Source organism: Malania oleifera, chromosome 4 (genome assembly GCF_029873635.1).
Source record: "Malania oleifera isolate guangnan ecotype guangnan chromosome 4, ASM2987363v1, whole genome shotgun sequence".
Lineage (NCBI taxonomy): Eukaryota > Viridiplantae > Streptophyta > Magnoliopsida > Santalales > Ximeniaceae > Malania > Malania oleifera.
Window position 1 is genome coordinate 62,672,418 of NC_080420.1, and position 72,089 is coordinate 62,744,506.

At 34.7% G+C, this 72,089-nt stretch overlaps 1 protein-coding gene across 2 annotated transcripts in view; it reads right to left on the minus strand.

Annotated features, from left to right (window-relative positions):
- Positions 1–591, minus strand: part of LOC131153154 (65-kDa microtubule-associated protein 6-like) — an 8,051-nt gene extending 7,460 nt beyond the window's left edge. Inside the window, exon 1 of one of the 2 annotated variants that reach the window (XM_058105270.1) lies at positions 1–573. This exon is cut by the window's left edge and continues 165 nt beyond it. The gene's annotated coding sequence lies outside the window, so the exon portion shown is untranslated. The other variant, XM_058105269.1, reaches the window with a different exon arrangement.
- Positions 592–72,089: the final 71,498 nt, after the last annotated feature.

Sequence of the window (72,089 nt, forward strand, 5' to 3'; positions counted from 1 at the left end):
AACAAATCAAAGAACGATGCTTCTACCCCCAAAACTCACAGAGAAAATTCATAAAGGGGGAAGAGAGAGAAAGTTGCGGCAAAAGGAGACAGAAAGGAAGGAAGCCGTAGGGTTTTAAGGCAACAGGGAAGGGGAGAAGACACGAGATATTGATGCCCCTGTCCCTCGAAACAACATCTGCTTCGTCAGATCTGAAGCTTCTCAGTGCTCCCCTGCGCAACCAAACATTGAAAGCATCTAAAGACTAAAATTCCACAGACCCACCAACCACCAAAAGCTGTAAAACCCTCAAAGAAATAAAATTAAACCCAAAGACTAAAGATCAAGAAGAGCTCTAGAGAGAGAAAGTGGAGAAAAATGGAACGGAAAGAGAGACATGCGAGGGTGCCCTGTTTCACTCTCAGTAGACGAACACAATTTTCACTTCAGAGCGAGAAAGAAAAGCCTCTAGGGTTTGGGATTCAGCTAAAATGCGCCAATTCGTGGAGACGGTGGTGAATGTCGGCGTGATCAAGCAGACATTTTTAAGGGCTTTGTCTATTTTACTCTGTGTGTCACCCGAGTGAGTCAGAGAGTGACAGTCCGCATGGTAGAGAAGGGAAGAAAACGGCAGTAATGGTATATCCGACGGGCAAAATGTGCCAATTTCTCGGACAAAGAGCGTGTATAGAACGTTCCAATCAAGTGTAGACACGTTGCTCTTTGGCGCGTGTTCTTTTGAACCTTAAGGTCCTCATAATCGACTGCCTCCTTTCCCATTATAGTCTCGTGTGGTTAGCAGCGAAAATGCATTATTAATTTGTTAGTTGCTGCTATACGAAGAGTACAAAAAATAAACACAAGGAAGACTTTAGTTTTTAATGATGGTATGGAGAAAGATTCCTTCTATAAATGATACAGGTTGTGCCTATCCGGAAAGCTTGTAATGATGACAGTTAAGTTAAAGGTGTTCATTAATCGTGTAGCTTGCTACTTATTAAAGGAATTTAAAATAAACTTGTGTGCAAATATTTTTAAATTACAAAATAATATTTAGTTTTAAATTTTAAATGCATTAAATTAGAGGATATATATGATTGTGAAATGTAAATAAAAATAAAATCGTTATTTATTTTAGAGAGTTGATTCGTGAAAATCTATATCAAATATATATTTTTAAACTTATATTTTCTTTTGTATATCTCTCCAATCTACTTATGCCAAATTTGTTAGAATATATGTTAGAATATTCTGAATTTATGCTTATTTTATTCTGATTTGATTCTTTGTATTAATTATCTTTATATTAATATTTGGCATCATTCGCATATAAATAAACCCTTTATTGTACAATTTAGATACACAAAATTTCTTTCCATTGTTTCTTTCTTTCTTTCTTTCTTTTTTTTTTTGAATATCGCTGGGTGATCACGTGCGTTTTACGCTACGTGACTATTCCCACGCCCTATGGAGCCGGCCTCACAACACCACAGGAAAGATAAATTCAGGAGCTCAGGGGCGAGAATCGAACCCGGGAGGCTTTTTACAAACTAACCGTTAAGCGATACTCCTAGGAAACGCCTTACCACCTGAACCACACCCTAGGGGCTTCTTTCTTTCTTTCTTCGTGGTATATATATATATATATATATGTCTTTCTTCAAAGATTACAATTTTGAAAAACGTCCTTACTCTACTGAACACATATTTCATATCATTAAAGAGTGCATGTATGTTGAGCTTTAATATGTACATCTCTACTTGTATTTCAAAAGCATGTTTTATATACAAAAATATTTTATTGTACCAATTGGGTTCATCTCATTAATTGAACTGGAGAGTTTCAATCCCGTAAATGAAACCGGTTGGGTTCAGTCCGAAATTTGAACTGGGAAGTCTCAGCCCTGTGAGTGAGACAAGTTGGGCTCAACTTTGTAATTGAACTGGGGTTTATCTTGCCCCGTAAGGAGAGTTGTAACGGCTTCTGCTCCGTCCGTTTAAATGAACAGGTTTAGTAGAATCTTTGGGGGGTATGCCCAAGGCGAGGACGTAGGCTAGTTTGGCCGAATTTCGATAACAAATATCATGTATCGCTCTCTCCTTACCTCATTTAATTTATGCCCTTTAAATTCAGCATGTGTATACTTACTCATTTATGGTTATAATTATTTGCATGCACATTTTTATTTAAATGATATATATTGCATGTGTATGTTCACACTTATAGCTTAATTATTTTTCATACACATCATTATATTGAATGAGATATGATTTGTGGTGAATCGGCGAAATGTTTAAATTAGCCAAAAAGTTTTTAAAACTCAATTCACCCCCCCTCTTGGGATTACACTAATTCCAACAAAACATATTCACAAGGTACGTGACTTCCCTCCCATAAAGAAAGCTCCGACGTTACCTGCCTCATGCGCTCCTATGCACCGCCACTTCTCTGCCTTCCTCAACTTCACACTGTTTCGATCACTATTCCACCGAGGTGCCACCACCATTGGAAAGCCCATTCAAAGAGGAGTTCAACACCACTGAAATTGGAGCAATACAATGCCACACACGCCCCTACGTGCCGCCTGAAGATTCTAGTGCGCAGCTAACGTGCCCACACGTCGACTTGCTATTGCATAAGCGTTTAGGCCTTCACACACTACCACATGTCTCATTCTACATACGACATGTCTGCCCTAGCTACCATGTCAGCCTTATCCTCCACATCAGCCACCGCATCAGCACCAACCATTTCCCAGCAGACTGTGACCATTGAATTCTATCAGCATTTGACAGTTGACGGTTGACTTTTATTAAGTTGACGGTTAACCATTGTTGACTTTTGGGACTCAAGTGTTTTCTACACAATTTTTCATCCTGGTTTCATTTTTGCGGTTTGTTTTTGCATTTTAAACTTCAATATGTATCAATATGCATCGAATCTTGATTCGATTGTCCATCATATTTATGTGATATTGGATGGATCCAATTATAGTATGTGGACTCAAAATATGGAGGTTTTCTTGAAAGGATGCTGATTGTGGCGTTATATGACTGGAGCAGTTCTTAAACCAGTGCAGAAAGATAGTGAGAAGGAAGAGGCATTTTTGCATCCCGTTTAGAAGAATATAACAGTATTCACGACAAGATTTTGTCTTGGTTCATCAATACTTCTATTAGATGTGATAGCCTATGGAGTATAAATGTGTGCCCTGCTGCAGATATACAATGTAGAATCAGAAGGGGGTGAATGGCTCTTTTCGCATATTAAAAATTTCTCTCTACAAAATAATAGTCTTGGCAAGATGGCAAGCAATTATATCACAATATACAAAATATAAATCATGCACAAGACAAATAGTAAAATAAAGAGTAGGGAGAGAAAAGTTTAACATCGGGTTTTAACGCAATTTGGCACTAAGCCTACGTCCACGCCTTAGCACCAAGTTAAGGATTCCACAATCCACTATAAATGCTCCTTCCCTGATGGAGCAAGCCTCACAATTCGGGTACACAACCCTACAATCGGGAACAAATCCCTACACACTCACAAAGAACCCTCACCAAAACAATTCACAAAGAACCTTCCAACAAATGGCTCACAAGGAACCTTACAAGATGATGGAAATACAAAGGATGCTCCACAAATGAGCTAATATAAATTACAAACCAAACCTTACACTCTCTCTCAAGGATTATATCAAATAAGATTGGAGAATAAGGGAGTTTGAGCACTTTTGAATGAATGAACTAAATGCAAAGTGCCTAGATTTTGTAATCAAAGAGATTTTTCACTAAATGCTTGTATAAACCAAAAAAACTAAACAAGTCTATAGACTTGTATTTATAGCCAAAAACCCCTACTAGTTGTTAACTAGCCGCTGGGAGCAATTCCCATGAGAAACTAGTCGTTTTCTAGTAGTTATGGTGTTGCGCATGAGACCACTCGTCGACAAGTCCCCTGCACTCATTGACTAGTCACCTGGGTAGGAAACTCGTGTTGGTTATTTGTTTTACTCATCAATTAGCGTCAACTAGTCACTCGTTGACGAATCCCCTGTTCTCATCAACGAGTGACCAGAATCAGAAAAAGTCATCAACATGAAAGTTGTGGGATTTTTCTTAGCTTTCCAAGGAAACTAAGATCGTCCTTTTTGGAATTTTTTAGAAAAAGTTATGCCCCAAATACTGAAAGGTGTTCAGGACTCGAGGCTACACTACGTTAAATGACGATTGCTCGGTTTTTCCTTGTCAAAAAGTCTTTTGATGACTTAAAACATTTCTTGGACAAAATATAAGAATGATATTAAGTCTAATGAAGTTCAAAACTTATCTAAGTAAGTTTCCCCTTAATTATAAGATATCTTGAATTATAAAAACATATTTGAAAAATCATTTTGATATCTTATATGTTGAATATATCCTTTATAAAATATTTTTGACTTTCTAAACACTTTAGGACATAAAGCTCGTTTAGACACAAATAGGACCAAGTATGAAGATGCTTATGAAACCAAGATGTTTAAAACTTATCCCTTTTGAAAACAAGTTTGAGTTTAGGATTCATTTAACAAACTTTTTAAGTTTAACTTTGAAAATCATGAAAGGTGAGTTTGTGTTTATGACTTTAGTGCAATTCTATAATCTCATGTATCCTAGTATGCATGTGCATTGCTCAACTTTTACTTAGAAATCATACAAGAAACAAAATCCAAGAGTTACAAAAAAGTTTCTACCATACACACAACCCTTATTATAAATAATTCTATAATCAAACTTCTGGTTGTGCTTGGTCCTTCCAAGTACGTGTTCTTTTGATCTTCCTATTGGCACGTCAACTCAGAGTGATCTTTGCCTTCGATCCAGTACTTCATGTACGAGTACATGTACTAAATATGATCTACAAAGATAGGAAAACACTAAGAACAATATATAGGTTAATATCATCAAAACACTTTAAACAATGATGGTGTAGCCACCAAGGCTAACATTCTCCTCCTTTTTTATGATGTCTAACCTATTACTAATTTACTTAATCTTTACATTTGAGTTTGACTTGACTTGCCATAGCTTATTATTCAAAGATAAACTTACCTGGAACTACTAATGAGTTGTTATCATCAAAACAATGCAATTAAGCTCATGTAATCTTTAAGGCTAACATTCTCTCCCTTTTTTTATGATGGCAAACTATTGGTGTTCTCCTGTAGGATATAATTTAAAGCTCCCCCCTTAATTTATGCATATTCTTAAATAAGACTAAAATTTGCTCCCCTTTACTATATGCATATCTACTATTTGTTCCCTGTTACTTTATGCATATAAGGTGTAAAATTATTTAACTATATTTTTTATATCTATTAGATTATTTAACTATATTTTTTATATCTATTAGAGCTTTAAATATGCACACATCATAAAATAGAAAGTTCATGTAAGATAAAACAAGTACGCAATTAGAACTTTCATATTATCTTATGCATTCTACCCTACATGCATTTCACTTCTTTCCCTCGCATAAGACAACACATCGTCTTCCTAATCAAGTAGGATACCAAATATCTTCTCCCCCTTTGATCTTCATCAAAAAAAAGAGGTGCAATTTATTTTACTAAAATTTGTCCCCCTTAAGATATGCTTCCATGGTGGTGAGGTGAGTGTGTGCTAGACACATATACCAAAAAAAATTGCTAAACCATAACAACGGAAGGCCTAGAATGGCTTTCTTACAAACACATGAACGTTGATTTTCTAAGAATTATACCATATGATAGATCAATCATTCAATGCAAATTTTCCAAAATTTTTTATGATTAGCTTTCACTAAAGTTCAAGTTCATAAATGGGATGTGTTATGCAACGCTTTTAAGAATTTTACTATATATCTAAGCAAGAGCATAAAACATCAAAACAAATCATAACATGCTTTTGAATAACAATTCAAAACCTTAGTATTTCACAAAAGAAGAATAAGGTTTTTTTATTTAACAAGCTTGGAGTACATGCTATTTCACCCCATTAAGCGATAGCCAACATTTTCAAGAAGGAACCATTTGATAAGATATACACACAATTTAAAGCATCACATTGGTTTTATAATTTGAACCCATCAAATATTGGCATAAGTCTTAAAAAATTTCCAGCAAAATAATTTAGACAAATTAAAATGCAAAAACTGGAATTTACTCATTTTGAGCTCGATCCATAAAATAAGTGTTTTTATTTTATCATCATGACAATTGTGATGACTCGAAAAAATTTGTTCAATTTCTCCAATACCACTTGTAATAACATGAACATTTCATATTATAATAATCACTGAAATAGACAGTGGAAGACCTTAAATGTAAATTACCAAAGTACTAAACTATCCCAATGTAACAATATCAATCCCATTATCACAATAAAGATCTAAACTCATTACAATATAAATAAAATAATATAATATAATTCTAAACACAACTTGCTATCTCACCCACGCTTCATTGCGCTACTTTGATCACTGTTATACTCCACATGGTATCAGAAAAATATTGGATAATCATGGGGTGAGACACCTCTTAGTAAGACGTAAATCTATACTCACACCTATATATTTGGAAAAAACATTCTTTGTTGTAATAAGTTTCTCTGTATACATAAATCATCTAATATATATACACTTAAGAGAATTTCCCTAGATGGGCAATCATATAATATCTTGTAATAACCCCACATGATTGGGTTGTTGAGCCCGTAGGCGGAACTTAGTAACGGCTGGCCTACCATGCTAAACCAAACATAACGCGTCTGTAAGTACGATTGGCCTACCCAGCCTGGTCTGGATTGCCAAAATTCTTCTATAAGCACAATCAACTATCCATACACCAACACTCTATCTGAGTAGTGTGGTGGCATTAACTGATCTGGCTAGCTACGATATTGTGCTCTGTATATAATTAGTCCATTAGGATTCTATACCATATAATACTGTCTATTCATATAATAAAACTGATACATGATTTCATTTCATAAAACCTGTCTGAATACTATCATATAAATTTGTCTGAATACTGTCATATCATAATTTTATCTTAATACTATCATATCATGATTCTATCTGAATACTGTCATATCTTGAATATGTCTGAATACTGTCATAACATAAATTTGTCTGAAACATATCTTATCATAAATTTTTATAAAATCATACTTTGTTCTGTATCTTCATAAAATATTTTGACGTGCTTATTTATACAGTAAATATAACCTTACTCATGCCACACAATTAAAGTGATATATAATTCATAATATAATAACTGTCTAGGAAAAATATTTTTGCTAAGAACAAGGGTATGATTAATTTCACCTATTTAATTTAATTCCATTATATTCCAAGAAAACTCGATATACTTAAATCCCTGTAGTTTAATTTAATTCCAAATTATTCCCAAAAATCTAATATAATCAAATCCCTATAGTTTAATTTAACTCGGGCATATTTTTAAAATAAAATCTAAACATAGATATAATTAATTTCACATACTCAATTTAAATCGGGCATATTTTAATTAACATAAATCTAATTAAGTTCACGTACTCAAATTTAATTAGAAATATTTTTAAAATAAACCTGACATAATATATTCTCCTTACCTTAACCCTAAAGTGGTGCCTACGACGTCCAAACGACAAATTCACTCCGGTTAAAACGTTGGTAGCCAAAATTAGAACCCAGGGATATTTTTCATTCTTCAATTGGTGCTGATTTTGCCAAGAAAAGTGAGGAGAGAGAGAGCGAGAGAGAGAGAGAGAGAGAGAGAGAGATGAGAGAGAGAGAGAGCATTTGTGAAGAAGGGGGGGTGTTCTCCGTAAATTGATTGGAATTCCTAAAGCTTAAAGAATCTTCAGGATGTTAACTTATAGATATATATAATATATCATATTATTATATTATATGATATTTTATTAATATATTAATATATTATATTATTTAATTAATAATTATTTTTATTTAATTAATTAATTTTTTTTACACTTCCACTCATATTATTTTTTAGGGCGTTATATTCCCCCCTTCTTATAAAAATTTCGTTCTTGAAATTTGTTATATACAACTCCAAATAAAATTCTTCGTTAACCCAATGAGTTTTGATTTAATCTCATAAACAACTCTATTAAAAGCTGATAACTAACACGAACCGATGGATTGGACATCCTGATCTAATACCTCTTGCTTCAGCACCAACACTCAACAACTTTAATTCTCATTTCTAGTTCCCAAAAAAGATCTAACACCAACATAACCTTTCTCCATTTATCATCCTCTAATTCCAAAATAAAACTCCTTTTGAATAAAGAGGTATTTAAGGCTTTTATTCTTTGAATATAGTTCAAATTTGTTTCCATATACATTTGAATGCTATAATTTTAATGCAAGCATAATAACATCTAATTCCAAGTTATGGGTTGGATAATTGCGCTTGTAAGGATTTAAGTGTCATGATCCATAAGCAACCACCTTTTCCTTTTTCATCAATAAACATCCCAATCCATTCAAGGAAACATCTATAAATACAACGTAACGATCCTCATTGTTTGGAAGAATTACTCTTGAAACTATTGTCAATTGATGTTTTAATTATTGAAACTCTCATTGACATTCTTCACTTCACACAAATTTTCTTTCCTTTCCTTGTCAACTCAATTAGTGGCACAGATATTCTTGAAAAATTCCACACAAACCTATGGTAACACCTTGCTAAATCCAGTAACCTATGGATTGAAGCCACATTTTTAGGGGTTTCCCAACTCAATACAACATCATCATTAGAGGAAAATCAATAGATAACCATTCTTTGATTATGACATGCCCAAAAATTTTGCACTAGTTGTCCAAAACTCACATTTCCCGTTTAGCATATAACTAATACTCCCATAACATTTGTAAAATTAATCACAAATGTTGTTCATGCTCTTCTTGAGTCTTTGAATATATAAAAAATCATCTATAAAAACTATAATAAATTGATCCCAGTGGAATTGGTGTGATCCCAAGAGAGGGGGGGGGGGTAAATTGAAAATTTAAAACTTTCCTAATTCAAATTCAAATCACAATCAACATTTCTCAACCTAGGGTCTTTCTAAATATTAACCAATTTAGTAGAAATCAAACTAAACAAAAATGTAAAGCAAATGAAGCAATCTCAATATTTATGAAACATTCACAGTAATTAAAATAACAATATTCAAGTGCGAAAATTTAAGTGCGGAAATTTAAAGTTCACACAAGATATGTTATCAGGGTTCGAACAATACTGCCTACGTCCCCATCTCAACTCACAAACCCAAGGATTACCACTATTTATCACTTAACAGGTAAAGCAACACCATTTATAGCACTAGGTCAAATTACCAGGGTTGACCTCAACCTTTACAACCTCTCCTTAGAGGGGCAGAGAAGACACACATCAGACCACGCCTGAATTACAATCAATCAATACAAATTTTGCGTACAATGAAAGGTGCTTCTAACGCAAGTAGATTTGTACAATATTATGATCTCAATATATGCACTCACAGATGATTAGAATATATGCTCAAGTGAGATTTAATTAAACAAGATTTGAACTCTCCAAAGATGTATATGAACATGTGTATATGTGAGAGTGATTACCTTTGATTCAAAATATTATAATTAGTATATAATCAAAGGAATCATGAATCTCTAAGTGGAAATCTCAACAATAATGTTTTTCAAATATTAAGCACTACTAAGACTAGGGTTCTAGCTTGCTCAAAAGTATTTTATTAAATAATGCAAGCAAGCTTTCAAATCTAGTAATGAAGATGCCAAGACTCGGAAGCTAACAAGAGTTCTACTCAAATAATATTTATCAATCAAATATATTGAGAAAAACCCTAGCGTTACTCTCCAAGAAGAATATTAAACAATGCAAGACAATGAGATTAAAAAGCTTCAAGAACAATATATGTAAGCTCACACAAGTGAGAATCAAACTCACTTTAACTTGCAAATAGTTTGCAAGAAAGGAGCACAAGAAAAAAAAATATAACTCTTTGTTTTAAAAAGATTTAGCAAGAATAAAATGAGAGAGTATAAAAAATTTGGCTTGGAAATATAAAGAATATGCAATGTGGGCTTAAGAAAATCAGAGAGAGTTTTTTTCTAATTATTGTGCTAATCCACCTTTAATCTCTCCAAATGAATGGGTATTTATAGATATTCAATGAATTATAACCGTTGGGGGATACAAAGGTCATTTTAGAAAAGTTTAATGAGAGTTAATTAAAAATAACCCTGGTTTAACATGGTAAAAATAAACCAACCCGAGAGATTCGGTTGTCCGATCCATAGGGTCGGTCACCCGAACAGACACAAGCTTGTTCCAGGTTTTGAGTGGTTGAGGAGAGTTCGGTTGGCTGAATGTTAGGGCGATTTCCCAAACACTCAAGGTTCGGTCGCCCGGTGGTCATTTTGATTTGCCGAACTTCATACTTCGGCCCAGTGTATATTTGAATTTAGAGTTTGGGCGCCAGGGGAAGGTAAAAAGTGACCGTTCTTATGTTCGGTCAACCATGGACATTCAATTCAAATTAGGTTCGGTCGCCCAAGCCATGGTCAACTGTTGATCATTTGCACATTTGGTCACCCAAACCATTTTTAACACTCTCGGCTCCGGTCTCCTGAAACCCTATTTTTGTCCTTGAACTTAATAAGTTATAGCATTTTGTGCTAAGGTTTTAGGGTCCTAGTGGTCAGCCTATGGTCTCTTAAGAGTTAACCCCAATCCAACATCGGTCGACTGAAGGTGATCCCTAAGATCAATCTATGGTCTTGAGCATATAATTCTACCATGTATGATGTAGTTATTACAGACCATAATAAATTACAAACCAAACTGAATTGAATGCAATTACAAGAAAAAGTTATCTTCATTCCTTTTGCTTCTTTAAAAGCCATCCTAGACTTGAACTTTTGGACTGTATGACTTCCTTGTGTTCCTACCCTTAGTGCATGCAAAGGATAATCCTGTTCAAATAACTCGGTGCATAGGTAAGATACTTTGTATTTGTCATAATCAAAATGAGATAGGACTCAAAAAGTCAACACCTAGTATGATTGAAGGACTTGATTCATCATATCCATGAAAATGCAAGGTGCATTGGTAACCCCAAATGGTAACACAAGAAACTTATAGTGATCATGTTGTGTACTAATGTCCATCTTTGGAATGTTTAATTCCCAAATCTCAATTGGTGATAACTTGATTGTAAGCCAATCTTTATAAATTTTGGGATTTTGCCAATTGATCAAATTGTCCACTAATTCTTGGAAGTCGATACCAATTCTTAATGTAACCCAATTCAACTTTTAATAATCATTGCATAGCCTCAAGGACCCCTTATATATTTCTTAGCAAATAACACAGGTGCAACCCATTGTGATACACTAGATCGGATAAATTCCTTGTCGAGGAGATCTTCTAATTGCACTCTAGGTTGCGTTAGTTCAGCTAATGCCCTTCTATATAAAGCAGTCGATATAGGCTTTTGTACTAGCACCAAATCAATATTAAGTTCAATCTCCTTTTGGAGGTAGCCTCGAAAAATCATCTGGAAAAATATCTATAAATTCATCACCTATGGGTAAAGAAGTTTGAGTTTCATTAAATTGTGTATTTTCTTTCATTACAATTACAAACCCCAGACATGTGCCCAAATTCCATCCTTTCACAAGCACTTAAGATATCAAACATGAGAGCTTGTTACTTGGAAGAAAACTATCACTCCATTTGGATCTCCGAGTACTACTTTCTTTTGGAAACAATCAACTTAGTGTATGATAAATAGATAATCACTCCATTTATAGGATTACATCATAATTCACAAATATCCATGTTAATAAGCCAACTAGGAAGTCATTCCCACCAATATTTAAAATGCATGTCTGCGTATTCTATCCATATATATAGTCTTCCCTAGTACAATTGGTTTATCTGCAAAATAACTCTTAACCAAAACCTTATCATCGACTTCCAGCTCAACTTCTGAAACACAAGGAAATGGTGCACCTCCATGACCCTTATAATAGATGCTTCATTTTGTAACATTAGATTTAAGGATATAAGAAAGAAAACTTATCGAAACTAAGGTATCCGAAGCCTTCGTTATCTTGCATCACCTCACTAAAGATTTTGGAACTCCCGGGTATGGAAACATAATTGTAAGACAAAGAAACTTTTCTGCATACAGTGATACATGATCATTATCTAATAACTTTAATTCTTCATTACAATCCCTCAAAACTAATGTATGCGGGCCGTCATAGACTTATGCTTGGAAAATAAGGAAATTGAATTAAGCGAACCAATTAAACAAAAATATCAATTTCCTAAATAACCTAAAATCTTGCTTCCTAAGCAATAGTATCTTAGAATTCCGAAGATTTCCCCCCAATGAAATCACCATAAATAAATAACCAAAAATATACCGTTAACATTTGTAAGTTAAAATAATCTCTTGGTAACAAACTGCATTATTTCTCCACTATCAGAAAGAATTCAACCTCAAATTGTAAAAATGCAAAAGATGAAAAACGAAGACCACAAATAACTTGAAGGAGACCACAACTATTTCTCTTCTTCTAGTAACTCAACATACTATGGGTTGAGCCCCAAATGTAGTGGTTCAACAATTTTAGTAGCAAAATCCTCAACTACCCTTTTCTCACTAGTTGACCTCTCTTTGAATAAACCGAAAGGAAGACTTCTATTCTAACTAACAATGTTTCAGCCTATAGAACAATACTCATCCACTTGCTAACTTTTTGAATTGAGTACTTTTCTTCAATGTTTCAAAAGCTAAGGCAAATAGTCCCAAATCTATCTAACCACCAAATAAGGGAATCTAACCCCCATTAGTTGCAAATCTGGGTTTTCTCCTCCAAGCAACCAAAACACCCCATCCAAACTTTTCCACTTGCAAATTGAAGGGTTCTCTTTCAATCTAACACTATTTTGTAGAAGTTTCGTTTCCATACTATATATGTGTGCTCATTTATTTGAATTCTAATTCCGTAGATTAAAGAACTTTGATGGTTTCCAACTAAATTTTTCCTTACCTTATCAACTTGATATACTAGATTATCCTATTAAACAGATGCAATAATTGTAACTTCCAATTCTAAGATTACTAACCTGACTAATCATGGGACGAGTCTTAAGACACCTTATGCATCACAGTTTCTTTTACATGTTGATATTCCCTTAGGTGTTGCATACATCTTTATGGGCTAGTAATATGATTTCTTATTACAAGATTTTCTCAGACTCACCCGAATTAATTATTTCCATATCCTTTTGTGTGTGGCCCCATTTAATTTACATTTATCCCATTTTTTTTTCTTGTTTTCTTTAACAAATTAAAAAGATCCTTACTCTTTGCAATTATAAATTCATTGAATTCTTGACTCATGGGCTGTACAAATATTTTATATTCCTCTTTTGCTCGAACAAAATCTATATTTACTTCTGTGACATTTTTATGGCAGCCTGGAATTGAATTGGACCCTCTACTCTCCTTAGAAAGGGATCTAAGGACCCAGACCGACTTATGGAAAGATTGAATATTTTCTTTAAGCACAAAAAATACGAGAGAGAATAACATACACCAAAAGATTATAACTTTTTATAAAACCTTAGAATAATTATTACCCACAAGGACTTCACCATTAAGGAACCCCTGAGATTTCTAAGCATCTAAATCTGAGGATAACCACTAACATTCTTTCAATTGCTCATGCACACTAAATCATAAGGAAACCATAGGGAACTAGGAGTATACCCTAATGTGTAAAGGTATGCACATTCCAAAAATGCACAAAATTCTATTTCAAATATTCCATTTTTGCAAATGGTAGCTCATTCCTTGCAGTGACTATTTACACAAGATAAAAAACGTAGTGCAGCATTCTGGTAGAAAAACGTCAATAGTTTGCCGTGACTTTTCTAGAACTGCCAGTAGTTCCAAAAAAAGTCAAAGAAAACCCTCAATGAATTTTTGTTTTCGGCTGTGAGTTAAAACTCCAAAATTCCAATTGCTTGATGTATTTTACTCTGCTATGCATCCTATACCCGATCGCTCTTACCACACCTAGCCTACCCATCCCTATCCTCATCCTACTTTATACCTATACTCTGATAATAATCATCTGTAGAGTCTACAGAATCTGTATCCTAAGCTCTGATACCAATTGTGATGACCCGAAAAAATTCATTCAATTTCTCTGATACCACTTGTACTAACCTGAACATTTCATATTATAATAATCATTGAAACAAATAGTGGAAGACCTTAAGTGCAAATTATTAGAGTACTAAACTATCCCAATATAACAATGTCAATCCCATTATCACAATAAAGATTTGAACTCATTACAATATAAAGAAAATAATATAATTATAAACACAACCTTCTATCCCACCCACGTTTCATTGTGCTACTTTGATCACTGTTATACTCCACATGGTATCTGAAAAATATTGGATAATCATGGAGTGAGACACTTCTTGGTAAGACGGAATAGATTATTGTTAGTGTATGTCAACATGAGTTTTGGTGTTGCATAAATATAATTTTTAAATAATTAACTTTAATTGGTAATATCATGTAAATCTATACTCACACCTATATATATGGAAAATACATACATTGTTATAATAAGTTTCTCAGTATACGTAAATCATCTAATATATATACACTTAAAAGAATTTCCCTAGACAGGCAATCATATAATATCATGTAATAACCCAACATGATCGGGTTGTGCAGCCCGTAGGTGGGACTTAACAATGACTGACCTACCACGCAAAGCCAAATATAATGCGTCTGTAAGTACAATTGGCCTACCCAGCCTAGTCCAGACTGCTAGCGAGGGTATTTTACTCTTCTTTGGGCACAATCGAAGATCCATACACCAACACTTTATCTAAGTAGTGTGGTGGCATTGACTGAATCTGGCTAGCTACGGTATCATGCTCTGTATATAATTAGTCCATCAAAGTTTTTATACCATATAAAACCGTCTATTCATATAATAAAACTGATACTTGATTTTATTTCATAAAACATGTCTGAATACTGTCATATAAATCTGTCTGAATACTTTCATATCATAATTTTGTCTTAATACTGTCATATCATGATTCTATCTGAATACTGTCATATCTTGAATATGTCTGAATATTGTCATAACATAAATCTATCTGAAACATATCTTATCATAAATTTTTATAAAATCATACTTTGTTCTGTATCTTCATAAAATATTCTGACATGCTTATTTATACAGTAAATATAACCTTACTCATGCCACACAATTAGAGTGATAATTCATAATATAATAACTGCTTGGGAAAAATATTTTTTTTCTAAAAACAAGGGTATGATTAATTTCACCTATTTAATTTAATTCCATTATATTCCAAAAAACTTGATATACTCAAATCCCTGTAGTTTAATTTAATTCCAAATTATTCCAAAAAATATAATATAATCAAATCCCTACAGTTTAATTTAACTCAAACATATTTTTAAAATAAAATCTAAACATAGATATAATTAATTTCACATACTCAATTTAAATCGGGCATATTTTAATTAACATAAATCTAATTAAGTTTAAGTACTCAAATTTAATCGGAAATATTTTTAAAATAAATTTGACATAATCTATTCCCCTTACCTTAACTCTAGAGTGGTGCCTATGATGTCCAAACGACGAATCCACTCTAGTTAAAATGTTGGTAGCCGAAATTGGAACCCAAGGATATTTTTCGTTCTTCAATTGGCGCCGATTTTGCCGAGGAAATTGAGGAGAGAGAGAGAGAGAGAGAGAGAGAGAGAGAGAGAGAGAGAGAGAGAGAGATAGAGAGAGTGATGAGAGAGAGAACATTTGTGAAGAAGGGGGGTGTGTTCTCTGTAAATTGATTGGAATTCCCGAAGCTTAAATAAGTTTCAGGATGTTAACTTATGTATTATATTATATTAATATATTATATTTTTAATTAATAATTATTTTTATTTAATTATTTTAATTAATTAACTAACTAACTAATTAATTAATTAATTAATTTTTTTACACTTCCATTCACATTTCTTTCTAGGGCGTTACAACAATTTACTTTCTTAACACTTATTCCATTTCTCCTAGGTTTCTACCTAAATCCTAATTCCTAATCCTAGGTTCTAAGGAAGCAATTTAAGGAACTCATAAGGTTCCTTTTGGTACCCATTCCTCCTTAAGTCCCAATGGATTTTTCTTCACAACCCATTCCAATTTTCTTCCTTTGCCTCTAGCTCCTCTATAAGGGCAAAAATATCTTATGTGACCCTTTCTTTCACAATATAGACAAATTTTGTTTTCATGTGAGGATCTTGACTTATTTCCATTATTTTTTTTTTGTTGGGGCATAATGATGTGATTTACAAGAGGTTTTAAATTCATTATGTAAGAATCGTTTTTCTTAGTTCCCAAAGACTTTTTGGAGTTATCTTTCCCTCTTGTGGCTATATAATGATTTTCATTTTTCCTTTTCAAGATAGCATTTTCCTTCAAAACATATTCAATTCGATTTTTCAAAATTTTCACCTCAACTTGAAAAGATACATTGTCTTTTTGAGCCTTTTCTATAAGCTTCTATTTTCCTCTTTAAGGAAAACATTTTCCTTTTCTAAGGTAGGACAAAGACAAGGCTCCTTGCCTTTGTATTTTAGCAATTTATCTTTGAGGCTCTTTATTTTTACTTCTAAAGTCTCATTTTCTTCTTTCAATGAGGACTCCCTTAGATTAACCATAGCAAACTCTTTCTAAACATTTTTGTTCTTCTTTTTGCTAAGACTAATTCATCATACAATTTAGCACAAGTTTATGCTATTTCCTCATAAGAAAGAGTATAATCATCATCTTCCGAACTTGTTCCTTCTTCTTCATATTCGTTGGCCATGAAACATTGATGTGTTTCTTTCCCATTTTTGCTTATTTCTTCATTCCGAAGGTGTTGTTTATCTACAAGGAGTTTCCTCAAGTCTCCTATGAGTGATTCCATATCATCCTTACTATCTTCATCATATCCTAGAATTTCTTTTAAGTTTGGACTAGATGATTTAAAAGTAATGCATTTATCCTTCCTAGGCTTTTTAGGATCCAATGTCGTATTTTTCTTAAGTTCATAAGTCATAAGTGACCCAATAACTTCATCAAGTGTGACTTTGGTTAAATCCTTTATCTCCTCAATGGCAGTGGATTTTGCATGCTATGACTCGGGTAAAGATTGGAGAACATTTTGAACATTATCCTCCATAGAATAAGTTCTACCGAGTGCTTCTAATTCATTTGTGATGTGTGTGAATTGAGTGAACATGGATGTGATGGATTCTCCCTTATCCGTTTTGAACATTTCATATTCATTAACTAGAATATATATATATTGGACTTCTTGACTTGGGATGTACCCTCATATGTGACTTCAACTTTGTCCCATATTTCTTTGCCGGTTTCACAACCACTTATTCTATTATATTCATCATCACTCATAGCACAATAAAGAAACTTTTTGGTTTGAAAGTTGAGCTCAACTAATCTTATTTTGATTTCTAATAACTACTTAAGTTGTTTTGGTTCATTTTTGGCATTTTTGAATTCATAGTCTCGCTCTTAGATGACCCACCATATCTTGAGATCGTGTGCTTTGATGAAGGTAGTCATTTGGTTTTTTCAAGTCGGGTAGTTTGAACCGTTGAACAATGGCGGTCTAGTCATGGATTGTCCTTGGGAAGAGGTGCTCGCCAAATACTCCATTCATATTTTATGCTCTGGATTCAACTCTGAAAAATGCAAGTACCTCGCTCTAATACCACTTGTCAGATGTTGTAGCACGTGGAGTATATACATGTGGTAAGATGGTAAGCAATTATATCACAATATACAAAATATAAATCATGCGCAAGTTAAATAGAGTAGGGAGAGAAAAGCTTAATATCGGGTTTTAATGTGGTTCCACACCAAGTCTACGTCCATGCCTTAGCACCAAGTTAAGGACTCCACAATCCACTATAAACACTCCTTCCCCGGTGGAGCAAGCCTTACAACATGGGTACACAACCCTACTCTCGGGAACAAATCCCTACATGCTCACAAAGAGCTTTAAGTTCACAAAGAACCCTCACCAAAACGGTTCACAAAGAACCTTCTAAGATTGAAAGCTTATACTTCAGAGAAAGATGACCAAATGAAGCCTAAAGAGTCAAAGCATGGATTTAAAGATGATCAATTAAAGCTTGTAGCTTATGAGAATATGGATGTTAAAGAAAGCATAAAGTATATTAAAGCATGAAGACAAGATGGAGCCAAAGAAAGACGAAGCAAGACAGGTCAAAGAAAGACAAGCATGAAGACTTAAGTGTTTAGAAAGTCAAACGTCATAAGAAATCTTTATGTAAGTACTTCGTATTTAAATATCATTGTGAAAATATGATGAAAGCTCTTCTAGGGTTAATTATGGACTTTGAGACCTTATTTTAAAACTCAAAAATGTTTTATGAAAAACCAAAGCAAGAGAGCAAAAAGGATTTTTGAAACCTAAAATGAAAAATCTGAAGTTGGTCTGCCCAGACGACAGAGTTGTACCCTCAAAAGTTTGAAGATGCACCCTCAAATGACTGAACGTTTCACTTCAGACATTTAAAATATTTCTTCAAAAGACAGAAGAATTAGTTTAGTCAACTGAAGATTTATTTGTTGAAACACAGAACAGGCAAAACACCCTTAGAAGACTAAACCTTCAGCTCAGTCGTCTGAGCTAGGACTTCAGAAGATTGAACCCTTAGTTCAATCGTCGGACCCTGTTTCGAGACTATATTTTTTAGTACTTTAAGGAATATCAGAAGACTGAACCTGATAGTTTAGTCGTCTGAACACTATTAACGGTAATTTTTTTTAAATGTTTTAAAATTCAAATAATGGTAGCTTGTGCCCCAAATTGTCTAAAAACTTGGAAGATACTCCAAGTAAACTTGGTCATCACGAAACCACTTTTAGAAAGCTATAAATACCTAGTTTTGCAAATAAAATTAAAAACTAAGAGCAAAAGAATTGAAAAATCTTTTTTAACTGAAAGTCATCTTGCTGCTCTCTCTTGCTCAACTCATTGCAAAAACTGAAGTGCAGGTCATCACACCACTAAGTTCTGAGTTTCTAATTCTCATTTAGAAGGAACTTGGTGAGTTCTTCTCTTGAGCTTCAATTGCATTTCATATTGATATTTAAATTTTTAAGTACATATTGATTGAAATTGTATTAATCTGCTTTGTGTGAGAGTGTTCTTGTATGCAACTAATTTTTCTTATTTCTTGACAATTCCAGGTTGTTGGATTGTTGACTGAGCATGGGGTATCGCTTGGAGAGGTCTTGCTCTAGCCTACTTAAGGAGTGACCGAGCATAGGGTATCGCTTGGAGAGGTGTATCTCTAGCCTATTAAAGGAGTGACCGAATATGGGGTATCACTTAAAGAGGCGTTGCTCTAGCCTATTGAAGGAGTGTGTAAGGTTTGTTCCACCCGGAAAGGAATGACATAGTGGAATCCTTAGGTGGTTCGCCTAAGGTGAGGACATAGCCTGCGGATAAGCCGAACCTTGTAAAAAATGTGGTGTCACTCTCTTTCCATATTCTCTTTAAATTCCAGCATACTTATAAAGTGTGTGGGTGTTTTAAATTTCATGATTATAAATACTACGTAGTTTTGAAATTATGTAAACTAAAGTTTAATTTATTTTTGGGATTACGAAAATAGAAAGGGAGTACGTTGGTTGATCAATAATTTGTGGAAACCATTAGGGAGTATGTTGATTGATTCAACACCCAAGACTTATTAACTGAAAGTTTATTAAATTCTAAGCTTTTGGAAAGAGTGTTGATTGTGCATAAAATTGAGAAATCAAATCCATTAACCACAAGGCTTACATAAATTCACAGGGCTTCTAACAAAGCAAAAATTCTCAAAAGCTAAAATTCCGCAAGTGCTACAAATTGCTGTTGGTTGAGTATTTCTGATTAGATTAATTTGAGTTATTAAATTGATTGATCATTTGTTTGAGTTTTGTTTTACTTGAGTTGTGCTGTTATTGGTTTGTGGATTGATTAAAGCAATTAGGAACTTGTTGTGTGTTTGATAACTTAACAAGAGGTCAAAGAATTCATAAAAAGAATTAAAAAAAATTTTAATAATCCAATTCACCCCCCCTCTTGGGACAACTTCTTAACTTTCAAACTCATCCTGATTCTCATTTGTGGTGTGAAGCACACTGGAAACATTAATTAATTATTTCTTTCCTGTTTAGATTCATGGACAATCTCAGCAACTGGTTTTATTTGTCTATCGCTAGCTACAAATTATACGATAGTAAATGACTAGCCGATCTGGTTTGTACACAGTCATTCCCAAATGTATAATATTGCAAAGATTTAAATTTAGAGAATCAATATTTTCAACCAATATTCACTATAAATGATAGCTCTTCCATCTTTTTCGTCTACTACGTTAAGAACATTTGAAAGTTGAGGTGTAGTCCTAAGAGGGGGTGAATTAGGTTTTAAAATATTCTTTCAATTCTTTGCAAGAATTCTTAACCCCTTGTTAATTTAACAATTACACAACAAAGTTTTATTTACTTATTCAATCCACCAACCAATACTCAACATAAGTAAACCAAAGTTCAAACAATCCACTAATAACTTTAAAGTAAACAACCAAAGATACAAACTCAAGATATAATATGCAACTCTATGGCAATTCTTAGCTTTTACAAGAATTTAAAGTATTTGTTTGTTTATAGCCCCGTGTATATGAATTTTATTCAATCCTTTTATTAATGGATTTGATTCAAGCCGTGTAGATAATGAAATTGCTTTCTCAATATGATGCACAATTTAAACTTCAACACTCTTTCCAAAAGTTTAGACTTTAAATAAACTTTTAGTTAAAGGCTTTTTGGGTATTAACCAATCAACGTACTCCCTTATGGTTTTTGCAAATTATTGATCAACCAATGTACTCCCTTTCGATTTTCGAAATCCTAAAAAAATTAAACTTCAGTTTATTTAATTTCCAAACTACGTAGTATTTATGGTCAAGAAATTAAATCATCCACGCAGTTTATAGATATGCTCAAAAATAAAGAGAATAGGGAAAAAGAAGGAGAACAAGGTTTTTACGAGATTCGGCCTATCCCCAGCCTATGTCCTCGCCTTAGGCAAACCACCTAAGTATTCCACTATACTTGTTCCTTTCTGGGCAGAGCAAAACCTTACACACTCCTTCAGTAGGCTAGAGTAATCACCTCTCCAAGCAATACCCCACGCTTGGGCACTCTTTCAATATGCTAGAGTAATCACCTCTCCAAGCGATACCCCACGCTTGGTCAATGATCCAACAACCTCTAATCGTCAAAAACATTGCAAAAATAGAAGATAATCGCTGCGTACAAGAACACTCTCTCAAAGAGTAGATTAGTACAAATTCAACACTATGTACTTTAGAATTTAAATATCAAGATGAAATAAGATGAAGCTCAAGTACTGAATTCACCAATTCCTTCTTTAGATGGATATCAACTGTAGGAACTAGATTTGAGATGATTAGTACATCAGTTTCTCAGCAAAAGAGTATTACAATGAGTAAGCAAGAGAGAGCTTTTCAAGAGCAAGTTGCTTTCAGCAGATTTTTCAATTCTTTCTTTCTTGGTGTAAATTTGATTTGAAAAACCATATATTTATAGGTTTATAAAAGTGTTTTCAAGATGCCCAATTTTACTTGGAGAATCTTCCATGTTTTTAGAAAATTTGGGGCACAAGCAACCTTAATTTGAAATTTAAAGCATTTAAAAATTCTGACTGTTAACGGTGTTCAGATGACTGAACTTTCGAGTTCAATCTTCTAAAGTTTCTTAAAGCTTTGAAAATTTGAACTGGACACAGGGCCAAATGTCTAAAGTGTAGATTCGGACTTCTAAAGTTCCTGTTCAGACGACTGAACTGACCATTCAGACATCTGAAGGTGTTCTACCTATTCTATGTTTCAAAAATAAAATCTTCAATCTTTTGAATTAAATCTTTGGACTTTTGAAGAAATTCTTTAGACGTCTGAGGATTCTCCTTAGTCATTTGGACAAACCACTTTCAGAAATTTTAGTTTTGTTTTCAAAATTCCTTTTTGCTGTCTTTCTTTGATTAAATTTAAAACATTTTTCGGGTTTTGAAATAAGGCCTCTAAGTCAATATTTAACCCTAGAAGAGTTTCAAAATTATTTCATATGATAGTCAAAAAGGAAGTACTTACATCATGATCCTAAAGCTAAACTCTTTTCTTCAAGCCTTCCATGGTATTTCACTTTAAGATCCTTTTGACTTGAACTCTGAGTCAGCTTTAGGTGTCCTCATATTTTGCTCATATTGAAGTTACTTTGAGCTCTCTTTTTGAATTTTTTCTGCATGTGAATAGGACTTTGTGATTTTTTGACATTTCCATTCTTTTCCTTTTGAACTTTGTCTTATAATCAATCTTGAAACATCACTACTTAACAAAATATGTTAAGTTCCTCTTATTTGCTATCATCAAAACAAGATTTTAAACTTTGTAAGGCCAACAATCTTCCCTTTTTTGAGTGAGCCTTAAACAGACTTCCCCTTACAATAAGCATTATCTTAACAAACTTAGCAATATCAAGATCAATTTCAAAATCTCTTTTACTTATCATGCTCATCACATCATTCAAGTTTAATATCAATGCCAATTAAACATTTGTAATATTAAGATCAATATCAATATCAATTTCAATATCATACAATATCATGCTCATATCACATCATTCAAGATATCATGCTCAATTTTTACCCAAAATTTCTCCACGTTTTGACACCAATAAAAAAGAGTAAGATATCAAGAGAAATGTGAATACTAAGGCATTGAGCAAAGATTTGCATTCATCATGCATAAAAAGATAGACAACAAACTCCAAAGTAGCATGAGAAAAATACAATAGATTGTACATCATTATTTTCAATGATTTCCAATAATGGTAGATCATTATCAAGTCTCACTCTCCCTAAATTAAATGTATCTTATACTAAGTACCAATTATTTATTTTATGATACTAATTGAAAATTAAAAAAAAAAAAAAAAACATAACACAAATAATAAGTCATAACACTCCCCCTGAATTTAATACATTCAAATTTTCATTCTTGAAATGAACTATATATTCATGAAAATACCAAGTGTGCTTTTTATTATCCCATGCTTCAAAATATTGATTTTCTTCATGCTAACACTCATGGATACCAATATTAACAAATACCAATATTATTTCAATATCATCTTTGTCATAATATGCTTATGTTTATCTGTAGTCAATCATGCAAGAGATATACAAAGCTATTCATCATTTAGCATGCAAACTGATATGATCAAGAATTAATCTCATACTCATATATCATACCATATCAAGATCATAACATGCTAAAAAATGTATTGTCAAGCTCTAGTTTATTCATGGATACCAATATGTTGTCATTCGCAAATATACTCATGGATACCAATATGCATTTCATAGATACCAATACAAATTTCATATCATAAGCTTTTAATCATGCTCAATAATTTCATGCTCAAATTTTCAATATATAGTGAGCCATATATCATCAATGTAAGTGAAGTCAATATCATATATGTCAGCATTTTAGCATAACATAGCTCAACATTTAGTCCATATTGACATGTCATTAGTATCTCACCACATATGCATATCAAAGTATTAGCATGTATATATTTCACCACATATATATCTCAGAATATCAGCATTTAGCATATCAACATATATAAGCATGGAGCATAATATAATCATTTGTGCTACAATTTTGCTCAATTTGTTCTCATGTTTCAAATATTTATCATTTAGTTTAACTACTTTTTGCTCAAATATTTTTCATATTGCTTTAGATTTTCTTTCTTTTTATTTCATATAAATTCCAAAATTTGCTTTTCAAATCTTAAGCCTTGTATGATTTATTTATTGACGGAGGCCAATAATTTTCATTAGTTTAAAAAAAAAATATTTTCATAACTAGTTTATGGAAAATTGAATTAAGTGACTTTCTTAATTTCTAAGGGGTATGACTAATCCAAATATCTTTGGATCCTTAGTTTATGAACTTGGTTTTTCATCTAGGTATCCATACTTTCTTGGGTCTGAACGGTTAACAAGAGATGTTTCTTTAATTCTCCAAACTTGTTTAGTTTTCACACCTTTCCTCTTCAATGGACATTCGAACTTAATATGCCCATTTTTCTTACATAGATAGCATATAGTGTGAGTATAGGCATTAGAGGAGGTGCTGGCATAGTCTTTGGATGTTTTTGTGAAGTACCCCATATAGAGGTTCTTTCTCCTTGTATTCTCCACTCCATTAAACCCCATGCCTTCTTTATTTAAAGATATTCTTTGAGATCCAATCATTTTGTCAAAATTTTATTTTACTTTAGTAAAATTGTAAATGATTTTGGCTTTATCCTCATTTTTCTTCTTAAGATCATTTATTTCAAAAATTTCTACATTTTTACCCTTTTCTTGGTTTTGAGATATCTTAGTAATTTTATTTTCTAATTCAGAAATATATATCTTTCATCATCTTTTCATTCTTGCTTTCTAATTTTTTGATTTTCAAATCTCTCTCTCTTTCAGCAAGTTTAAGGGATTCCAACTCCTTTATTCTACCTTTATTCTTATTTTTCAATGAAGTATATTGTTTATTTACTTTGACTAGGATCTTATGAACTTTGAATAATTCATTTTGTAACTCTTCATAAGATGGCATGCTCTCATCATTGGATTTATTAGATGAATCACTACAATATTCATTAACCGATTTGGATGAAGAGCTTTGTTTTTCATCATCATTATCCCATGCCATATAGCAAGTATAAGTAATCTCTTGGTCATTTGAGTCATTTTCTGAACTACTAGTACTTAGATTGGCCCATGTAGTGGCCTTTATTGTCTTTTTCTTTTTCTTTTTGGAATCCTTCATAAGCAGTGGACAAACTGGTTTTATCTGTCCATCTTTCTTACAATTATAACATGTGGGGATTTTCTTCGTTGATTTCTTTTCATTGGTTTCTTCTTTATTTGATTTTGTTTTTGAGTTTTAGAATTTTCGTTTAAATTTATTCTTTCTTCGAAGGATTTTTGCAAGTCTTTTAGATATGAAGACTAGTTCATCCTCATCCATTTCATCTTCATCTTCATCACTAGAGTTTTTTTTTTTTTGAAGTTTTAAAAGCAATTAATTCTTGGGTTTTAGATTTTCCACTTCTTTCACTCATAAACATTTCATATGTTAGAAGGGAACCTATGAGTTCATCTAAGGAGGTGTTTTTCAAATTTCTTCCTTCGGTTATTACAGTAGCCTTAGGTTCCCAAATGGGTGGAAGTCTTCTAAGGATTTTGCTGATCATCTCATAGGTTGAGTATGTTTTTCCTAAAACATTGAGGGCGTTTATAATATGTGTGAACCTTGTATACATGTTTGTAATTGATTCATCTTGGTTCATCTTGAAGGCTTCATACTCACTTGTGAGCATGTCTATTGTACTATCTCTAAGATCAATGGTTCCTTCATAAGTAACTTCTAATTTATCCTAAATCTCTTTGGCTGATTTACATGCCATGACCCTATTAAACTCATTTATATCAAGAACAAAATATAATGCATTCATGGCACTAGAATTTACTCACAACATCTTGTGGTCATTGTCGGTTATGTCTTTTTCTTCTTCGGGAATTTCCTTGCCATCTACGGTTTTAATAGGAATTAAGTCACCATGTGTGACAACCTTTCAAGCCTTCCAATCCATTGTTTGAAGATAAATTCTCATCCTTTGTTTCCAAAATATATAATTTAAATCACAAAAGATGGGAGGCCTAGTTGAGGATTGACCATCTCCAAAGGGAACTACTCCTATATATGCCATCTAGATCTTTATATAACTACTTGTTAGGATTTGTTATAACCTCGTTCTGATACCAATTGAAGGTTGAGGTGTAGTCCCAAGAGGGGGGGGGGGGTGGGTGGTTTTTGAATTGGGTTTTAAAATTTTCTTTTAATTCTTTGCAAGAATTCTTAACCCCTTGTTGATTTAACAATTACACAGCAAAGTTTTATTTACTTATTCAATCGACAAACCAATACTTAACATAATTAATCCAAAGTTCATACAATCTACTAACAACTTTAAAGTAAACAACCAAAGATACCAACTCAAGATATAATATGTAACTCTATGGCAATTCTCAGCTTTTACAAGAATTCAAAGTATTTGTTTGTTTGCAGCCCTGTGTATATGAATTTTATTCAATCCTTGTACTAATGAATTTGATTCAAGCCCTGTAGATAATGAAATTGCTTTTTCAATATGATGCACAATTTAAACTTCAACACTCTTTCCAAAAGCTTAGACTTTAAATAAACTTTTAGTTAAAGAGTTTTTGGGTGTTAATGTAATAACCCAAAGAATTAGAAGGGTTCTCGTCGACGAACACAGGGGATTCGTTGACGAGGATACAAGAGGAGCTCGTCGGTGAGGATAGGCTTCATTGACGAGAAGATACCGAGAAGGGGTTTATGGAGGTTTGAAATTCGTGGATGAGGAGAGAAGGTTCGTCAACAAATTTCTTAAAGGATTCATCGATGAATTCGGGCTATAAATAGTGAAAACTTGGGTTAATTTATAGAATTTGGCATAAATCTTTCTTTCTCTCTCTAAAACGCACCCCTTTCCTTCTCTCTTCGATTTCGACCCGTTTCTCGCTGGATTGACGATCTGAAGCCACCACGATGCGTCTGGGGAAGTTCTCTGCAAGTCTACTGGAGCAGATCGTCGGTGGAAGTGGTTTGAAATTCATTCCAAATTCAGGGTAATGTATGTTATTTAGAATTTGCTTTCCCTACAGTTATAGGAAATGTTGTATGCAAGAAAGTGCTGATGCTTTTTTTTGGGGGATGTTGTTTTCAAGGTGTTGAGTGGAGAACCCTGCGGGTGTAGGGCTAGAGTTTAGTGGGTTTTTCAGAAACTAGGTAAGAGAAATATGCTATGCTAGGAGTTTTACAATAATAGCAGAGATTTTATGTATATACCAATTTATTATCCAGCTTTTATAGAATAAGAGTTTTCAACACTTGTGTGACCTAAGTAGATTTTTATTTGATATAGAACTTATATAGCTTTTTACAGCATATCATACTATACAGTATTGATAGATAAACATTGATGTATATCACAGTATATCTCAGAACAGTTTATTATAGATGTTTATCCATATCAGTATACATATACAAAAGTTTATTCAGATTAGTATATTACAATTTATTCATAATCAGTACATTATATTTTTTTTATACAGATCAGTTTATACAATATTTACAATGTGTCATATTTTTCCTAAATGCCATAAAACTTAGAGTATACAGATAGATGATACAGACAGATTATCTAGACAGATTATACAGTATAGCATCAAGATGCTACAAAATTATTCATATATTACAGTATTTACAGTATATAATTATAGTGTTATGGTTATTTTGGAAACATGATGAAAATAGTAAAATAGTATTTATGCATATATACATAGTATCAAATCCTTGTGAAAAGATTATAAACTGATACAGATACAAAATACTGAGCATGGTACCATTGCTAATACAGATAAAGTGCAACCACGTAGCTCAGACAGGGTGTGGGTACCGTCAATCTATGCTCGGAGAGGATACAGCTCCCCGGTTCGCTGGGTTGAGGGGGCCAGTTTAACAAGGTAGCAGCCAGTCCCGCGCCTAGGAGTGGATGCAGTTTGGCCGGGCCGAGGTAGTGTAGAGTGTAGTGACTTACATGGAGAGCCGACCAAGTTAAGTCTCGCCTACTACCCAAACAACCCTGTCATAAGGGGTCAAATCATGACATACAAAGTTCCAGGGATAAATCACGGTTATGTATACGTATACAATTTTACAGTTTTTGATAAATATAGTATGATATTAGCAGTATGAAAAGTAGAAAATTCAGATGATACAGTTATGTTTTAAACTGCGAAAAATTTAAGATATGCTTTACAGATTTATTCTTTATTACAGTTCAGATGTTATTTAAAGTATATGTAACTTAGTCGCACACACTAGTAATAGCATATTTCTACTTATTGAGCATTGTCTCACCCTATTATTCTAATATTTTTCAGGTAAGCCAGTTAGGTGAGCAGATTAGGCTCGCGGATAGAGATTTCTCGGTTACCCTAGTTTCAAGTTAAGTTGGTGTAGGGTTTGGTATTTTTAGGGTAGATATTACTGGAAAGAGATGTATTATATAGTTATAGTTTAGAAATACAGATTCTTGGTATTGTATGGTATATATGGAAGTATAGATTATGTTTCCGCTACGTAGGTATGATTATTATATATAGGAATACCTCAGTATCCCTTAAGGCTTGATTTTTTCGAGAAAGGGTATCAGAGTTGCTTATATGTGTTCATATAAAAAAAAATGAATGAAATGATATAAATTTTGAGGTCATTACATTTTGGTATCAGAGCCTAGGTTGCTAGGTTCTATAGATTCTAGAGTGTAGTGGGAAATAATACCAGAATATAGGAAAAAAGATTTGAGGTTTGTTCTGTGGTCCAGATACAACATTTTTGTGGTGGTTTCTGTATTTTTTCTGGGCTGACTATTTTAGGAAAGCCATAGTAAACTATCAACGAGTCGTGTATTTGGGTTGCAGGATTGGATTTTGGGATTAGGATCAGGAGGGATGATTTATAGAGCATTTGAAGTTTTAGTTAAATGGAATAAGTTGGGTCTATATGGGAAATAGGATTCTGAAATGGTGTTCTATATATTTGTAGGATGAACCCAGGAGGCAGTAGCGCTCACGTGAGTGGTGATGATGGAGCAGGTCCTTTTGGCGCAGGAGGTGGAGATTCGGATGCTGTGCTACGTAGTGTGGCTCAGCAAGTTATGGCTGAGATAGCGTGGAGTTCTAGAGAGCATGGCGGTCCATCTCCAGTTCAGGGATGTACCATAGAGAAATTTATGAAGATGAATCCGCCAACATTTTTTGGAATGATTGACCCTGCAGTTGCTGAGAATTGGCTGTAGGAGGTAGAGAAGATTTGGATAGTACTTCACTGCATAGATGAGCATAGAGTTCTGTACGCCACGTATAGGCTGGTAGGGGAGGTTGAGAGATGGTGGACAACTACCGGGTTATTGGAGGAGCAGAGGGCTATACTAGTGTCGATGACCTAGGCTCGATTCAGGGAGGGGTTCTTCGATAGGTACTATCCTGCCTCAGTTAGAGAGGCTCAAGTACAGGAGTTTCTGAGTCTGTCCCAAGGATCATTGACTGTCCAGTAGTATGTTGCGAGATTTATCGCGCTATTGCATTTCTGCCCATATATTGTCCCCGATGAAGTGAAGAAGGCTATAATGTTTGAGAGAAATCTGAGATGAGATATTTTCAGGCAAGTGTCAGTGTTGAGGATCCAAGATTTTGCAGAATTGGTTGATAGGGCTATTATAGCAGAGGAGAGTCTATCGAGAGAGACTAGGATTTAGAGTTAGAAGAAGAGGACTGCACCTTTAAGTTTTCAAGCGCGTCCTAGCTGAGACCCTTGGAGAGGAGGTAGATCTGGCAGAGGCCGGAGATAGATGGTAGAGTACGGTGACTTTCAGGGTAGACAGCTTCCTGCCATTTATCCTAGATGCGGATGGAGACATCCTAGTGAGTGCCGACTGGGGGAGAACGTATGTTATCACTATGGGAGGCTTGATTATATGGCTTGATCGTGTTAGATGCCATCAAATTATGCACCGGCTCCCAGATCATTTTGACATGGATATCAGGTGCCTCGTAGAAGTTAGCTGAGGAATATTGCACCAGCAAGGGTCTATGCGTTGACGCCGGGAGACGCTGAGATAGCTGGAGACGTGATCACAGGTACCCTTACTGCTTTACCATATAAAATTGTTATTTTATTTGATACAGGTGCCACCTATTCCTTTACATCGATGGGATATGTGAAAATAACTAGAGTAGAGACATAGCCATTAGGTGTAGAGTTGTCTATGGGTACGCCGATGGGATATGTGGTAAGATGTAGGAGGGTACTTCGAAATTTTTTAGTAAGTATTCAGGAAAGAGTACTACCAGATGATCTTGTGGTCCTAGATATGCAGGGGTTTGATATGATACTAGGCATGGATTGGTTAGCTACTCATCATGCCAATATAGATTGCCACAAGAAAGAAGTGATTTTTAGACCCTCGGGTGAGCCAGAATTTAGATTTGTGGGTTCACGCGTACATGCCTCACCATAACTGGTGTCGGCTATTTAGGTGAGGAGACTGCTACAAGGTGGTTACCAGGGGTATGTCACATACATAAAAGATTTTCCAAAAGAAGAATTGAAACAAGTTGACATACCAATAGTAATGGAGTTCTCAGACATCTTTCCAAAAGAATTGCCTAGTTTGCTGCCTGACTGTGAGATTGAATTTACTATAGATCTGTTGCTAGGGTTTGCACCAACATCTAAAGAACCATACCGTATAGCCTCAATAGAGTTAAAAGAATTGAAAGAATAGTTATAGGAATTGTTGGATAAAGGTTATATCAGGCTCAGTGTATCGCCCTGGGGAGCGCCAATTTTATTCGTGAAAAAGAAGGACGGGACCATGAGATTTTGCATGAATTATAGGAAGATAAATAAACTGATAGTCAAGAATAAATATCCTCTCCCTAGGATCGACGATTTATTTGATCAACTCTAGGGGACCCAGGTTTATTCTAAAATTGACTTGTGGTCGGGTTATCATCAGGTGAAGGTTAGAGCAGAGGATATATCGAAGACTGCATTCCATACCAGATATGGGCATTATGACTTCTTAGTGATGCCGTTTGGGTTGACTAATGCTTCAGCAGTATTTATGGATTTAATGAATCGGGTGTTCCATCAAAACTTAGATTAGTTTGTGGTTGTGTTCATTGATGATATATTGGTCTATTCAGGAGTGTTAGCACGAGCATCATTTGAGGTTGGTGTTGCAGATATTGAGTGAAATAAAATTATATGCAAAATTCAATAAGTGTGAGTTTTGGTTAAGGCAAGTTACCTTTCTCGGCTATGTGATCTCTAAAGTAGGAGTATCAGTTGATTCGAGTAAGATAGAGGCTGTGGTGAGTTGGGAAAGGCCGGGAAGTATTCAAGAAGTCAGAAGTTTTCTGGGATTGGCAAACTATTACCAACGCTTTGTGGATGGCTTCTCTAGGTTGTTTGGTCCGTTAACACGACTTATAAGGAAAAATGTGAAGTTTGATTGGACCGACGACTGTTAGTAGAGTTTTGAGGAGTTAAAGTGGCAGTTAGTTTTAGCTCCAGTACTGGCTATTCCTTCAGGGGAGGATAGGTTTGTAATATATAGTGATGCGTCCCTGAAGGGACTTGGGTGCGTGTTGATGCAGCACGGTAAAGTTATTGTGTATGCTTCTAAATAGCTTAAAGAATATGAGAAGAATTATCCTGTGCATGATTTGGAGTTAGCAGCTGTTGTATACGATCCTAAGATCTGGAGGCATTATTTATATGGTGGGAAGTGCGAGATTTTTACGAATCACAAGAGTTTGAAATATTTCTTTACCCAGAAAGAACTAAATATAAGGCAAAGAATGTGGCTAGAACTCATTAAATATTACGACTGTACCATTCGTTACCACCTAGGGAAAGCGAATGTGGTGGCAGATGCTCTGAGTAGGAAATCAGGTGTACCAGCACTGGCAGCCATGGGGATTCCACATTCAATTTTGGTGGATTTGGAGTGGTTCAGTATAGAGTTAATAGAGAAGAGTCTTTAGGCAGTCATTGCCAGTCTAGTGGTTCAACCTACATTATACGAGAAGATAAAGGCCGCTCAGGGTGATGATGCAGAATTGGCAGAGGTAATGGCTAGAGTACGAGATGGTCAAAAAGAGGAGTTCAGCATATTAGATGATGGAGCCCTATGGTACCGTACTAGGCTCTGTGTTCTTGCAGATACCGAGATCAGGAGAACTGTATTGGAGGTGGCTCACAGATCCTTATACACCGTACATCCAGGTAGCACTAAAATGTATCGGGATCTGTGGGAGTATTTTTGGTGGAGTGGAATGAAGAGAGAAATAGCTGAATTTATACAGCAGTGCTTGACATGCCAACAGGTTAAAGCATAGCACCTGAGACCAGTAAGGCAGTTGCAGCCATTGTTTCTTCCAGAGTGAAAATGGGATCATGTTTCGATGGATTTCGTTACGGGATTACCACTGGCACAATGGGCGTTGAATGCGATTTGGGTGGTTATTGACCATTTGAAGAAGACCACTCATTTCATTCTGATTAAAGTCGGTTATTCCATGGATAGATTGGCAGAAATATATGTTCACGAGATAGTTCGCAATCATGGTGTGCCGGTATCCATAGTTTCAGACTGAGATCCTCAATTTACTTTACTATTGACTCTATAAGTCCAATCCGATTTTGATAATGATAAATCACTTGGAATTTGTTCTGTGCATTGAGTTTGTGAACAGGAACTATATTAAGCATGTACAGAAGGATAACGAGTCATGGAAGTCATAAAGTAAAGCTAACAAATCCTGGAAAGATCCATGGAACTCAAAGTGTGCGAGAATCAAGATGCGAGCGGCAAAGTTTAAGAACATCATGGGAATGGGTATTTAGAACACATGTACTTACATTTTCATATGATTTAATTTGAGGCTCAACATAACTTAGGATGATTTTAGGATTCATGCATTTCATGTACATCATTAGGGAACTTCCATGGATTTAGAAATGTTTTTAAATCATGGAAAAATTGTTTTATAAAAGACCCAAGAAAAGGAGCAAAGAAGAATTTTAAACTAGAAAGAAAAATTGAGAAAATGGGGACTTCGGTAGCCTGAACTCAACCTCAATCGCTTGAAAAATTTCTTCAGGAGCCTAAAGATTAAGTTCGGTAGCCTGAAGAATTAATGGGAAACACAAAACTTGGCAGAGGCTCTTCGGTCACCTGACCCTGGAACCTCATGCGCCTGAACCCACTTTAGCAGCCTGAACTTACCTCCTTAGGAGCTTGACCCTATATTCCAACTTGATTTTTCAAATGCTTAAGGAACTTTGGTCGCTTGGGCTTTTGACCTCAAGCGCCTGAACTTGCGGGAAACTTAAAAATTATATTTTTAATAAATGAACTCACGAGCTATTTCTTTGATCCAACGGCTAAGATCAATCCTAAGGGTAAGACACTATATATACTGAATATATAAACCCTAAAAAGAAGCTAAGACACACGACAAGAGAAGAACCAATTGTATTGCAAGATTGTAGAGAAACTTGAGCTGATTGTTTGCACTTCATTCTACTTTCATTGTCTTTGGGCAAATCCATTCCGAAAATCAAAGGGCATTCATTCACTCAACTATACTTCAATCCAGTATTGATGTTTGATCTTTCAAGTTATTATTCTTATGAACTTCCAATCTCATCCCATTATATGCTCTTGACTATCATTAGAAAAGTTTTGATCTTGAGTGAGCATATTCGTGTAAAAATTGATTTTTGAAAAGATCATTACTTGAGAAATTTTATTTAAATTGGTTGGTTGATTTTTGATTCAAGAGCATATAAATATACTTATATATCATTCATTGATCTTATTATTGAAAAACCTATTTTGATTAAAAGGTTGATATTGAAAGTGCCTATACATATATATAGTTATTCTAAACAAGATCACTACATGATTTAAGTTGTGTGATTGATTGAAAGGTTTGATTCAAGTGTGTGTTTTTTAAAGGAACTATATTTTAGATATAGTAACGTTTGATTAAATATCCTTGGTACTTATAACTATGTATTCTATTGAGGGATATTTTCTGAAAAATAATATACTTAGTTTGTGATTAAATACTTGATATAAAACTTTGTGATTTTGATTGATTTAATATTTCAAGACAAAGTTTTTGTTAACAAGTTCATTTCAAATATATTTTTGCATTTTTGTAAAGTGAACCAAGAACCCTAGTCTACTTCAAAAAATTTTAAATATATCTTTAATTGGGAGTTTTGGTTAAATAGGGATTTGTGTGTTGAAGCATATCATACATTAAACGATTGTATCATTTTTATACATTCACGAGCTTCAAATTATATCATTTGTTAATGTATTAGGAAATTGAATTATACTCACAAGCTTTTGTTAGAAGCATTGTTTTGAGGGTTATTTTTTAGATCTCATTGCATACACGGTTCGGTTTGTGAACCGGTGTGTGAGGAGAGAGCTGTATCTTTTGTAAGCAGCGGAGTAGGAGGGAGTTGTGCCTCTTGTAAGCAGCGGATTGTAAGGGAAGCTTTGTCCCAATTTAAGGAGCAGGGATTTAGTGAATCCTTGAGTGGTTGCTCAAGGCGAGGATGTAAGCCAAGTCGGCTGAACCTCGTAAAACTGTGTTTGTCTTCTCTCTTCCCTTTACTCTTTATTTTCAGCACTGCATTTAATTTGTGTATATTGCATGTATAGGTTGGATAACCTTACACATAAGTAATTGAGTAACGAGAAGTCATTGGTAAATATATAAGAAGGTTTTAAGAGGTAAATAATTGTCAAAGAATTTTATAAATACACAATTCAGCCCCCCTCTTGGGATTACACCTGATTTAACATTTGGTATTAGAGCAGGTTTACATAAACTTTATAGTTAATTTTTAAAACGATCACATGACACACATTGGTGTAACTCCATTCGGTGAGGGACAATCATCCACTAGACCACCCATCTTCTGTGGTGTAAATTACACCTATTGGAAGCGTAGGATGAGCATTTATCTACTGAACGTAGATTGGAAGGTTTGGAAAATAGTGACTAAGGGAAATCACATTCCCACGAAAGTAATTGATAAGTTTAATGTACCTAAAATTGAAGATGAATATACTGAAGAGGATTGGAAGTCAGTACAAATCAATGCCACTGCTATGAACTTAATTTTCTGTGCATTAGATGTCAATGAATTTAATAGGGTAATGACATGTAACTCAACTAAAGAAATTTGGGAAAAATTAGAAGTTACATATGAAGGCACTAAGGAAGTCAAGGATAGTAGGATAGACATGCTCACTAGTGAATATGAAGCATTTGAAATGACGGTTGATGAATCCATACAATCCATGTACACTAGATTCACACACATCATTAACTCATTAAATGCGCTTGGAGAAACTTACCCTACTTATGAGTTGATCAGGAAAATACTCAGGGGACTACCTCCAGTGTAGGAAGTGAAAGCTACGACAATAGCAGAATGGAGAAATCTCAAGGAGATGTTGGTGGATGAACTCATTGGATCACTCATCACCTATGAGCTGGCAATAAATGAGAGGAAAAATGAGCAAAGCAAAGCTAAGAAGGTCATTGCACTTAAGGCATCATCAAGCTATTCAAGTGAAGGAAGCGATTCCGAAACGGATGATGACATGGCCTTGCTAGCAAAGAAGTTCGGGAAGTTCTTGAAGAAGAACAAAAAGTTCAATAGAAAATTTTGGAACTCTAAATCAGAAAGAGGAGAGCAAAGCATGAAGAAAAAGAAGGACGATCCACCAACATGCTACAACTGCCGAGAAGTTGGACACATCAAGCTTGAGTGCCCCAAGCTCATAAAAGCTTCAAATAAAAAGAAGAAGACACTGAAAGTCGGTTGGGATACACATAGCACTAGCAGTTCAGAATCTGAATCCAGTGACGACGAGGTTGCTAATCTGTGTCTAATGGCACATGATGACCTTGAGGTACAATCATTTTTTTCATCATCTTCATACTATTCTAGTGAATCTAAAAATGAAAATGATATGATTTCATATGATGAACTGAAACAAGAATACCTGTACACTATTAAAATTCTTGAGAAGAAAACAAAGAAAATTTTTGAGTTGAGAAGCAAAGTCAAAGAACTTTCAAATCTAGTTGAGCACCAAAATGAATCCCATACATCTTTTATAAAAGATAAATATTTGAAAATTGAGGAGTTAGAAAAGGACTTGAAAGATAAATCTGAAATTATCTGTAAATTTACTGAAGGGAAGGATAAAACAATTTTGAAATGCTCTTGGGATCTCAAAGAAATTCCCTAGAAAAAGAAGGGCTCGGTTTTAATGGTAAAGAAAATATAAAGAAAAGACACTTTACATGGGGTATTTTACAAAAGAATCAAAGGCATATGTTCCAACTAAGAATTATTATAGAAATACTACATGTTTTAAATGTAGAAGGTTGGGTCACATACAATTCTACTGTCCTTTCAAAAATAAAGATGTAAAAATAAAGAAAGTATGGAAGGATCACAAGTGTCGGTAAAGTCGGTAATGATTCCTCACTCATTATTGATGATATTTTATTAGTTGAAGGTCTAAAGCACAATTTATTGAGCATAAGTCAACTATGTGATAAAGGTTACAAAGTATCATTTGAACATGACAAGTGCATAGTTGAACACAAAACTGATAATAATATACTGTTCATTGCTAAGCGTCATGAAAATGTATATACCACAAGCTTTGATAACTTAACTTCACAAAGTGTAACATGCTTATCTGCTATGAATGAAATAAGTTGGATTTGGCATAGGAGACTAGGACACGCAAACATGGATTTAATCTCAAAACTAGTTAAGAAAGAATTAGTTAAGGGACTGCCTAAGACTAAATTTATGAAAGATAAAATCTATAATGCATGCTAACTAGGAAAACAAGTAAGAACAAGCTTTAAGAAGAAGAAAGAGATCTCCACTACTAGGCCACTTCAAATGCTACACTTAGACTTATTTGGACCAAACCCAATTCAGAGTTTAGGAGGAAAATCATACGTTGTTGTCATAGTTGATGATTTTTCAAGATACACATGGGTACTATTCTTATGTCACAAATATGAAGTATGTGAAAAATTTATAAACCTGTGCAAGAAAGTTGAAAATGAAAAGGGATATACAATTACTAAAATTCAAAGTGATAGGGGTAGAGAATTTAAAAATCAAGGCATGGAAGACTATTGTAATTCATTAGAAATTGCCCATAATTTTTAAGCTCTTAAAACACTGTAACAGAATGGTGTAGTTGAAAGGAAGAATAGGTCTATACAAGAAATGGCCAGAACTATGCTTAATGAACATAAATTACATAAATACTTCTGGCCTGAGGCAGTGAATACCGCCTGCTATGTGCTAAATAGAGTTCTAATTAGACCATCACTTAATAAGTCTCCTTACGAATTATGGAATGACCATAGACCAAACATATCATATTTTCATGTCTTTGGCTGTAAGTGTTTTGTGCGTAGAGAAATGAGCATCTAGGAAAGTTTGATGTGAAATCAGATGAAGGTATCTTCCTAGGGTATGCTTTAGATAGTAAAACCTATAAAGTGTATAACAAACGAACAATGACGGTTATAAAATCTATTCATGTAGTGTTCGATGAGTCAAATCCTTTCTCCAAAAGAACTGATGAAGATGAAATTGAATTAAACAAGGAACTAGAAGAACTGTCAATTGAGAATGATTCAGAAAAGAAAAATGAACTTAAAGAACCATCCATTGAAATTGATCAAACTACAAATGAGGTTAATGAACCACCTAGAGAATGGAAATACATAAAGAATTATCCCATAGATCAAATAATAGGTGAACCATTACGTGGAGTAGCCACTCGCTCCTCTCTTAGGAAAATGGTTAGTCATTTTGCATTTTTATCTCAAGAAGAACCTAAGAATGTGAGTGAAGCTATAGAGGATGAATCTTGGGTGTTGTCTATGCAATAAGAATTAAATCAATTTGAGAGAAACAAAGTATGGACATTAGTTTCCTGACCAAAGGATAAGTCAATCATTGGGACCAAATGGATATATAAGAATAAGAAAGATGAACATGGAGTAGTTGTGAGAAATAAGGCTAGATTAGTAGCTTAGGGATATAATCAAGAAGAAGGTATAGATTTTGAAGAAACATTTGCCCTTGTAGCTAGGATGGAAGCCATACAAATGCTTTTAGCATATGTAGCTTTTAAAGATTTCAAGCCATATCAAATGGATGTCAAAAGCGCATTTTTAAATGGCTATATAAATGAAGAATTGTATGTAGACCAACCCCCAGGCTTTGAAAACCATAAGAATCTAGATCACGTGTATAAACTAACTAAAGTCCTGTACGGTTTAAAGCAAGCTCCTAGAGCTTGGTATGAAAGGCTAAGCGGTTTTCTATTAGAAAATGGATTTATAAGAGGAAAGATAGATACAACCCTGTTCATAAAGTCTAAGAAAGATGATATTCTCTTAGTGCAAGTATATGTAGATGACATTATATTTGGCGCTACAGATAAAGAATTGTGTAATGAATTTGCCAATACCATGCAAAATGAATTTGAGATGAGGATGATGGGTGAACTAAATTTCTTCCTAGGACTTTAGATCAAACAAGCAAATCATGGAATATTTATAAATCAATCAAAGTATATTAGAGACTTACTCAAAAAAATTTAATGTGGAAGACCTAAAAAAAACCAAGGTACACCTATGAGCGCTTCATTGAAATTAGATAAAGATAAACAAGGTATAACAGTAGACATCAAGCTATATCGTGGAATGCTAGGTAGCTTGTTATACCTAACTGCCAGTAGACTAGATATAATGTTTAGCATATGTTTGTGTGCAAGATTTCAGTCTGCACCAAAAGAGTCTCACTTGCTAGCTGTTAAATGGATACTTAGATATTTGATAGGAACAGTGGACATTGGGTTATGGAATCCTAAGTACACATCCTTTGAGATTCTTAGTTATTCAGATGCTGATTTTGTGGGTAGCACAATGGATAGGAAGAGAACTAGTGGTACTTGTCATTTCTTAGGACACTCCTTGGTCTCTTGGTTTTCCAAGAAACAAAATTCAGTTGCTTTTTCCACAGCTGAGGCTAAATACATAGCGGCAGGTAGTTGTTGTGCTCAAATGCTTTATATGAAGCAACAACTGAAGGATTTTGGATTAAGTTATGAAACAATTCCTATAAGATGCGATAATACGAGTGCAATAAATATCTCAAAGAATCCCATATTACTTTCACGAACTAAGTACATAGAAATACGACATCACTTTCTTCGTGACCATGTGCAAAAAGGGGATGTAACACTAGAGTTTGTATGCATGGATGAACAATGGGCAGATATATTCATGAAACCACTTGCAGAGGATAGGTTTATTCAAATTAGGCGTGAACTAGGTCTCATGCATAGTCGAGAGGTTGCTTAGAATCATGCTAGATGATATAATTCTGGGGGAGCAACATCACTTATGATATAATCACTTGGTATTGCATTGATCAACAATTGGACACATTCAAAACCTTAAGATCTCTAAGGGGAGAAGAACATAAGGGTATGTCTACTTATGCTTTATTAGTTTACACCTTTTTGTTGATGTCAAAAGGGGGAGAAAATTTGGAAGCAAAAATAATAAAATGGAACCAAAGGGGGAAAAACAGTTGGTTGATGTCATAGTTGAAACATCATGAGTTTGTGCATGAACATGAGCATATTGTCATTCATTGATTATTTGATGCATTAATTGAGGGGGAGCCTTGTTAGGGGTAACCCATTATATATTTTTTTGCTCGTGCATTTGTCATCATCAAAAAGGGGGAGATTGTTGACTTTATAAGTCTAATATGGTTTTGATAATGACAAATCACTTGGTATTTGATCTATGCATTGAGTTTGTGAATATGAACTATATTAAGCATGTACAGAAGGATAACGAGTCATGGAAGTCACAAAGTAAAGCTAACAAATCTTGGAAAGATCCATGGAACTCAAAGTGTACAAGAATCAAGATGCAAGCGGTAAAGTTTAAGAACATCTTGGGAATGGGTAATTAGAACTCATGTATTTACATTTTCATATGATTTAATTTTAGGCTCAACATAACTTGGGATGATTTTAGGATTCATGCATTTCATGTACATCATTAGGGAACTTCCATGGACTTAGAAATGTTTTTAAATCATGGAAAAGTTGTTTTATAAAAGACCCAAGAAAAGGAGCAAAGCAGAATTTTAAACTAGAAAAGAAAAATTGAGAAAGGGAACTTTGGTAGCTTGAACTCAACCTCAGTCGCCTGAAGATTAACTTCAGTAGCTTGAAGAATTAATGGGAAACACAAAACCTGGAAGAGGCTCTTCGGTCGCCTGATCCTAGAACCTCAGGCGCCTGAACCCACCTTAGGAGCCTGAACTTGCCTCCTTAGGCACTTGACCATATATTCCAACTTGATTTTTCAAATGCTTAAGGAACTTCGGTCGCTTGGGCTTTCGACCTCAGGTGCCTAAACTTGCGGGAAACTTAAAAATTAGATTTTTATTAAACGAACTCGCGACCTATTTCTTTGATCCAATGGCTGAGATCAATCCTAAGGGTAAGACACTATATATACTGAATATCTAAACCCTAAAAAGAGGCTCAGACACACAATAAGAGAAGAACACATCATATTGCAAGATTGTAGAGAAACTTGAGCTGATTGTCTGCACGTCATTCTACTTTCACTGTCTTTGGGCAAATCCATTCCGAAAATCTAAGGGCATTCATTCACTCAACTATACTTCAATCCAGTATTGAGGTTTGATCTTTCAAGTTATTATTCTTAAGAACTTCTAATCTCATCCCATTACATGCTCTTGACTATCATTAGAAAAGTTTTGATCTTGAGTGAGCATATTTGTGTAAAAATTGATTTTTGAAAAGATCATTACTTGAGAAAGTTTATTTAACTTGGTTGATTGATTTTTGATTCAAGAGCATATAAATATACTTATATATCATTCATTGATCTTATTATTGAAAAACCTATTTTAATTAAAAGGTTGATCTTGCAAGTGCCTATACATATATATAGTTATTCTAAACAAGACCACTACTTGATTTAAGTTGTGTAATTGATTGAAAGGTTTGATTCAAGTGTGTGTTTTCTAAAGGAACTATATTTTAGATATAGTAACGCTTGATTAAATATCCTTGGTACTTATAACTATATATTCTATTGAGGGATATTTTTTGAAAAATAATATACTTAGTTTTTGATTGAATACTTGATATAAAACTTTGTGATTTTGATTGATTTAATATTTCAAGACAAAGTTTTTGTTAACAAGTTCACTTCAAATATATTTGTGCATTTTTGCAAAGTGAACCAAGAACCCTAGTATACTCCGAAACATTTTAAATTTATCTTTAATTCGGAGTTTTGGTTAAATAGGGATTTGTGTGTTGAAGCATATTATACATAAAACGATTGATCGTTTTCATACATTCATGAGCTTCAAGTTATATCATATGTTAATGTATTAGGAAATTGAATTGTACTCACAAGCTTTTGTTAGAAGCACTGTTTTGAGTGTTATTTTTCAGATCTTATTGTATACACGGTTCGGTATGTGAACCGGTGTGTGAGGAAAGAGCTGTATCTCTTGTAAGCAGCGGAGTAGGAGAGAGCTGTTTCTCTTGTAAGCAGTGGAGTAGGAGGGAGTTATGCCTCTTGTAAGCAGCGGATTTTAAGGGAAGCTTCGTCCTAATTTAAGGAGCAGGGATTTAGTGAATCCTTGAGTGGTTGCTCAAGGCGAGGACGTAGGCCAAGTTGGCTGAGCCTCGTAAAATTGAGTTTGTTTTCTTTCTTCCCTTTACTATTTATTTTTAGCACTACATTTAATTTTTGTATATTGCATGTAAAGGTTGGATAGCCTTACATATAAGTAATTGAGTAATTAGAAGTCATTGGTAAATATATAAGAAGGTTTTAAGAGGTAAATAATTGTCAAAGAATTTTATAAATACTCAATTCACCCCCCCTTTTGGGATTACACCTGATTCAACATTCATGATTTTGGTAAAGTTTTCAGGAAGCTATGGGTACATAGTTAGCTTCCAGCATTGATTTTCACCCCCAGATAGATGGACAGACCGAGAGGATGATCGAGACATTAGAAGATATGCTTTGTGCTTGCGAACTAGATTTTGGGGGTAGCTGGACTTAGTTTCTACCCCTAGTTGATTTTTCTTATAATAACAGCTACCAGGCTAGTATCGGCATGGCTAAATATGAGACACTGTATGGCAGGAGATGTTGTTCTCCTCTTTTTTGGGATGAAGTAGGCGAAAGGTGAGTTTTGGGTGCAGAGATAGTACAACAGGTTTGTGACAAGGTCCGACTAATTAAAGAAAGAATCAGTACTGCGTAGAGTCGACGGAAAAGCTACAGAGACACTCACCACCGAGAGTTAGAGTTCAATGTGGGAGATCGAGTATTTTTGAAGATAGCTCCTCTGAAAGGAGTTATGAGATTTGGGAAGAAGGACAAGTTGAGTCCTAGGTATATTGGCCCTTTTGAGATACTAGAGAGAGTTGGGTTAGTTGCTTATAGGCAAGCTTTGCTGCGAGCTCTGTCTAGAATATATGACGTATTTCATGTTGCTATATTAAGGAAATACGTCCCAGACCTATCTCACATAATTAGCTATACAAAAATAGAGCTTAAAGATTTACTAGCCTATGAAGAAGTACCATTACAAATTTTAGATAAAAAAAACCCAAGTATTATGCACGAAAGAAATTCAGCTGGTGAATGTTTTGTGGAAGAATCATACTACAAAAGAAGCTTCTTGGGAACTCAAAGAGCAAATTAGTCAAAAATACCCGCAGTTGTTCTAAAAGGATAATTGATAGCAGGTAAAGTATAAATAATTAAATAAAGTTTCTTTTGCAGGTACATGTATTTAATTAGTTAGTAGGTGGTCTTTTAGTTTTATATGTGTAATCTCCTAAAACTTAGATTGTAACCATGGTATTCCTTTACCATAAGTGAGGGTAAGTAATAAAATAAGTAGGCCATTTGCCTATATGGGATGATAGATGATGATACTAATAGTAAATTTCAAAGACAAAATTTTATAAGGAGGGGTGAATGTAATAACCTAAAGAATTAGAAAGGTTCTCGTCGATGAACATAAGGGATTCATCGACGAGGATACAAGAGGAGCTCATCGATGAGGATAGGTTTCGTCGATGAGAAGATACCGAGAGGGGGTTTATGGAGGTCTGAAATTCATCGACGAGGAGAGAAGGTACATCAACAAACTTCTTAAAGGACTCATCGACGAGATGATGTGTCTCGTTGATGAATCCGGGGCTATAAATAGTGAAAACCTGAGTTAATTTGCAGAATTTGGCGTAAATTTTTCTTTTTCTCTCTAAAATGCACCCTTCTCATTCTCTCTTCAATTTCGGCCCCGTTTGTTGCCGGATTGACGATTTGAAGCCACTACGATGCTCCTGGGGAAGTTCTTTACAAGTCAGCTGGAGCAGATCATTGGTGGAAGTGGTTTGAAATTCATCCCAAATTCAGGTAAGGTGTTTTATTTAGAACATGCTTTCCTTGCAGTTATAGGAAATGTTGTATGCAGGAAAATACTGATATTTTGTTCGAGGGGATGTCATTTTTAGGGTGTTGAGTGGAGAACCCTTCGGGTGTAGGGCCAGAGTTTAGTGAGCTTTTCAGAAACTAGGTAAGGGAAATATGCTATGCTAGGAGTTTTACAATAATAACAGAGATTTTATGTATATACCAGTTTATTATCTAGCTTTTATGGAATAAGAGTTTTCAACGCTTGTGCTGCTTGAGTAGATATTTATTTGATATAGAACTTATATAGCTTTTTATAGCATATCATACTATACAGTATTGACAGATAAAGATTGATGTATATCACAGTATATCTCAGAACAGTTTATTATCGATGTTTATCCAGATCAGTATACATATACAGAAGTTTATTCAGATTAGTATATTACAATTTATTCAGAATCAGTACATTATAGTTTTTTATATAGATCTATTTAAACAGTATTTACAGTATGTCATGTTTTTCCTAAATGCCATAACACTCAGAGTATGTAGACAGATTATACAGATAGATGATACAGACATATTATTTAGACAAATTATACAGTATAGCATCAAGATGCTACAGTTATTCAGATATTACAGTATTTATAGTACAAAATTATAGTGTTATGGTTATTTTGGAAACATGATGAAAACGATAAAAGAGTATATATGTATGTGTATATATATATATATATATATATATATATAGTATCAGATCCTTGTGAAAAGATTACAGATAGATACATATACAGAATATAGAGCATGGTACCGTTGCTAATATAGATAGAGTGCAACCACATATCTCAGATAGTGTGTGGGTACTGTCAAACTATCTCGGAGAGGATGCAGCTCCCCAGTTCGTTGGATTGAGGGGGCTTGTTTGATAAGGTAGCAGCCAGTCCTGCGCTTAGGAGTGGATGTAATTTGGTTGGGTTGAGGTACTGTAGAGTATAGTGACTTACCTGGAGGGCCGACCAGGTTAAGTCCTGCCTACAGGCCACACAACCCCATCATGAGGGGTCAAATCATGACATACAAAGTTCCAGGGATATAGCACAGTTATGTATATGTACACAGTTTTACAATATCTGATAAATATAGTATGATATTAGTAGTATGAAAAGTAGAAAACTCAAATGATACAGTTATGTTTTAAACTGCGAAAAATGTAAGATATGCTTTCCATATTTATTCTTTATTACAGCTCATACGTTATTTAAAGTATATATAACTTAGTCGCCACACACTAGTAATAGCATTTTTCCACTTATTGAGCATCGTCTCACCCTATTATTCTAACATTTTTTAGGTGATCCAGTTAGGCAAACAGATTAGGCTCGCGGATAGAGATTTCTCGGTTACCCTAGTTTTAGGTTAATTTGGTGCAAGGTTTTGTATTTTTGGGGTAGATATTACCAGAAAGAGATGTATTATACAACTATAGTTTAGAAATACAGATTCCTAGTATTGTAGTGTATATATGGAAGTATAGATTATGTTTTCGCTGTGTAGGTATGATTATTATATACAGGAATACCTCGGTATCCCTTTGAGAGCTGAGATTGTCATAGAAAGGGTATCAGAGTAGCTCATATGTGTTTATATAAAGAAAAAATCAATAAAATGATATAAATTTTAAGATCCTTACAATTAATCAATCAATGTACTCGCTTATGGTTTCCGCAAATTATTGATCAACCAACATACTCCCTTTCAGTTTTCGCAATCCCAAAAACAAATTAAACTTTAGTTAATTTAATTTCCAAACTACATAGTATTTATGGTCAAGAAATTAAATCATCCATGTGGTTTATAGATATGCTGAAAAATAAGGAGAATAGGGAAAGAGAAGGAGACCAAAGTTTTTACGAGGTTCAACTTATTCGCAGCCTACGTCCTCGCCTTAGGCAAACCACCTAAGGATTCCACTATACTTGTTCCTTTCCAGGTGAAAAAAACCGTACACACTCCTTCAATAGGCTAGAGTAATCACCTCTCCAAGCAATACCCCACGCTTGGGCACTCCTTCAATAGGCTAGAGTAATCACCTCTCCAAGCGATACCTCGTGCTTGGTTAACAATCCAACAACCTAGAATCATCAAAAACACTGCAAAAATAAAAGATAATCGCTATGTACAAGAACACTCTCTCAAAAAGCAGATTAGTACAAATTCAACACTATGTACTTCAAAATTTAAATATCAAGATGAAATAAGATGAAGCTCAATTTTAGAATTTACCAATTCCTTCTCTAAATGGTATCATCAGTAGGAACTAGATTTGAGATGATCAGTACTTCAGTTTATCAGCGAAAGAGTATTGCAATAATTGAGCAAGAGAAAGCTTTTCAAGGGCAAGTTGCTTTCGGCATATTTTTCAGTTCTTTCTTTCTTGGTGTGAATTTGATATGAAAAACAATATATATTTATAGGCTTAGAAAAGTGTTTTTGTGATGCCTAAGTTTACTTGGAGTATCTTTCAAATATTTAGAAAATCTGGGGCACAAGCAACCTTAATTTGAAATTTAAAGCATTTAAAATTTCAGACCGTTAACAGTGTTCAGACGACTAAACTTTTGGGTTCAGTATTTTGAAGTGCCTTAAAGCTTTGAAAAATTGAACTAGACACAGGGTCAGACATGTGAAGCATAGGTTCAAGCTTCTGAAGTTCCTATTCAGAAAACTGAACTAACCGTTCAGACATCTGAAAGTGTTCTTCCTGTTCTATGTTTCAAAAATAAAATCTTATGTTTTTTGAATCAAATTTTCAGACTTCATAAGAAATTCTTCACACGTCTAAGGATTCTCCTCTATCAGCTGGACAGATCAGTTTTAGAAATTTAAGTTTTTTTTCAAAAGTCCTTTTTGCTCTTTTTCTTTGATTAAATTTAAAACATTTTTTGGGTTTTGAAATAAGGTCTCTAAGTCAATATTTAATCCTAGAAGAGCTTCAAAATTATTTCATATGATATTCAAAAAGGAAGTACTTACATCATGATCCTAGAGCTTAAAACTCTTTGCTTCAAGCCTTACATGGTATTTCACTTTAAAGATCCTTTTGACTTGAACTCTGAGTCAGCTTTAAGTGTCCTCATATTTTGCCTATATTGAAGTTGCTTTGAGCTCTCTTTTTGAATCTTTTCTTTTTGTGAATAAGACTTTGTGATTCTTTGAGCTTTCCATTCTTTTCCTTTTGAACTTTGTCTTATACTCAATCCCAAAACACCACCACTTGACAAAATTTGTTAAGTTTCTCTTATTTGTTATCATCAAAATAAGATTTTAAGCCTTATAAGGCTAACAACATTAATCCTAGTCCATAGCCATATAGATCATTATGCTTTAGAGTTTGGGAGATGGGTGTTGGTCCAACAAGGCTTGGTGTTTGGCCCGACTCATCAGCTAGGTAAGTTTCTTGGTATTTTTCCAAGGTGAGGTCATTTTTATGTTTGCATTTTGCTAATTGACCTTGATTGGTCATTTTTGGTGCTACATTAGATCAACCTGCTTGTGAATCAGTATTAACCATTATCCCTATCAAAAAATGCATTATTAGTGACGGTTTATGAGAATCGTCAGTACTAGCTAATATAAAACTGTTAGTGATGATCTTTCTCTTCAAGCATTCAACATAAAAAAGAATCTGAACCTTAAACACACTATTTCTTTTTTGGGCATCAAATTCCTTTTTTATTGTGATAAACTATTTCAAAAGATAATCTCACAACCTCTATTGCATTTAAAAAAATCAGTCCAATCATTGCAAAACTTCACTACAAATAATAGAAGAAACCACAAAAAAATATAAACCAACCTGCGTGCCATGCACCGCAATTCTCCCTGGCATTTTTCAAGCCTTTTCTGGAGTGCAAAACTAAAAAAAAGACTACCCACGACCTTCAAAATGTACCATATACTACCCCACAAATTTTCATAACTTTTAAAATTAATTTGCTATTTTTTCTTTTCTAAATTCAAAAACTATTAGTGACGGTTGACAAAAGTTGTCAGTAATAATAAACTATTAGTGACGGTTGTGCTAATTGTCACTAATATTTTTGACTTTCCCCGATGAACACTATATTATTAGTGATGGTTACATGAATCGTGACTAATACATGACTATTAGTGACGGTTTTGCAAACCATCACTAATACTACAACTATTATTCTTGACTTTTACCTCGGTCAAGGCTAATTTTTTAGTGACGGTTTTATGACCCGTCACTAATACAAAACTATTAGTGATGAGTTTTGTGGACCATCACTAATAATGGCCTAGTAGTGACGGTTTTATGAATCGTGACTAATAATTTACTATTAGTGTTGGTTAAGAAATTGTGACTAATAATTCACTAATAGTGACGCCTGAAAACCATCACTAATAGTATAAAACCGTCGTAAATATTTTCCTGGGAAATGCGATAGTTAGTGGCAAATTTATTAGTGACAGTTTAATATCCATCACTAAAAGTTTCTTATTAGTGACAGTTTTGAAAACCGTCACTAATACCTATATTATTAGTGATGGTTATATAAAATGTCACTAATAAGCGCTTTTAGTAATGATTTTCAAATCATCATTAATAATTTCATCACTAAAAGCCAGTTTTTTTGTAGTGCTTATTCTTCTCCATCCCCTGCAGTTATGACCGAGCAGGGGCTATATCTATATTGAATTTGTATTGAAGCATGAAAGCATTGGTAAGGTCTTTCCACCTTTATATCCAGTTGTTATTAGGGTTCGGCCAACTATGCCCATGTCTCCGCCTTTAGCTCACAAGGCCAAGGATTCCAATAATGCTCACTTAATGGGTGAAGCAGCACCTAATACAACTAGTTCAATTAGCATAGGGCTGACCTCAACCTTTACAACTTCTCCTTGTGGGGCGGAGGTCAAATTCACAGGGTTGACCCCAACCTTTACAATGAATCCTTACCGAGATAGATTACTGCCCCCTCAGGCCATGCCTGGAATACAACAGATACACCTTTTGTACAAATAAAAGTGCTTCTAATACAAGAAGATTTGTACAACAATATAGTCCAAAGTATGCACTCACAGATTATAGGGATTTATGCCCAAATGAGATCTTGAAAATTTAATTCAAGATAAAGTATTCAACAAGTGAATATTCAAGTTACCTCAAAACCCCTAATCAAGTATCACACAAATATTTTATCAAATATAATCACAATAGATACATAGGGCTTAAGCTTGCAAAAGATTTATCAAATAGAACCGTGAAAGCTTTCAAGTCTTGCAATATAAATACCAAGACTATCAAGCTAAAAATTAGATCTTCCGAATAAAATATTTACATATGAAATATTATGGGAAAGATCAGTAAGCAAGAACTCTCAAAAATAGATTTTCAAAAACATGTGAGTATGTGAGAGTCTATGCCTAGAAAATGAAATGTAAAGATGTATACAATGAGCACAAACAAACTCCCTTCAGTTTTGCAATTGATTTGCAAGAGAGGGAAATAAATCAAATACACTCTATTTCAAAAATATGTTTTCTAGTAAATATGAAAGAGTGTAATGAAAGTATATACTTGGAAAATAAAGAATGTAGCGAAAGGAGTATATAGGCTTAAGAGACAAATTTTTAATCACTTTTGCTAATCCCACTTAATCCTTGCAAATGAACTAGTATATGCAGGTAAGGGGCAAATTATGACCGTTGGGGACTTAATGGGCATTATTAGAAAAGATTTAAAATAAATTTAAAGTTTTAATCCATTTTTAAACCCGAATTACCTCGGTAAAAATAAACAACCAGAGAGTTTTCGGGTCGCTGAACCTTGGTTCAGTCGCCTGAATAGACTCAGTTGAAAAAGCAAGTTTTGAATTTTTGGGTGCTTGGGTATGGGCTCAGTTTGCTGAAATGAGGCAATTCCATTATGTCTGTGTTTTAGTCACCCGATCTATGATTCAGTTAACCGAACTCATGTGTTTGGTCTCCTAAGGCCCAATGTGAATGTAAATGTTTGGTTGGCTGAGTTGGTAGAAAAAGTCAGCTCAAGGGTTCGGTTGCTCGTAGACGGTACATTCATATTTGGTTCGATCACCCGAAATCAAGTCAACCCGCTAACTTCTCAGCCATTCGGGTGCCCGAAGTGTTTTGAACACAACACGTTTGGTAGCCCGACCTCTCACAAATTTTGCCTATTTAGTCCATTTTCACTTCAACTAATTCCCCTAATATTATAAGTGATTATGGGGACTATTTTGTGCATTTGTGTAGGGACCTAGGGTCCTTCTAAGGTCTATGAGGACACTAAAAAAATATGGCGTCGGTCGACCAAAGGGTGCCCTAAGGTCATTCGGTCCCTATGGTCAATCTACGGTCATGTTGACCATTAATCCGTAGCATGCATGCAGATGTAGTTAGTATAGACCATATTAAAATATTACAAACCCGAGATAAACACAACATGAATTACAATACAAAATAAATCTTTTGAGTCTTCAGTCTTCAAGTCTTCACGTGCCATCAAATGTTCAAGTTAAAATGAATTTGCACACAAACTTGATAGATATTAAATACCAGAGTATTTTTTATAATCAAAATAGGGTATGACCCATAGAGTCAACATTGTTAACTGCTCCTCACAATAAGCCATGTTTTTGCTAATAAAAAATTCCTCCACTCTGGGTGTCTTAGGAGCTGGTGCTGGTGGAATTAGGAGCTTGAAAGAAAAGTCCCCAAACTGGTTTTTCTATAAGGCTAAGGGATTATGGTCCATTACGACCTTCCCTTTGAGTAAGACCATTATGTCAAAAAAGGACTTCTTTAGAGCCTCAAACCTCCTGTCCATTGATCCTGGGGTTCTTGTGTTTCCATTGCTCTAGCTTTTGATCGGGTGAGCATGAGATTATGAGCGATAGGCGGATTTTTCTTTAGACAAGGAATTTTTCCTAGATCTTGATTTGAAATAAAAAAAATAACACAATAAATAAATAAAAACATAACAAACAAATACAACATACATAAAGGGAAAACTAATCACATTATTGTTTATTAACCATGTCTTAATGTATATTATAACAATTTTGTAGCCTATGTAGAGATATTATCTCATAAGTATCATACTACTTTATTACTCATGAATCCATAAGGAATTGCATATCCCATATAAGGTTCCTAGAGTCATCTTCTCAGTTTTCATTGCTCAACAATTCCCTAGCTTTCTATAACCAATACAACTTAGCAGCTTCTTTGAAGAATGTTAGACCATCTGATAGAAATACCTACACTTTGGCATTGACAATTGTTGGGTATAGACTATTCTATAGTTTTTTTATATTTTGGATATAGGATCTAGGCCAACTTCCTTACCTATTGCGATAAAAGTCTAATGACCTCTACTACTCCCAAATGGTGTGAGGGATCTTTCACTGACACTCTGATTGAACTTGTGCTTCTTCTTGCACTTTTTCCTTTAGATGCTAATTTTTTTCCTATAATATACCATATTTCTCCTTTGTTCCTCACCTCTTTCTCTCCCACTCCTACTAGTAAACCTTTTGTCAAGCCCAAAATTCTTCATAGTAATCTTTTAAATCATCAGGCATGGGTAGAGGTTTGTTTTCCTTGTAAATTTGAGAGACTCTATAATCCTTGCCCTTGCTCCTATGCCATCTAGGATACCCAATGATTGTTAATTGGGATCCATTTCCTTTTTCCAAGGACTTCTAATGGTACCACATAGTCTTACCTTCTCCAAACTCTCCTAGGTTGGTCTAGTCCACATAGAGAAAATGAAACTAGTTGTAGTGCAGGGAATGAATGGATGTTGTATTGTTTATTGGAGTGCTAGAGAGAGAGCATAATTGATACAACCTTTGGCTTTGATTAATGGGACTTATGGAAACTACCCACATCTAGTTAGTAGTGGCCTTGGAGGCATCTAGGTAGCTATCCATAAGGTTGTACCTCTAGTTAACCATTCCATAACATCTTCCCATCTCTCGTATTTGTTATTCCGCAAAGCATATTGCGTAAGCTCCTTTAGTGAATTTTGCTCTCTCTAGTACACCTCTGTAAAAATCTTCAACTAAAACATAGCATGGATGACCAACCATTCAAATAGTAATTGGGTGCAACATTTAAAGACCCCATTAACTCTAGTTTGGCAAAAACTAATTGTCATGAAGGTCTCTGCCTATATAGCTAGAACTGGGTTGCCACCTCCTATTGCGGTCGTAGCGAAAACCATGATGGTCCCTCCATCAATCATGTGGATTGCCAAAGGTAAAGCACGAGGCCATAGATGGTTAATCCTAGGGTCTTTAGCCTTAGTTGGGGATCTTTATCCTTAAATGGGCTTCAAAATCTATCTTTGGCTCGCTTGGTAGGCTCGCCAAGGCTTGGGTCCTTAACTACCAAAGATAAAATTTATAAAACCTAACTAATCCCAAGTTCAATAGAAATTGGGGTAAGTCTGGTGTCGATCCTCAGGGACTTAAAGCCCAGTTATCAAACCACTTCAAAATTAGTTTATTGTAGCCTTGTGTGAAAAAGAGTTAAAATATGATATTTTACAATAGGTGAAATCTAACGAACTAATTAAAATCTAGGTTACCCTACTCCTACAAAGCGATGCTGAGGTCTAAATCATATACTAGATGCCATGCCTCTGACTAGGCTTCTTCGAACTTTGATAGAAGTACTAACCCAAGAATCTTAGGCAAAAGCGGGAGAGGGTCATTCGAGAGCACTGAGTAGCAAGGGTGCACCAACCGTCCGGAGCACGGTCAAGAACTAGAGTATACTTTGTCTCAATGATCAAGAATACCTCCGCCAATCTGTAGCCAACTATTTCCCATTAATTGAGACCTAGTAGTGCTTATCCTTATATGCATCCTTTCATCACACACACAGTAATAAATCAAAGCAAGTAAATGGAAAGCAGTAAATTGAAAGCAATAAAGGAGAAAGCAAGTAAAAAGATCATCCCTTTAGTATTCAAAATGTCTATTACTAACGCCAGAAGGTAGAAGAGAGTGATCATGTAATATACATAGAGAGCATATGAATGCCACTAGTTGTCACAGGCCGTCAGACACTTCACACACAAATTGAAACAGGAATTGAAATCTAATCTACCCCTACTCTAACTTGGCTCTCACCAACATCTTAAGTCTCTCACTAACCTAAGAGAGGCCAAAGAGGAACCCTGAGCTCATGTTCATAGTGAATACTTATAGGCTCTACGGTTTACAAAGTTTGTTTCATAGTTTAGGAAAGTCTACAGCATATCTCGCATAGAAGATTGTCGTCGTCAGCCAAGTTGCTCCCATGCTCCTCTTGTGTGGGCCACAGTTAAGTATCGCGAGAAATCGGGAATTTGAATCTTCAACATCTTTGACTAAGTTGAATGTCCAAGTTTTTCTAGTCGAGTTGATGGTTGAGATTTGCAGGATCTAGATCTTCACGAAATCTTAGGAACTCGATGTAGTCGCCCCTCAAGATCTCTTGCTTGGCCACTTGGTCGATGCTCTCAGTATTCTTGGTTCAGAAGAGTCTAGTATATTGCCTTAGTCGTTCTTGAGGGTTACATGGTCTATCACTTGGTTAACCTAATAGAATTTCAATCTCAGTTTGAACTTCGTAGTCTGTAGTGGAAGACTAAGTCACCCCTGGTGTTGTTGGTGGCACCACTTGGTCGAGCAAAACCTTATTTTCCTTTGATGATCTGGAGATTCAAGAGTTTGGCTGAGCATCTGATTTGAGTTTTGGTGTCCCCAACTTCTCCTTTAGCTTCTCGTATGCCTAACTCCTTGATTTTAACCAATTTTTCTTTAATGTTGCATAGCTTCGAACAATGATAACAATGAGTAAATACACAATAAAATAAGGATAAACAAAGGTAAATGAGGGTCTAAAATCATGCATTTCAGGGACTCATCATAACCCCCAACTTACACTTTGCTAGTCCTCAAGTAAAGTGAAAACTAAGAAAACTCTAAAATTATATCTACTTTCTCTTTTACGGGAAACACAGTTGCATTTACCATATGCAACAAGGCTTTAAACACCTAGGTTGATCCTAGTGGATGAGTTCTAGTCTTGTGAAGGTTTCAGGGCAATACCCACAAACATCAGTTTCCAATGAACAATAGAGACATATGCAGCCCTGTCGCACCCTTCCATATATAGATATATCACATATTTACACACATACTCTTTCACACATGACTCCCTCAAGCACACAACTTCGAAGCAAATCACCCACGCTAGTCTTAGCTTAATATAATCATCACAAAAAGCGTGACTCACAGATAATCGACCAACAATTGGAATTTAGAGTTGATATAGTCTTGTAAATTCAAGTATAGATAGGTAATATCACAAGGCATATGTAAGGTGCACGATCTGTCACACTCAAGATACCCTGGGACACTTACAGAATGGTCATTTTGACTTGGCCTCACTGGTATACCCTAAAAAATACTCATGAAAATAAGTTCTATCATCATATGTGAGTAGGAGTTTCATGATCAAACATCCCACATACTTTAAAGAACAAATGTTAAAAATAAGGACTGAACTAGTCTTGAAAGGAATCTAGCCTATGTAGGAGGTATCGGGTCTTTCACCCTAGCATCTTCTCACCTACTCGCCACATCCAACCAAGACCACCCTAGATCAACTTTATTCATAAACTTGGTGTGAATATAGCAGGTGCATTGGTAAAATGAAGACACTTCATACGTGTTATGGCATGGTATCGTGTCCTTAGCTTAACCTCTTCAGCATTTGTTTTTGTTCACTTTATAGTAATCCCAAGAGGGGGGTTGAATTGGTATTCTAAAATTTTTCTCTCTTAGGTCAGATATTCAGTAGCAGTATTACACAATCCTAGGGCAATCAAAGGCTGATAATAAGATGAATCAATAAATACAGCTAAAATTAAATTTCATAAGTAAATTACTTAATAATGCACAGTAAAGCAAGTAGGACACCAGATGTGTTATCTAGGTTCGAAAAATGTGCCTACGTCCCTGCCTTGGCTCACAAGCACAAGGATTACACTATGGCTCACTTAATGGGTGGAGCAACACTGAAATACAACCAAGTCAAATTAAAGCAAGGCTGATCTCAACCTTTACATACAATCCTTTTAGGCTAGATTATCACCCTTTCAAGCCATGCCTGGAATACAACAAGTAATCAACACAAATTTTGTGTACAAAAAGATGTGCTTCTCCAATAAGCAGATTTGTACCAGTATAATCAATACACTATGATATGATAAGCTCAATATAGTTTAAATGTCTATTCTAAAAATAATGCAAGTATAGCAAATTGAGTGTGAGAGTGTATGTGTTAGGATATTTGAATCAAGATAACAATATCAATCACAAAGTGCAGTATCAAAGATCCTGAGCACGCAAGCAAATGTCTCAATAATATTTTTTTTCTCAAAAATCAGCCACAAGAGATATTTGAAATAAGTTTGTAAAAATATTTCACAAACAAACATAGTACAAGCTCTTGAGTTTTGCAAAAATAATGCAAGACTCACAAACTCAAGAGAGGTTTCCCAAATAAGACTTATTAACAAAGTCACAAGGGAAAAACCCAACGTTTACTCTCAAATTCAATATCAATCAAATATAAGCAATGAGAGTGTAAGATTTATAATATGATCTCTAAAACACTCTTACTAAATGATTTTAATAAGGAAAATGAGTAAGAATGGAAGTAGTAGGCTTGTATGTGAAAAATGGGTATTTGAAAAATCAAAGAATATATTATTAATGATGTTTGCTAATAAGAGCTAATTAAACCAAATGAGAGAGTATATATAGACACTCCAAAAAATATAATCGTTTGGGGCTCATTCGATATTTTTGAAAAAGTTTAAGTAAGGTTAATAAAAAATAACCCATGTTTAACCTCGGTAAAATTTGAGCAACCCAAGAGTTTCGATCGACTATATTTTAAGTTTGGTCGACTATATTTTTACGTTTGGTCAACCGAACCAATTTTGAACTATAGAATATACTCAGTTGAATCAGGGCGATTTAGGAACCCTTCGAGGTTCGATCAGCTGTATTTGAGTTCGGTCTGCTATTCATCTAGTTCAGTCGACTCAATAAAAAATGAACTTGGAAGTTCGGTCGGCTGAACTATTGGGTGTCAGACACAAGTGAGTTTGGTTGACTGAGGAAGACATGCTAAAAAAGATATAGTTGCCCGAACCTAAGTCAACTAGTTGACTATTGGTCAGTTCGGTCGACCGAGGCGTTTACAACGCACTGCACTCGGTCGACTGAACTCGTTTACACTTAAGATGTTTGTCTTGATTTTGAGTGTTGTTACGTGCAGGGACCTAGGGTCTATCTAAGGTTATTTTGAGCCTATCTTTCATATCATGCATGCAATGCATTAATTATTATAGACCATGATTAATATTACAGACCCAAAATAAAATTAGCAATGAATACAACTGAAATTATTTGGTCTTCATTTCCTTTGCTTTCATATAGCTTTGCCAATATGATCTTGCACACAAACATGGCAAACATAAATACCAAAGTATTCATCATAATCAAAACGGGATACAACCCATAAGGTCAACAATATCTCCTTTTTTGAGGATGACAAATACATTATGCAAAAGTGGGTACAACCAAGAAAGGCTCCCCCTGAAACTATGCGTATAGGAAATATAAAATTCAAGCATTTTCCTAATTACCTAGTTTTTCCCTACCTACTTCTGCCCCTTTTGACAACAGCAAAAAGGGCCAAGACATTGAAACTAATAGGCAAACAAAGGGTAATCGTCATTTAGATACAAAATTTAGTTTGGGAAGATTTTGAGAAATTTCGGCAGCATGCCAGTTAAAAATGGAGCATTTCCCAAAAAAAAAAAATCTGCATAGAAATGACCAGATTGAGTTCAAATTTACAATTTATCCATAACAATTAACTCAAATAGTCTAGTATAGATCAAAATGAGAAACATAAGTATAATTATCAACATGCAATAAATATGATAGTTATGCAACACAAACAAACTCATAAAGTATAAAACAAGGATAGATGTAAAATTTTCAAAGCCGTAGTTTTTTAGGACAAGTAGCTCCCCTTAAGTTTGTGCACGCAACCATGATTCTAAGTGGCCTCTCTACTATGAATTAGACCTAACGCACGTCTAATCTATATAAACCTATCTTCCTAAAGAGGTTTGGTGAAAATATCAGCCCATTGTACATTAGTACACACAAACTCAAGAGCCACATCCCTTTTCTGCACATGACCACGAATGAAATGATGTCTAATCTCAATATATTTGGTTCGTGAATGTGAGATTGGATTTTTAGATATATTAATTGCACTAGTATTATCACATATAATTGGAACTGTATCGTAGTGCAATCTAAAATCCATAAGTTGTTGCTTCATATAGAGCGTTCGAGTACAACAAGTTCCAGTCGCAATGTATTCAGCTTCGGCTGTGGATAAGGCAACTGAGTTCTCTTTCTTGGAGAACCAAGAAACCAGAGATTGTTCTAAGTAATGACAAGAGCCACTAGTACTTTTCCTATATACTTTACTACCAGAAAATTCAACATTTGTGTTACTAACAATCTCAAACGATGTGTACTTAGGGTACCACAAACCTAATTCAATAGTTCCAACTAGGTACAAAGTATTCTTTTAACCTTTAACAATTGAGACTCCTTAGGAGCAGCCTGAAACTTAGCACACATATGCACACTAAACATGATATCAGGCTGACTAGTTGTAAGGTATAGGAGACTACCAATCATGCCACGACAAAGTTTTACATCAACAGGGATGCCTTGCTCATCTTTATCAAGTTTTTTGGAATAGCTCATAGGAGTTCCCAATATTTTACCTTCTTCCATATTAAATTTCTTTAGCAAGTCCCTAACATATTTATATTGGCATATAAAGGTTCCATGTTTAGCTTGTTTAATTTTGAGTCATAGGAAGAAACTTAGTTCACCCATCATGCTCATTTCAAATTCACTTTGCATGCATTTGGAAAACTCATTGCATAGTTCATCATTAGTTGCTCCAAAGATAATAACATCTACATATATTTAAACGAGGAGCATATGATCACTTTTAGATTTGATAAAATGGGTAGTATCAATTTTGCACCTGGTAAAACCATTATCTAGGAGAAAGCCACTACGCCTCTCAATTCAAGCTCTAGGAGCTTGTTTCAATCCGTACAAGGCTTTGGACAACCGGTAAACATGATTAGGATATTTATAATTTTGAAACCCTGGCGGTTGTTCTACATATACTTCTTTATTTGTATAGCCATTTAGTAAGGCACTTTTGACATCCATTTGGTACAATTTAAAGTTATTAAAAGCGACATAAGCAAGCAACATGTGAATGGCTTCCATTCTAGCTACGAGAGCATAGGTTTCCTCAAAATCTATCCTTTTTTCCGGATTATATCCCTAGGCAACTAGCCTAACTTTGTTTCAAGTTACTACCCCATTTTCATCCTTCTTATTTCTATAAATCCATTTAGTTCCAATAATAGTATGATCATCAGACCTAGGAACTAGGGTCCAAACTTTGCTTCTTTTAAATTGGTTAAGCTCTTCCTACGTAGACATTAACCAAGATTCATCCTTTATGCCTTCCTTAATATTTTTGGGTTTTTCATGAGATAAGAATGCAAAATGACTCGCTAGGTTTCTTAAGGAAGATTGGGTGGCTACACCACGTGAAGGTTCACCTATGATTTAATCTAAAGGATGGTTCCTAATGAATTTCCAATCCCTAGGCAGCTTTTGAACCTCACTTTCAACTTTATCATTTTCAATTGATTTATCATCAATTACTGAATTTTTGTCCACATTATTTTCAATAGATAGCGTATCTAATCCTTTTTTAATTTCAGTATCATCTTCATCATCTCTTTTGGAAAAAGAATTAGATTCATCAAATATAACATGGATAGATTCAATGATAGTTTAAGTTCTCTTATTAAATATTCTGTATGCTTTACTGTTAAGTGAATAACCTAGAAAAAAACCTTCGTCAAATTTAGAGTCAAATTTTCCTAGGTGCTCATTATCCCTAAGTACAAAGAATCTATAACCAAAGACATGAAAATACAATATGTTTGGTCTATAGCTTTTCCATAATAAATAGGGAGTCTTATTAGAGTGGGCCTGATTAATACTCTATTCATTAGATAACAAGCAGTATTCATTGCTTCAGCCCAAAAATATTTGGGTAATTTATGTTTAACAAGCATGGTTCTACCCATTTATTGTAAGGACCTATTTTTTCTTTCTACAACACCATTTTGTTGTGGGGTCCTAGGTGCAGAAAAGTTATGCGATATGCCCTCTAAGTCGCAGTAGCTTTCTATGCCATCATTGTTGAATTCAGTTCCCCTATTACTTCTAATGTGTATTATTTTGTAGCCCTTTTCATTCTGAATTCTTCTACACAATTTAGTAAATTGATCACATGAATCACCTTTATGTGCAAGAAGAAGTACTCATGTGAACCTAGAAAAATCATCTACAATTACGAATGCATACAATTTTCCTCTTACACTTTGAACTTGATTAGGACCAAACAAATCTAAGTGTAGCATTTCAAGTGGTCTAGTGGTGGATATGATTTTCTTTTTCTTAAAACTTGATCTAATTTGCTTACCCACTTGACATGCATCACAAATTTTATCTTTTACAAAATGTGTTATTGGTAAGCCTTTAACTAAATCCTTTTTCATTAGTTTTGATAAAAGATCTATACTAGCATGTCCTAGACGTCTATGCCACAACTAACTTCATTTATAATGGAAAAACATATAACTTGTTAAGAAGCTAAATTATCTAAACTAGTGGTGTACACATTTTCATGACGTTCAATAGGAAAAAGTACTTTGTTATCAGATGTACACTCAATAATGCATTTATCATTTTTAGAAAGATACTTCATAACCTTTGTCACATAGTTGGCTAATACGTAATAGATTATGTTTCCAGCCATCAACAAGTAATACATTATCAATAATGAGGGAAGGTCCCTTACCAACCTTACCTACATCGATGATTCTCCCATTTGCATTGTCCCCGACTGTCATGAACCCTCCTTCCTTGGAAGCGATGGATGCAAACTTAGCCCTGTCGCCGATTATATGCTGTGAACAATCATTATCCAATTATCACTTGTCCTTGGATGAGGATGACCTCAAGCACACCTGCAAAAATATTTAGGTAATTGATGCTAGTCCCCAAATTATGTTGGGTCCAAAGGAGTTAGTTCCTGATTCACCTTTAACTCTCCATACCTTTTTAATTTTTACATACTTGTTTCTAAATGGATAGTCAAAATGAATGTGACCAATCTGTTTGCATTTAAAACATTTCATTCTCCACTGAGGTTCTTTAGGTGGAATGTTATGGGATTTTGATTTTCAAGTAAAATATCCCAAATAAAGATTAGGTCGTCTCATGTTTTCAATACCATTCAATCTGAGACCTTCTTTGCTAAGTGAGTTTCTTTGGGCCCCAAAATTTTTTTCAAAATTGTGTTGGCCCTCAGTAAATTTATAAACAATTTTGGAGCTATCCTCCAATTTTCTTTCAAGTTCTGCCATTTTCAAATTCTTTTCTTCTTGCCAAGTAGAATGAATAAATTTTCCCATTTCAACAAGCTTTGACCAATTTTCACATTTCTTTTTCAAAACTTCATTTTCCTTGGTCATTTTTTTTTTAACAATTTCGATACACAAATATATTCATAATGCAACTCTTTATATGTAGGCATGCTATCAAAATCATAATCATCATCAGAATAATATGAAGATAAGGAAGAAGAAGATAATACCTCATCGTCTCGTGCCATCAGGCACAAGTTGGAAACCTCATAATCACTGTAGTCTGAATCTGAATCACTACTATTCTATTTATCCCAAGAGGTGCCGACTTTCATTGCTTTCTTCTTTTTCCTAGATTCCTTTTTCAGCAACGGGTAGTCAGGTTTGATATGCCTGAATTTATTATAATTATAGCCCATGGGAGCATTTGATTTTTCTTTTCTTTTACCAGGCTCTCTCTTCTCAGATACTGAATCTCTAAACTTTCTATATGGCTTACTATTCTTTCTGAAGAACCTATTGAATTTTCTGGTAAGCATAGCCATATCATCTCCAGATTCAAGTTCACAACACTCACTGTAAGTATTAGTTGATGTTTTCAAAGCAGTCACCATCTTTATTCTATTTTGCTCATTTACTCTCTCATTAATGGCCAACTCGTATATGACGAGTGACCCTATTAGTTCATCTAAGGACATAACATTTAAGTCTCTACCCTCACCAATGGCAGTAGCCTTAGCTTCCTACACAGGTGGCAAACCCATAAGAAATTTCCTAATCATCTCATACGTGGGATATGTCTTGCCTAATGCATGTAGAGAATTAATGATATGAGTGAATCGTGTGTACATGCTCTGAATAGACTCACCAGTGTTTATCCTAAATGTTTCATATTTACTAGTCAACATATCAATCCTACTATCTTTGACATCTCTAGTTCCTTCATAAGTGACTTCTAATTTATCCCAAATTTCTTTTGCAGTAGAACAAGTCATAACCTTGTTAAACTCATTTACATCAAGTCCATAGTAGAAGATATTCATTGCAGTTGCATTTATACTTACAACCTTCCTATCGTCATCAGTATATTCTACCTCTATCTTAGGAACCCTAACCTCGTCTTCCATTTTCATGGGAACAAAATTTCCTAAAGATACAAATCTCCACACCTTCCAATCAACAGTTTGAAGGTATGTGCGCATCCTTTGTTTCCAAAAGGTGTAATTCACACCATTGAAAATAGGAGGAAGTGTGGAAGAGGGTCCCTCAGGAAAATGGGTTATAGTATGATGAGCCATCTACATCTTTATGCAAATTAACGATTAAGTCTAAGCAACTAGGTTCTGATACCAATTATTGACTTTACTGTAATCCCAATAGGGGGTGAATTGGTATTTTAAAATTTTTCTCTATTAGGTCAGATATCTAGCAACAGTATTACACGATCCTAGGGTCAATCTAAGGTAGATAATAAGATCAATCAATAAATACATCTGAAATTAAATTTCACAAGTAAATTACTCAAGCATGCACAATAAAGCAAGTAGGACACCAGACGTGTTATCAAGGTTTGACAAATGTGCCTATGTCCCCGCCTTGGCTTACAAGCACAAGGATTACACTATGACTCACTTAACGGGTGGAGCGGCACCGAAATACAACCAGGTCAAATTAAAGCAGGGCTAACCTCAACCTTTACATGCAATTTTTTCGGGCTAGATTATCACCTCTTCAGGCCACGCCTAGAATACAACAAGTAATCAATACAAATTTTGTGTACAAAAATATGTGCTTCTCCAATAAGCAGATTTGTACTAGTATAATCAATGCACTACGATATGATAGGATATGATAAGAACAATGTAGTTTAAATGTCTACTCTCAAAATAATGCAAGTATAGCAATCTGAATGTGAGAGTGTATGTGTTAGGATCTTTGAATCAAGATAACAATATCAATCACAAAGTGCAGTATCAAAGATGTTGAGCACACAAGCACATATCTCAAAAATATTTTTTTTCTCAAAAATCAACCACAAGAGATATTTGAAATAAGTTTGTAAAAATATTTCACAAAAAAACACAATACAAGCTCTTGAGTTTTGCAACAATAATGCAAGACTCACAAACTCGAGAGAGTTTTCCCAAATAAGACTTATTAACAAAGTCACAAGGGAAAAACTCAATGCTTACTCTCAAATAAAATCAATCTCAATCAAATACTAGCAATGAGAGTATGAGCTTTATAATATGATCTCTAAAACACTCTTACTAAATGATTTTAACAAGGAGAGTGAGTAAGAATGGAAGTAGTAGGCTTGTATATGAAAAATGGATATTTGAAAATTCAAAGAATATATTGCTAATGATGTTTGCTAATCAATACTAATTAAACCAGATGAGAGAGTATATATAGACACTCAAAAAAATATAATTGTTCGGGGCTCATTTGGTATTTTTGAAAAAAATTTAAGTAAGGTTAATACAAAATAACCCCTGTTTAACCTTAGTAAAATTTGAGCAACCCGAGAGTTTTGGTCAACTATATTTTAAGTTTGGTTGATTATATTTATACGTTCGGTTATAGTCGGCTGAATCAAGGCAATTTAGGAACCCTTTGAGGTTCGGTCAGCTGTATTTGAGTTTGGTCTGCTATTCATCCAGTTTAGTCGACTCAATCAAAAATGAACTTGAAAGTTTGGTTGGTTGAACCATTGGGTGTCAGACACTAGTGAGTTCGGTCGATTGAGAAGGACATGCTCAAAAAGATATAGTCGATCAAACCTAACTCAACAAGTTGACTATTGGTTGGTTCGGTCGACCGAGGCGTTTATAACCTACTGCATTCGTCCGACTGAAAGTCATTTACACTTAATATTTTTGTCCTTATTTCGAGTGTTGTTATGTGTAGGGACTTAGGGTCTATCTAAGGTCATTTTGAGCCTATCTGTCATGTCATGCATGTAATGCATTAATTATTAAACCATGATTAATATTACGGTCCCCAAATAAAATAAGCAATGAATACAATTGAAATTATTTGGTCTTCATTTCCTTTGCTTTCATATAACTTTGCCAATATGATCCTGCATATAAACTTGACAAACATTAAATACCAAAGTATTTGTCATAATCAAAAAGGGATATGACCCATAAGGTCAACAATTTTGAGCAAGTAAATATTTTTTGTTAGCTTTGGTGCAATCCCAAGAGAGGGGTGAATTGGTATTTAAAAAATTTTATCCCCTAGGACAGTCCACTAACAACAGTATTACAAAAGCCTAAGGTCAATCTAGTGCATATAAAATAAATCAAATAGCATAGGGCTGACCTCAACCTTTAACAACCAGTCCTTACCGAGATAGATTACAGCCCCCTCAGGCCCTGCATAGAATGTAACAAATTTTTCAATAAAATTTGTGTACAACAAATACACTTCTCTACTAAGTAGATTACATACTAATGTAATCAATACACTACCAAATGATAGGATAAGATAAGCTTAGTGTAGCCTTAGTGTCTACTCTCAAAGATTTATGCAAATAATGCAATCAGTACATGAGAGTGTATGTGATAGGATCCTTGTGTCAAAATAATATTCTCAATCACAATACATCAACAAAAATCACAAGTATACTTTAAATATCTCAACAAATGTTTTTCTAAAAAAAAACTACAAAAGATATTCAAAAATGATTTGTAAAACTTATTTAATCTTTGTGTCAAGAAGATGATATCAAACAAATGATATAACAACAAAGATTTTTCAACACTCTAACAAATATCTCAAGATGTATTTCTCAAGGACAAGCACCGAAGATATTTTTGAAAATGATGTGTAAAATATTTTTAGCAATCAAAATCCACTATGAACTCCTTGAGTATTGCAATGACAATAAAAAACCCAAAAGCTCAATGAAGTATTCCTAAGGAAGACTTATTAACAAAGTCTCCGAATGAAACTTGAAACTTTACTCTCTAATAAAATAATCTCAATCAATCAAGAACAAGAGAGAGTTTAAGCCAATGGGATGAACACTCAAGTACACTTACAAAGAGATTTAAGCGATAAAAGTGAGTTAGAATGAGTGTAGGATGCTTAAAAATTGAAGTAGTATTTTTTGAATTTTAGAAGATTTTTGCTAATTAAAATTGGTAATCCTTTACTAATTTTTGAAAATAAAGGGATATATATAGAATTCCCTAAAATTATAACCATTCAAGACATATTAGTCATTTTTGAAAAAGTTTAAATGAGGTTAATAAATTTTTACTACATTTTAACCTCAGTAATTCTCGCAAACCCGAGAGCATCGGTCGACCGAACTTAAGGTTCAGTTGATGAAGTCATTGGGTTCGGACAATCGGGATAAATTTGAAGTAGAAGGATGGTCGACCAGGCTTGTAAGGTTCAAGGGCGATTTTCCAAATCCTTGTGGTTCGATCGACTAGGTCAATTTGAACTACATGGTTCAGTTGATCAGGTAGTTGGCATTTCCCACGTGGGGTTTTGGTCGACCAGGGTGTTGCCCATATTATTCTGGTTGGTCGAATGAGTGGTCAACTTGTTGACCCAAGGATGTTCGATTGACCAGGTCTTGCCTATAAACTTCTGGTCGGTCGACCGAGAGGTCAACCTGTTGACCCGGTGGGAGTTCGGTCGACTGAGGATCTCAGTGTAACTGAGGTCGGTCGACCAAACATGCCAATTTCAGAATTTTTGGTCTTTTTTTCTTTAAAATATTTTCCCTATTCATATGATGATTAACTTAAATTTGACAGAGCATTCATTTATGCATGTATAGGGAACCTAAGGTCTATCTAGGTCTTCTTGAGCTTATCTATCCTACCATGCAAGTAAAATATTGATTATTATAGACCATTTTCCCTAATTACTATTACAGACCCAAATTGAATAATAACTAATTACAACATAAATGATCTTCGGGGTTTTCATGCTCTACTTCATGTGCCATCAAAGTGTCTGCGAATATAAACTTACAAATAAACTAGATAGCCATCAGATACTTGAGTATTTGTCATTATCAAAACCGAGTGTGACCTATGAGGTCAACATACTCCCCCTTTTTGATGATGATAAATACACCACGTAAAAAGTGGGTATAGCCTTGAAAGGCTCCCCCTGACATTATGCGTAATGCAAAAAAAATAATTCAATGCAGATAATTTGTCAAGTACCAAGTACTACTACTACCCATTTTTTTGCCTCTCATCTCTATCTTCCCCTTTTGGCAACAATAAAAAGGGCTAGAAACATAAAGAGCCAAATTTCGGTAGCATGCCGTTTGAAAGTAGGACATTTTCCCAAAAATACCTATATAAGAATGACCTGATTAAGTTTTAGATTAATAGTTTATCCACAACTACCAACTCAAATAGTGCAGCATTCTCAAAACATAAATATAACTATCAATCATGCAAGAGATATGGTAGTCATGCCTTTTACTGTACAAACAAATTCATTGAGTATAAAGCAATGATAGGTTTAGCAATTAAGCACACAAACTATATAACTGGTTATTAAAATATTTAAATGACATGAAAAAGGTAGTTAAACCAAAGATATCCTCAAACCATTGCGATTTAAGCATTTCATGAGACCCTCAGAAAATTTGAATTTAAAGACATGCGGCATATAAAGAATAAGTTTGAGCATAAACACAGTCTAACTAGTTCGCATACATTTTATGTGTAGTTACTGAACCAGTTATGCAACTTTAAAACCATATATGTATATTATAATAATAATAATAATAATAATAATAATAATAATAATAATAATAATAATAATAATAATAATAATAATAAGGCAAGAGGGAAAAAATTTGAAATTAGTTCTTGCCATAAAGTATTATAATAAATATATATATGTATATATATAAATATATATCCCCCTTATGATGTTTGCTTAAAGTACTGGGGGTTGCTTGCCAAAAAGAAATTTAGAGATCATGCAAGCAAGCAGCATTTTTTTGGTTTGTTAATTAAGCATACGAATTGAAATATAACCAATAAACCACAACCATGATGATCCTAAAGATTTAACAATCACATGCAAGATCATGTGGCAAACACAAACAACTTGTGGCAAAGAAATATATATCAAATTAAGATTTTCGCAAAGATCATTTCATGTAAGCACATGGCATAATGAATTACAACAATAGATCTGTTGACCTTATAGGTCACACCTAGTTTTGATTATGACAAATACTCTTGGTACTAATGGTTGTACTGATAATTGCATGTAGGTTCACCTTGTACGCGTTTTAGGACTAAAAGACATATCATGATGGCTTGCGGTGTTCGTGCCAAAGAATGAAGATTTATGTGTTGTTATTTGTATTCATTTGTTTATTTCTTCATTCTGGGATGTAATTTATTATGAACTGTGCGCATGTATGGCTTGTAATAATTTGCATCATGCATGGTAGGTAAGTATGCTCGAAACAACTTTAGCTTGACTTTAGGTACCTACACTAAGGACACAAAGTCCCCCATATCACTTATCTTAATAAGGGGAACCAAAATTAGGAAAAAATGCACTTAATGAGAAATATTGAGAGGGTTCGGGCGACTGAACTTTTGCCTTATAAAATGGCTCGGGCTATCGAACCAGTTAACATGTTGACTTGGTCTTCGGGCACCTGAACCTATTTCGAACAAACCTTCTTCGGGCGCTCGAAAGCCTGTCAGGGCACTTTTCAACTAGTGGGGCAACCGATGGTTTATGTTCAAATAGAGGCTCGGATGATCGAAATGCCTGGATCAGTTAACCGAACTCAGCTTTAGGCTCCCGAACCTCGAACATTTGGCTACTAACTTTGATTTAGCCAACTGGTCCTTAATTTGGGCACCCGAACCTTTTAAAGTTGAATTTTTGACTATATCTGTTCGGGTACCTGAAACTCAGGCCGGGCACCCTAACCTTGTGGGTTAAAATAATTTTTACTGATTTTTTAAATGGGGTAAACTGGGTTAATATTCTTAATGGTCTTTTAAAAAAATCTAATTATACCCACTATGTCCCTAATGGTCAAAAATTCCTCATTGCCTATATATACCAGTTCATTTATCTTAATTAGTAAGGATTAGCAAACTTGATTAGGGCAAAAATTCTCTCAACTATCAAAATCCTAAAAACCCTATATTAGCCAAATACTTCTTGAAAACACTCACATACTCATTCTTTTTCTCTAAACACTGTGAGTATTTCTATAAGGCTATTGTGCTTAAGTCTCTCTAGCTTATACTCTTTCTTGGTATATTATTTGATTGATTTTATTTGAGAGTATAATCTAAAATTATGTCCACCAATTTTATTTGATAAATCTAGTGTGGAAAAACTTTGAGGATTTTTGGTTCTTGCATTATTGTTGCAAGTTACCTAAACCTAGATTTTGTGTGCAAAAATCCTTTTGTAAAAAGCTAGTCTTTCAAACAACTTCAATGTACTTTATACATTGAAATATCCTATTAGTTTGTTTGATTTATCTTGCTTAGCATATTTGAAACCCTGATATGATATTTTGATATTCAAATATTGTGTTTCAAATCTTACTTAGATACACACTCTAGATCTTGATTCATTATCATACTTGATTGAGTGGCTAGCACACATTAGAGCACTGAGCATATTTACATATCATTCTTGCTTGTGTTATTGATTAAGCTACATTGGTGCACACATCTGTTTGTCTAAGAAGCACATTTCCATGTACGCATGTTATACACATTGGTTGTATTCCAGGCGTGGGCCTGAAGAGGGAGACTAGCCCTATGCAATAGTCTCAGATTGGCTTAGTCTTGGTTAAGAAAGCTAGGTGCATCATCCTGTTAAGGCGTATTGGTTGAGGTCAGCCCCTTGAATTGACTTAGTTGTATTAGGTGCCGCTCCATCCATTTAAGTGAGCATTCTAGTGGTAATCCTTGTGCTGGTGTGGCTAAGGCGAGGACGTAGGCACAGTTGGCCAAACCCTGATAACATATCGTGCGTGTTCTTTACATTTTTGCACTTTACTTTTATCACACGTGTATGTTTGTTTATTGATTGCATAGGTTGACCCTAGGTTGTGAATATACTACTGATTAAATTTGTCAACCTAGGTTATAAATTTTAAATACCCAATTCACCCCTTCTCTTGGGATTGCACCAAAGCTAACAATTGGTATCAGAGCCTCGTTACTTAGACTTAGACGTTATTTAGAAAAGATCATGATGACTCGTATTAGTGCATCCCCTTCATGTGAGGGAGGACTGGTCATATACCCACCTGTATTTAGTGGTATTGATTATATTATATGGAGATTCAGAATGACTGTGTTTGTGAAAGCTTTGAATTGGAAACTATGGATAGTCATTGATTAGGGTGATTGTGTGCCTATGAAATCTATTGGGTGTACTAATGTTCCTAAATCTGAGTACGAAATGAATGATTATGATAGGAATTTAGTATAGAGAAATTATGATGCCATGAATACCTTACTGCATGCATTAGATTCTAATGTTTTATGTGAAGTTATGGCTTGTAGTAATGCTAAGTTGATATGGGATGAACTTCAGAGGAGATATGGTGCACCCAGACAAAACAAGGTGATCTCTCCTTGTGACTCAAGCTCTACGGATCTTGAGGGAGGTAACTAGTGCATTTTTTCCTTAACTGAAAATGAGGTTATCTCTGTTCCTTCTCTTTTAGTAGATAAATTTGATGACGATTCATGTGATGAATTGAATGATGCATTTGATACTGAATCATATGATAGCACTAATAGTGAGAGCATGCCTACTTATGAGGAATGGCAAATTGAATATCTTAGGACTCATAAGTCACTTGTTAAATATAATAAGAAATGTTTTGTTTTGGAAAACAAGTATGAAGCATGCATGAAAGAATGTGACTCTAAAGTTCTTGCTGAAAGAGAAAATAATTTGAAAATCAAAGGACTAGAAAGCAAGAATGAATCATTAGAAAATAAATTAACTGTTTTGAAATCTAAAGTCTCTAATGAAAATAATAAAGATCATTTGATTGCAGATCTTGAAAGTAAAGCAAAGAATATGTCCAAAGAACTTTTGAAACTTCAGAATGTTTGAAAAAATTTGGAGAACTCAAAAATTCAAGATCTAGAGAAGAAAATAGAAGACAAATCTAAGATCATCTACACGTTCACTAGAGGCAAGGAAAACTTTGATAAACTGCTTGGTGCACAAAATATGACCTTAGATAAGGAAGGTATAGGTTATAATGGAATTGAAAATAAGAAAAGAAAAAACCTATATATGGGGTACTTTGTAAAAGAATCAAAATATTATGCTAGTACCTCGTCTGCTCCGTACATTCACACCACATGCATCTTATGTAAAAAGAAGGGGCACACAAAATTTGATTGCTCGTTTAAAAGGAAAGGTGTGAAGCCCAAACAGGTTTGGAAAGTTCAAGAATCACCTACCCCTAACCCATCTAAAATAAAAAGAAGAAAAATGGTATGGGTAGTTAAGAAAGAAAATCCATTGAAAAACAAGGAAGAACTTGCTCAAATAGGAATTACATGATCACATAGCTCTTCTTTAAGCTAGGATTAGTCATAAGGGGCAACATTCTCAATAGGATTAAGTAGTGGCTTGAGACTAATAAATATAAAATCTTAGTATATTCACTATCCAAAAGCACACCAAGTATCTTGGAGAATTAAGCCAATATGTAAATTCAAGTCTAAGTAAATATTCCTGTTGGCTTAAATATAAATCATTGGCTGTTTGAATAAAAATTCTCTCCTAAGTGAACATGGCCTGTGTGCCTTGCATTTAAACTTCAAACTACTTAACCCCTTGCTTAAATATAAACATCTAACGTTAAGCATACTTTATCCATTGTTTAGCCTTGAGGTTTGGAAACTAAAGTCAAAACTCCTGCCCTAATCTTACCTTGAAGCCATATCATTGCCCTCAATCCTATAGATAATCCATAGGGTCTCTTGCTTTAAAGATCAGATAAAATAAGAATAAATAAACCAAGGTCGGGCGATCGAACCCAAAAGTACATTTATACTTCGTTCGACCGAACAAGAAGTTTGACCAAGTCGTTGAACACACTTCGGGCGGCTGAACCTTCGTGCTCAAATCATCTCAGGTTCTTGAACTGTCTTCGAGTCCCCGGATATATTTTTGGACTACCGAACTAAGTTATCGGGCGACTTATCAAATTAGTTCAAAATTAATTCGGGCGGCCGACCCTTGAAAATACAAAATGGTGCCTGAAATTCAGCCGACTGAACCTTTCTTCGGGCTGCCAAAAAGACTTAGTGGGCTCTCATAATTAAAGCTATACGGGTGACCGAACCAGAGCTTAGGTGCCCGAACCGCACTGATATATATACTTTTCCGCGAGTTTCAGCTCATTCTCTTTTATTCCTTTGAGTGCTTCCTCTATTTTTCTCTAAGTCCAGTCCAGCCTTACTTGAGATTTTTTCCCATGGCCAGAGAACAAAGATGAGCTGTCGTGGGTGTTCCATTAGATGAGTGGTTTCCCACACCCCATTGGTGAATAAAATATAAGAGAGTCTTTCGCCTCAAGGATCCTATTCTGGGAAAAATCCTTGATATCGAGTTCATGCAGACCCACTTTAACAATGTCCTTGACATGTTTTGATATCAAGGATGGTATGAGTTCATCGCCTTTCAGCCTAGGGGGATGTACGTACTGCTCATCTAGCTCTTCTATGCCAATCTTGCTCAAGATGGCCAGGGCTACTACACTAGGGTGCTGGAGATAGATATCCACTTTGATGATGCCTACCTGGTAGAGACTTTTGATATCCAGTGTGGTGACTTCATCTGCCTTGATTCTTACTCCACCTGGATAGCCGAGCAGGACTTCACTGTAAGTACGTTTGTTAATTTGGTCATGAAAAATCCAATAGCTGACTTGACCCATACCCCCAGCTACAGATCCTTGACTTTAGAGGCAAAGGTCGTACACAACCCGATTTCCTATAACATCTTGCCCAAGTCAGGATCTAGGGATCACATGTCCTACTTGGAATGTTTTGTTATGTGGTGCCTCTTCACTAGAAAGAAGCTGGGCCTACCTAGATTGATCCTACAGTGGATGTTCAGGAAAACCATTGGAAAGAGGATCATTCTATCCTATGGTGGGATTTTGTCCAAGACATTTGTTAAAGAGAGACATGATAGGTCACCACTTGCCACCATTAAGAGAGTCAAGCTCTCCGACGTATTCAACTCCACCACCTTAAAGTTGATGGGTTACGAGCTGACTGGTAACATGTGGTTGCCCACTGCACACAAAAGAGACCCAGAAGCTCAGGAGGCCGCACAGGAGCTGCCTCATGTACCATCTAGTGTTGAGATTATGGCAGTTATCACTGACCTCTCTGCCTCATTTCAGGAGTTCCGTGTCTCTATGACTGAGCAGGTGTCCTTATCACAGGCTAGACTTGACTCCTTTTATAGCGAGTTCACCAGATTCCAGTATGAGGTATGGGCTAACTTCCATATCCTTAGTGAGCAGCTGCAAGAGATAAATGACGAGGACATTGGGGAGGATGACCAGATGGAGGTAAGTGGCGAGGAGGATGATGATGATCATGACGACGGAGAGACCTAGGAGTGCTTCATGAGGATCCATTCCGTCATACTACAACTCCTTATTTGATCATCTGTTTTGTTTTATTTAGATACATTTTTCATTTGGTATGTATTTATTTTTAAAATAAATTTTATATTTGAATCTTTTGACGATCACACTCACCACACACATGCAGATACTATGATAT